The sequence below is a fragment of the Macaca fascicularis genome, chromosome 10 (genome assembly GCF_037993035.2).
Source record: "Macaca fascicularis isolate 582-1 chromosome 10, T2T-MFA8v1.1".
NCBI classification, from domain to species: domain Eukaryota; kingdom Metazoa; phylum Chordata; class Mammalia; order Primates; family Cercopithecidae; genus Macaca; species Macaca fascicularis.
The window spans coordinates 57,364,629-57,436,717 of NC_088384.1; the positions used below are offsets into that span (position 1 = coordinate 57,364,629).

General features: G+C 42.7%; 1 protein-coding gene, 1 non-coding gene and 1 pseudogene across 5 annotated transcripts; 2 read left to right on the forward strand and 1 right to left on the reverse strand.

Annotated features, from left to right (window-relative positions):
• Positions 1–12,360: 12,360 nt before the first annotated feature.
• On the reverse strand, positions 12,361–12,732 carry LOC135965579 (cyclin-dependent kinase 2-associated protein 2 pseudogene; annotated as a pseudogene).
• A 3,962-nt stretch (positions 12,733–16,694) lies between these two features.
• LOC135965570 (POTE ankyrin domain family member B-like) lies at positions 16,695–45,562 on the forward strand. Of its 4 annotated transcripts, none has more exons than XM_065522622.1 (13): positions 16,695–17,042; positions 17,199–17,389; positions 21,794–21,908; positions 22,068–22,241; positions 25,110–25,216; positions 26,547–26,684; positions 29,120–29,190; positions 34,918–34,988; positions 36,361–36,405; positions 37,428–37,594; positions 44,484–44,604; positions 45,260–45,436; positions 45,536–45,562. In XM_065522622.1, the coding sequence occupies exons 1-13, from the start codon at positions 16,695–16,697 to the stop codon at positions 45,560–45,562; spliced, it is 1,752 nt and encodes a 583-aa protein (XP_065378694.1). The 4 variants fall into 4 exon arrangements, with proteins under 4 accessions (XP_065378694.1, XP_065378695.1, XP_065378696.1 ...); XM_065522623.1 differs by having other exon boundaries at positions 45,260–45,406; positions 45,515–45,562; XM_065522624.1 differs by having other exon boundaries at positions 17,211–17,389.
• LOC135965789 (U6 spliceosomal RNA) lies at positions 27,905–28,011 on the forward strand. The gene has a single exon (XR_010578902.1). It is a non-coding gene; the product is annotated as a U6 spliceosomal RNA (small nuclear RNA).
• Positions 45,563–72,089: the final 26,527 nt, after the last annotated feature.

Here is a 72,089-nt window from a genome sequence, read left to right on the forward strand (position 1 = left end):
AGTTTTTCTTTACAGCAATTCAAAATTGGCCTAATATATCTGGTCAGGAGTAAAATGTAATGATGTTAGTTTCCTAGAAGGGGACATTTTTCCATTTTGCTTGCTAGAACTTAATTTGATTATTTCTTTTTTTTTTTTTTTTTTTTTTTGCTATTGAGTTGAGTTCCTTTTATATTTTGGGTATTACCTCCTTATTAGATGCATATTTTGCAAATGTTTTTCTAGAAGGGGAATCTGTGGATTGTCTATTATGTCAATTGATCTTTTTGATGTATGGAAGCTTCTCAGTTTGATGCAATCTTCTTTATTTATTTATTTTTTTATTTGGTTGCCTTTGCTTTTGGGGACATAGTGAAAGAAAAAAGTCATTACTTGGTCTAGTGTTGTAAAGCTTTTTTCCCTATGTTTTCATCTAGCAGTTTTACTGTTTCAGGTTCTACATTTAAGTTTTTATTCCTGTTTGACTTAATTTTTGTGTATAGAGTAAGATAAGGGTATACTTTTAATCCTCTGCATGTAGACATTCAGTTTTTCCAACACCATTTATTGAAGAGACTATGTTTTTCCTACTGTGTGCTCTTGCCTTTGTTTGAGGAAAATTAGTTGGCCTTAAATGCATGGATTTATTTCTAGGTTGTCTATCCTGTTCCGTTGGCTGATATGTCGGTTTTTATGCCAGTATCATGCTATTTTGATTACTATAGTTTTGTAACATATTTTAAAATCATTTATTGTAATGCCTCTAGCTTTGCTTTATAAAGAGTTAAAATTATCACAGGATTTAGTTATCGAAGATCAAAGAACTGTGATGAAATTGACAATGGCATATAGTTATACTGTGGTATAAATGTATCTAACTTAAGGCATGAAGAAACAAAGCATAGTGCATGTCTTCTTGGAAATAAGGTCCTGTAGTGGGAGGAAAGAAAATGAAAACAACATCCAAGGTAAGATTGAACTACTCATGGTCAGTATCTTATTCAAAATTCGCCAATTAGGTAAATGTTTATATATCAACTATTACATCATGAGTGAGGACAAAGTAGAAGCCAGGATTCTCAGGCAGTGGAGATTCTGTCAAAAAGTAAGGTAACGTCAGGAGTAGAAAAGAGGTAATCACTTTCATCAACATTTACTTATGAAAGATCATGGATCAAGAGTCATTTATGAGATTTATGTACATGTGAACATATCTGCATTATTGAAGAATAGCACATTTTAAAATATAGTAATATCAAATGTTTGAATACTCAATTGAATGCATTCTTCTTGTTGATTTTACATATATATTCTATATTTTGGATCAATATTTTCTGTCATTTTAGGTATAGTTATAGAAAGCTACACTCTTTGGAAATATAGAGCAATCAATATTCTATGCTAACAAAACAGTTATGAAAAAGCTTAAGGACGTTTTGAAATGATAATAAACTAAAAAGTAATGCTACAAGAAAATAAAAGCATCATGTATTGGGCAAAATCACTGACTTTCACTAGTTTTTTTCAGGTTCTTTTATCTACTACAATTCAGGGTAGTATAATTTTAATGCTTAACAAATCATCTATATTAATGTCAAGAAAATAAAGTTAATCAACAATGTTAAATTTTTTCTGCATTTTTTTTTAAATTTGTAAGATTTTATTTTTCAATACACCAACCATTTTCTGTTGATTCCAGTAGTGGTAACTTGAGGTATATTATTATATTAACAGACTAACAAAATAGTTATATTGAAGTTCCAAGATACTTTTTTTTTTCTTAATCTGCTACTAGATAAATCTATGAATTTTGAAAACGTACAGAATATCCTTGTTTAGACGATGTTTGATGAATTATTAATTTATCCTCCTTCTTCTTTTTGTATGTACATATCAATTTGAAAATGCCAATTCTCAATATCTCAGGATTCCTGTAAATTAGAACTCATCATGTGAGAAGTAAGCAAAGGTCTCTTGGAAACCTTTGAGAACATTATGTTTTCCTTGATAAAAGTGGTTGGCAAAGCTTCTTTCCTGACATGCCTAGACTTTAAAGACTGAAGTGATGACAGACATCTTGTTACAATGAGAAAAAGATTAAGAATGTTTCAGAGAAAATGGCTCCGCTCTAGTCATTTTATTATGTGACACAAATGAATTTCCTTTAAATTTGCTTTTCGGCCATCTGTTGGGATTTTCCATTACTTATAATCAAAGCCATTTCTGATTTACATATAAAGTTTCATTTTTCATTTGAAGCACATATAGGAAGTACAATAAAAGAGAAGAAAGATTTTTAAGATTTAACATAATATAAATTATGGTATATGGGTTTTATTGTCTCAGTTATTCATATTAAACTGATTTTCATGAATTTCTAAAACAAGTGTTTATAACAAAACAAACCATTGCATATTTCCTACAGCTATTACTGAATAAATGCTCAAGAAAAGATAAATCCTGGAATCTAAAACTTCTAGGCATGGCAACAAAAAATTTTGAAAGATACATAAAAGATACATTTTTTAGCCTGTATCTACAATTCCTTGAATTTTCTTATTATAGAATAGCATTGTGTGTCCAAAATGTGTTCTTCATCTTGAAGGATCTTTCTTGAAACAAAAACAGAAACTGAACAATACTAAGCCAAGCAAGTTACAACTTATTGATTACTCTTCATCCTCCCTATCAATCAATTAAAAATGTATTTTTCCTACTATTTATTTTCTTCTATTTAAATTTTTTGCAATCTAGGAGACAGAATATAGATACATACCCTGATGATGGTTAGAAAGTTAGGAATATAGCTACATAGATATTATAAAGTATCACTTAACACTACCAGTTCTTATTATATTTCAAACAGGGTTTCACACTCATATTTTTTCTATGTTCTTTCTTAATATCAATATATTATTAATACTAAGTTGGTCATTTAAAAAAAATCTTATTTCACAAAACCTCTATGTAAGAACATTTGCTATACTAATTTTTTCAATGAGTAATTGAGGCACAAATAGCATAATAATTTATTTAAGTTCACACAATTAATAATTGGCACAGATAAGATTTGAACTCAGACAATCTCACTTCAGAAACTAACTTTATCCTATAAAGTTTTACTGTTTCGTTTTTTTTTTAATGTTAAAGTCTAAAACAAGTACGCTTTTTAATGCTGACATTCTTGCTTAGAAATAAAAAATTATTTGAAGTTTTCTGGTCAAAAAACAAAGTATTTCTATACTTCTGCTTTTATTTTTTTGGCAGGACATTTTTACAGTTTTCTATCATTATAACGCATGAACAATATGTTGTAAATAAGATGTCCTTTTAATATAACACACATTGTTTTACATTTTAATAACAATTATGTTACATAGATCAGTAAAGGGAAACATACTATTTTTCTGAGACAAAGTCTTGCTGTATTGCCTAGACTGGAGTGCAGTGATGTTATGGTTGACTGCAGCCTAGACCTTCTGGGCTCAAGCAATCCTCCTACTTCAGCCTCCTGAGTAGCTGGGACTACAGGCGTGTGCTGCCACATCTGGCTAATTTTTTGTTATTTTATTTTAATTTTTCTAAAAACAGGGTATTCTTATGTTGCCAAAGCTGGTCTTCAACTACTGGGCTCAAGGGATCCTCCCAACTTTGCCGCTGTAAGTGCTGCAATTACAAGCATGAGCCAACGTGCCTGGCCCTAAAAAATACTTTTAAAGTTTTTATGAAACTTAATTTCAGGCTACATCTGAAATCTCAAAATTAGTGTGTAAAGTTTATCATATTTTCTGAAAAGTATTTTAGTTTATATTGGCTTTATAAGCAAATATACAAGTTACTTTGTCTAATATTCTTTATAAAAAATGCACTAATGTAATGAGATTAAAATATAATAAACATTAAATAACTTAATAAATTAGTACATAGAAAAGAGTCAAATGACAGTGTATAAAACTTATTTATGCCAAAGAGGAGCTGGAAAAACTGAAATTAATGTCTATTTTTAATTAGAAACTTTTTTAAAAAATTGAAAGTTACCTAATTTAAAAATTACTTTTGGAATGCAAATACATATAATTCATAATCCATATAAATTAATGATTTATTTCAATATTTTAAAAATGGAGCCTTCTATACCAATGGAAAAGAATAAAACAGGTGTTTTAAGTATATATTTTCATAGTTGTCTCCAACATGACTGATAACTGATTAGCTATAGTTTTTCAATGACTAAAATTAAGATTTATCTGTCTGTATGAATGTTCCATTTCCTTTCCATAGCCTGTTGGAACATGAGTGTTCAAATGTTAACATAGTATTTTATACTTTTTATACTCTTAATCATAATGTCAACCAAAGTTTTGTAAACTGAATATCTGTGATTTGAACTATGGGGACCTGTATATAGTAGAAGGATCTTTAGGAGTAAGTGGTTGATTGTTTTTGGCTGTCCCAGTAACCAACTAAAACCATTATACTTTTGACCACCATTCTCAGTTTTCCTAAGGTGTTCTACCAAAGCAAAAACAAAATCGGAATAAATTTATAATAGAATTACTTCTGAAATAAAATGAGTTGAAAATGTACAGAAAAACAGTAGTACAGTAGCCCTCCTTATCCCAGTTTCACTTTCCACAGTTTTCAATTACCAGTGGTCAACTGCAGTTTGAAATTATTCAATGGAAAGTTCCAAGAATAAACAATTTCTACGTTGTGAATTGCACACAGTTTTGAATAGCACGATGAGATTTTTACCCCATCCCAGGTGGAACTGAATGTGAATCATCCCTTTGTCCCACAAATTCATGCTGTCTGCGCTTCCTGTGGGTGAATCACTAAGGAGCTAGCTGGGTTATCAGATCAACTGTTGGTATCACAGTGCTTGTGTTCAAGTCACCCTTATTCTATTTAATAAGTGCAAGAGCAGTGTTGTGCAGCAATTAGGATATGTCAAAGAGAAGTTGTAAAGTGTTTCCTTAAAGTGAAAAGGTCAAAATTCTCAATAGGAAAAGAAAAATATATATACACTGAGGTTGCTGAGATCTATAGTACAATAGAAAATGTTAAGAGAGGCCAGGCATGGTGGCTCACACCCACTTACTCCCAGCACTTTGGGAGGCCAAGGCGGGCGGATCATGAGGTAAGGAGATCGAGACCATCCTGGCTAACATGGTGAAACCGCATCTCTACTAAAAGTACAAAAAATTAGCCATGCGTGTTCGCACCCGCCTATAGTCCCAGGTACTCAAGAGTCTGAGGCAGGAGATTCACCTGAACCCAGGATCTGAAGGTTGCAGTGAGCCAAGATCGCACCACTGCACTCCAGCCTGGGTGACAGAGCAAGATTCCATATCAAAAAAGAAAGAAAGAAAGAAAAAAAGAAATGTTAAGAGAGAGGGACCATATTCACATAACTTTTATTGGAGTATATTGTTATAATTGGCAAATTTTATATTAAATAATGTTGTTAATCTCTTTCTGTGCCTAATCTATAAACTTTATCATAGGTATGTATAAGAAAAATCATAGTACAGGTATATATAGCTTTCAGTACTATCCATGGTTTCAGGCATCCACAGAGGGTCTTGGAACATATTCTCCATGGATAAGTGGAGACTACTACTGTCCTGAAATCTTAGAACATATAATCTAATAATAAAACGAAAACAAAAACTGGTTACTGGTGACATAGGATATATTTTTGGAAAGCAGATATTTACTATATGATAAAAACTATGGAATTTCTTCATATAAAGATACTGTATTTCCCTCTTCTTCACATATAGGAGCAGGTTTAGAAACTATAATACATCACATTATATATCATACTTTCTGTGTATTTGGAGGGGAAGGAAGGAAGTATCTAAATAGTTGCATCACTTTGGATATATTTGCAATACTTGTCATTTAAAATGCTTAAATTCTTTAATGTTTATAAAACTACAATATGAAACTTTCAGCCAAATCTAATATTGTTAATATAAAGACAGAAAAAATATATACACAGACAGACTGCACAGTCCTTGTAAACTATAAATCTAAATATGTGTCTTAATGATGGCCCTGAGTGTAACATACTTTTTGTGGTTGAAAAATAATGTATTCCTAACATATCCTTGCTACATAAACGATTAATCTAGGAAGAAATAAAGGAATAGAGAGGATTCTTACTAATACAATTTCTCTTGACCTACCTGTGACAAAGACTCTTTCCTTTGAGTAAACCTTTAGTCAGGTATTTGAGTCCTTCTTAACTAGTCCTGACCTCAGACTTTTCTCTGTCCTTGTAGAACCCAGTTTGAACAAGAATCTTGCTAAGTCAGTGAAGGAGTTGAAAAGATTCCACCAGAAAATATGCTACTCTGGCATATTGACTATTTCCAATAAAAACAAAGCCCCTCCCCCCCCAAAAAAAAAACCAAAAAAAACACAAACAAACAAAAAACAAGCAAACAAAAAAACCCAAGGCAGGTTCAAGATCACTCTTAGTTTAACTCTGTTTTTTTAAAAAACAAGAGATGAAATTACCATGTGTAATACATATTCTCTATACCAAAAGTAGTAGCGTTCTTGCCGTTAATGATTGGAAGGTAAAGCTGAGGAAAATCTGCACAAATAAATCTTGTTAAACTAACCTTTTTCTTCTTAGTCACTTCTCTAACCAATAAATTACTGTAACCCAAGCCCCTTTGACTCACCACATTTCACACCCACTCATGTTTAATTCAATAAATAACGAGTTGGACTCTTAACCACCTCTTTGGGTCTTCATTTCCTCATATAGGCTTTTATGCTGAGTAAAATATATACAGTTGACCCTTCAATAATGCAGATATTAGGGGTGTTGACCCTCCACAGAGTTCAGAATACATGCATAACTTTTGATTCCCCCCAAAATTAACTACTGATAACCTACTGCTGACTGGAAACCTTACTGATAACATAAATAGTCAATTAACACATACACACATACTTCATACATTGTATGCATTATATACTGTGTATATAATCAAGTGGCCAGTGGTAAAGAAAGTTGGTCAAACTAACGAATGACATTTTAGATTAAAATTGACTTTTATGTAACCCAATTATTCTTACCCTATGCTCACAAAGTTGAGTTTAAGGTAGTTCGATGCAGATGGTCACTCCATTCCAAAGCCTGGGTCCAAATACCCTGTTTCCAGGAGGAGCCAGCTTTCTTCAGAAGGTGGCAAGAGCATTGCAAAGTACTGAGGAAAACTTTTTTTGCAGTATCTTTTTTCATCATTCCATATTTTGCTCTTTATAATTGCAACTTCTCTCCTTATACATGTCTCTTTTGAGACTTCTCACTTCTCTAAGGTGCTATTTTCCCTCCTCATCTATTTTTTTATATGTAGCACGTCCCTCCTTATTGTGCTGAAAAGGCTTCTGACTTGCTGTTCTTGCCAGGAAACATTTCTGCAGTGCGTATGGGAGTGGAACGACTTACAGAGTGTCAGGGCAAGTCCTTACATTTGTTTTATGCTTAGGACACAACACAGAAGATAATTTTCTAAGTTAAAGATTGTATGATTTTGTCTTGACTTCAGAAACTGGTCATACTTTTTACTTTAGTTTCTAAGAACCTCAGAGCTGAGCTTGAAACAACTTGAATAATTCCAATGAGACATTTGTTATTTAACCTTTTTAAAAAATACTTCTCTAATTTAAATCATTTTATTATTGCTCTAAATTTGCCAGGTTCATTTTAGAGTTTTATAAACTGTCTTAAAACTAGTTTACGGCCAGGAGCGGTGGCTCACGCCTGTAATCCCAGCACTTTGGGAGGCCGAGGTGGGAGGATCACGAGGTCACATCAAGACCATCCTGGCTAACACGGTGAAACTCTGTCTCTACTAAAAAATAAACAATTAGCCAGGCGTGGTGGCGGGCACCTGTGGTCCCAGCAACTCGGGAGGCTGAAGCAGGAGAGTGGTGTGAACATGAGAGGCAGAGCTTGCAGTGAGCCGAGATGCGCCACTGCACTCCAGCCTGGGCAAGATCCAGACTCCATCTCAATAAATAAATAAAAAATATATATAAAAATAAACTAGTTTACATTAAGTTGGAATAAAGTTAACCAAATTAACACAAACATGTTTTATTGCACTTCTCTTTATTCACAGATATGGCCTTTTTTTCTTTTATTTACAAATGAAATGTTTGTGACAACCCAGGTGAAACAAGTCTATTGGTACCATTTAATAAACAGCCTGTGCTCACTTTGTGTCTTGGTTTCACATTTTGGTAATCCTCACAATTTTTTAAATATTTCATTATTATTATATTTATTATGGTGATCTTTGATCAGTGATCATTAATTTTATGGGAGGTGGAGTTTGCAGTGAGCAGAGATCGCTCCATTGCACTCCAACCTGGGCAACAGAGTGAGACTCCGTCTCAAAAAAAAAAAAAAGTTTTTATATGTAGGGTACAAAATAATATCTGACCTTAAGGTGTGTGCAGATTTTTCTGAACTAATTAAGACTTAAATATTAACACGAGTGATTGTTTTTGTTACAATCGCCAGGTTCTGATACTTTCCCCAGAAGAAAGCATATACAAAATTTTCACATAATTTAAAAACATCCACAGATATGTACTATGGATTCAGTTTATGAATCAATAATTCAGCTCTTCAGAAGTAAAAGATGACATGAGAAAATATCTGATTTTGAGTTGGCAAGGAATAATAATGTTGAAATGTACCTTGTTAAAAACTGCAAAAGTTATGGCTAAGTAAGACGTTGTGTGTTACTGAGATGCATCCATGTGCCCAGTGAGAAGACTTGTAAGAATCCATTTGGGAATAATGAGAACATGAGCATTCCCCTCCCTACCTCCACCACTCCCCTCCTGCCATTTGAATGTTGTGAATATACCAAACATGGTGATTTAGGTCACTTTTATTATTTCAGAAATTCCAGATACTTTACTACTCATATTAAATAGGCCTCGAAGGGACGTTTGCCATTAATTAATGTCTAATACGAAGAAAGGACAAATGTATGTGATCTGTAGTGAACAGTAATAATACAATCTGAATAATACATTTAAAATTTTTACTCCACTTTCCAAGTGATAAAGCATTGATTCTAAATATATTCTCTATTTGTCAAAACAAATAGAAATTATTTAGTGTTTCATTTAGAAAAGTAATCAATTAATGATGTCTCTAAGTTAATTTTTTACCTCTTTCCCCCATATCATTTTTGTATTATATAAGAGAGCATATTTTTCTACTCTATCTTGGAATTAATTAGCAAAACATAAAGTATGATATTTAACCCACGGCTACCACATTTTATTCAGTGTATTTAGTAGGCTCTCATATATCTGGAAAAGAAAACTTAAGATATAAACATAAGCAAACTAGAATACCATCTTTTTTTCTTCTATTTACTTTACTTCTTGAATCCAATGATACAATATGGCTTCATCTACCTCTGAGAATACACTTAAAACTACAGAAGCAAATTAACATTCTCCCGATTCACAGGTAGTGCAATATTGAAGATTTCATCTCGTTGAACACATGTTGGATCAAATTTACAATACTAAAGAGCTCTTCTAAATACTGCAATGTGTAGATGGAAGACAAGCTAGTCAGGTGGCTGAGTGAACATCATGCTGGTAGGCCTTTTCAAGCTGTCACTTGCAAGATGTTTGACTGCTGAGAATGTTAGCCATAATTAATCGCAGAGATAGGAGGCTGCAAATGGGCGAGGTAATGTTCAAACGCATGGAATGAACACTAGTCATGGTAAAAGATAATAGATGTGGCCTCATTGCTTTGAGAAAATTTAGAGAATATTTTGGGTCACACGGATACATTTCTGCCTTATTTGTGAAATGTATTTAATGAAGTTACATCACACATGTAGACTTCCAGATCCTGTGTCTAACGTACTTTCCTTGGCTTTGTGGGAGAACACATATTCTAATGAAGCTCATTTTAAGGCAAATATTTTTTGAAAATCCAAAACTGATAGATATATGTATGCAGGGTTCCTTCTTATATGTCTTTTATAAACAGTGAGGTGGTATTTCTCCTTTAGTGTTTAATGTGTTTCATCACATAATGTCCTAGAAGTTTTATCAAATTTTTCTCTCCAGCTTTTGAAGGTGTATGAGAGCAAAAAAAATGCAGTCTGCTGCTTCACTAATAAAACTAGGACAAAGGCCATTCCGACTGAAATATGTGAAACACTCACTTTTATTCATTTCAAGCATTTAAAACTCTAAATTTGGACTTGAATAAAGACATTTCATAGAAAAACAATTATTTTTTATTTATTTTTTAATCTTTATAACTTTTAATAGTTTACAGCCACAGTGGCAGCTTTTATATGTGTACATGCATTTAAATACAGTTTTGTACCATAAATAGCCATGTGGAAAAATATCTGCCTCTAGGCAAAAAAAAAAAAAAAAAAAAAAAAAAAAATCTTTGCCACTACATAAATACCTTTAAGTAATACTGAAAATAGATGTGAGGTAATTTTTTTATCTAAAGTGACCGTAGCCTATATTAAGACATATTCACTGTAACAATTCAAGTTTTAAAATCCTTGTTTTATAACTTGAAAATGTGTCTTTTTTGAAAAACATCTTTACATTTATCGCTATTGTACATTTATTTGGTAGGAAACAGGGATGTTTGATGTCTTGCAACAGGGATGTTTGATGTCTTGCAATGATAAAATGATCATATTCAATAGAAAATTATCTCACATTCTGCATAACTTCTGAACATTCTATAAGACAATTACAGAAGTGAAAAACCAATTTGTAGATAACTGAATGAGTACGACCATTTAATATATGTGAATAAAGGCATTTCAGAACATTTTAATGTACACTACACTTTCCGATAGTAAGATTTTAGGTTAAAATAAGATTATACTTTAAAAAGTTGACCATTTTGAAAAAATCATATCACTGTTGGCAATGCCATTTTCATACTTGAGATGCTAGTCCAACATATTGCTTATCCATTTGCTTCTGTTTGATTTTATTGTTATTACATTCATGATAATGCTAAAATACACACATACACAATTACTTGGGGTTTTTTTGTTTTTTTAATAAAAAGCCCAAAGAAAAATGCTGACAACGTTCAGTTGAAATTTTGAAACTGGGTTTTATAATTCTGCCCACACACCAAAAGCTGAAATGGTCTATGAAGATGCAGTTTTTGAACTAATGAAGCAAGTAGTAAAACTGACAAACCAAGTGAAAATTATACAAGGAAACACAATAATAAGTTAACAAATGAATTATATATAATACAGTTTTTCTTCATGTTGACAAGACATCATTTAATCCTTTTTAATATTTTCCCTTCTCTTTTAAATAAATAAGCTTATTTGTTAATACTTTTTCTAACTCTTTTATTCTCTTACCAGTGTCAGTAATACTTTATTTTTCATTATTTCTCTTATAAAGTGACTTCTGAACTTGCTAGTTTGTTTAAACTATCACAAGGTCAGAAAACCAAACACTGCATATTCTCACCCACAGGTGGGAATTAAACAATGACAACACTTGGACACAGGGCGGGGAACATCACACACAGGGGCCTGTCATGGGGTGGAGGGCGTGGGGAGGGATAGCATTAGGAGAAATACGTAATGTAAATGAGGAGTTAATGGGTGCAGCAAACCAACAGGGCACATGTATACATATGTAACAAACCTGCACGTTGTGTACATGTACCATAGAACTTAAAGTATACTAAAAATAAATACGTAAATAAAATAAAAAATAAATACAAACATGTTAATCATAAGTAAATGAAATATCTGATGATCTTATGTCTGGTAGTAATGTCATCTAAGTATTTAAATATTCATCGATATATTCCTTTGCTAAATTTTCTTTTATTTCTCTTTTATATTACACTTTTTTTAGAGAGCACAACTCCAAATCATCTTTTATTAATGTAGAAAGGTCATATTTAGCAAAAGACACAAGGCAGGGAAGTGTCAGGCCTGAGGCCTGAGCCCGTGCTGAGGGAGAAGGGGGCTCAGGGCATGTGGGAGAAGTGCTGGGAAGGGCTGAGTTATGGGGGCCGCAGAAAGTTCCAGTGGGCAACACTGTGGGCAGGTCATGGGTGGGACTCACGGGGACCTCGCTGCTAACTCTCGTTGCGTTGGCGGAGTGGGGTGGGGGGAAGGGAGGATCATTAGTGCTGCCACCTGGAGTGAGAGCCACCCCTTGGTTCCTGGAGGGCACCATCAAGGGACACAGGACAGGAAGCGCAGGATGGTTAGTGCAACTAGGGATGAGAGTCAGGGAGAAGCAGGTGCTCTGGAGTGGCCAGGAAATGTCCAGACACAGAGGCTTAGGAGCTTCCTGTTAAGTGTGTGGGTTCCGCTCTGTCTCTGCCAGGCATTCTGACTAGGGATGGATGATCCCTCTCTTCAGGCGCTCCGTGGTGCTCTTGCTGCCAGCAAAGGTGGTCCGGATCCCTTTGCCCATCTCCCCTGTGACCAACAGCAGTTCCATGTGGGTGCTCTGGCAGCCCTGGGTGCCAGGTGGTTTCATGGCCTACACACAGCCGATGGAAGGTGGTCCAAAGTCGTTAAACAGCGGTCTGAAAGGGACAGCGGCTCCTGGCACTGAACCCGACGGTGATAGGACGCTTCCTGTAGAGACCGGGGTGCCCAGCCCAGGGGTGCTGGAGCCGGGGGTGCTGCTGGGGGCAGGCGTGATGGGTTTGTAGGACATCCTCAACTTCTGGGCACTGCGGAGCCAGCAGGCCGCTCCTCAGGGTTTGGCTGCCTGGCCGCTCAGCTGAGATCTGATTTGCAAGCTGGCTGCACACCCCGTACTAAATCTATGTTAAATTTTTTAACTGCAGTTTTTATTAATCTAAATACAGTTCAGATATTCTCGATGAAAATTTCACATTTGAGTTGAGACGTACTAAAATGTAAAATACACAATGGATTTCAAAGATTTCATAAGAAAAAAGAATGCAAACTATCTCTAGTAATTTTTACATTGATTACATGTTGCCACAGTATTTTGGATTTATTGAGTTAAAATATGCAATTATTTTTTTAAAAAATCTATGCTACATTTTTGTTAAAAACATTTAAATAAACTATGAAATTACTTCTTGGGATAGAAAAGGGGACATTATTAAATATTTCCCTGAATTTTTTCAAAAACGTATCTTTAACAAAAACATTTCAAACAAAACAAAAGTATTTTAATTTTGAATAGGTAAAATAAACTTATTCCTGCTGAAATTCAATCCTGGTATGATTTCTTTTTTACGCATTTGAGGACTCTGTTTATAACCCAGATAAAACATAAAGCTTATGAAACTCCTCTGAGAATGTCGAACACAAATTACCTGTGTAGATATCAGGGTGCAGATGATGCTGAGGCCGGGCTGGCTGAAGAAGAGCAGGATGAAGATGCTGTACTGGCACAGGGGCTGGCCCCAGGTCACCCGCCCTTCATGTACGTGGTGATGGTCACCTGGCTCACCAGCAAAGTGAACAAAAGGTCGGTGGCGGCCAGCCGCATACCAGTGTGTAGAAGGCGGTCTCCTTCTGCTCCTCGTGCGACTTGCACAGCAGCACGATGGCCACCAGGTTGCCCACCACCCCGAAAATGGACGGTCCCAGGCTGTCCAGCAGATTGGGCTCCAGGTGAGGGACACATTGACCTGGGAAGGGGTTAACATGATGGTGGCTGGTGGTGTGCAGCCCTGGAGTGTGAAGCTGAGTCTGGGGTGATGGAAGAGAGACAAAGCCTCCATGAGTGAAATGACCACCTGCAGGATGTCAGAGCCACGCCCAGGAAATGGGATGCTAACATGACAAGGGAGGACCTCAGTCCCACTCTCTGGATTGCAACCACTTACCAACTGCAGCCACCCAAATCTCCAGGCTCGCTCTGCTCCTGCCAGCGGCACACCATTGCTGATCTTAATATGTATAAACTGAGCTTCACATTCCTCTTCCTCTCCCCCCCCCCCCCCACACGCCTATCTCACTACTCTGACAAGAGCCATCTTCAGGGAAAGGTAACTCCCTAGTATTATTCCTGACAGATTCTGAGTTAATAAAATGCTCACGGAAACCCTGGAAGACAATTTGGAGAGTGTTTTCTTTCCTCCCTGGCTCCACTGGCAGTGCCCCATCTCCACGCCTTCCACCCAATGGCCCAAATCCCATGTCACGTGTAGCGGCCCCAGTGGTGACCTCTGCATGAGCCCCCATGGTCAGCCCTCAGCTGTCCTGGACCAGCCTCCAGCCTGCCTTCACCTCCTCCTGCTCAGCCTGGAAAGTGCCAGGGCTTTGGCTTCTGAGAGCCAGGTCTCAGTGGCTGTGATTTAGGGATCTGAGGTCAGAGTAGCCAGTTTTCAAAAACGTGGGAAACAAGAGGGCCAGCGGGATGGATCTGGAAAGAACAGTGCTGGGTTACTCGTTCAATTTTTTTCCTTCCTTCAAACATGAGTCCCAGCTTTGCTGTGCCCCGTGGTGTAGGCTGTGGGAGGACAGCTTGCAGGTGTGCGCCGCACGTGCAGGTGGCAGGAAGCCTGGGTCCCAGTTCTGGCCGCTGTCCGCCCCAGCCGCTAGCAGCGTCAGCAGCTACTGATGTTGGCGGCTGCTGCTCACTGGCATTTATAAAGTACTCCACCCTTGGCTGGGTGCGGAGGCTCAGGCCTGTAATCCCACCACTTTGGGAGGCCAAGGCGGGTGGATCACCTGAGGTCAGGAGTTGGAGACCAGCCTGGCCAATATGGCAAAACCCTGCCTCTACTAAAAATACTAGAATTAGCAGGGTGTGGTGGCGGGTGCTTGTAATCCCAGCTACTGGGGAGGTTGAGGCAGGAGAATCGCTTGAACCCGGGAGGCGAAGGTTACATTGAGCCGAGATCAGGCCATTGCATTCCACCCTGGGCAAAATGAGTGAGACTCTGCCTCAAAAAAACAAAACTGCTCCTCCACCCCCTAGCATCAGAATACAGCAGAACATTTAGGTACCCACAGAACATAAACCAAGATGGTCTGTGTCCTGCATTTTAACAAACATTAGAGTTTTAAAAGAACTGAAATCATGTAGAATGTATCCTCCAGCCAAAATGGCATCCAATTAAAAATAAAAAAGTAAGATAATAGCAAAATCTTAAATACTTGAAAGATAAACAGCACATTTTTTAGTTTTGTTGGTTTTTTCTTTTTTACATTTTTATTTATTTTATTTTAAGTTCTGGGGTACATGGGCAGGATGTGCAGGTTTGTTACACAGGTAAATTTGTGCCATGGTGGTTTGCTATACATATCAACCCATTGCCTTGGCATTAAACCCAGCATGCATTAACTATTTTTCCTGATGCTCTCCCTCTCCCGCCCCCATCCAGGGGCCCCATTGTGTGTTGTTTCCTTCCCTGTGTCCATGTGTTCTCATTGTTCAGGTCCTACTTATAAGTGAGGACATTAGGTGTTTCGCTTTCTGTTTCTGCATTAGTTTCCTGAGGATAATGGCTTCCTGTTCCATCCATGTGCCTGCAAAGGACATGATCTCATTCTTTTTTATGGCTGCATAGTATTCCATGTTGTATGTGTACCGCATTTTCTTCATCCAGTCTATCATTGATGAAAATTTGGATTGATTCCATGTCTTTGCTATTGTGAATAGTGCTAAACAGCAAGCACACTCCTAAGGGAAACGTCTCAAGGGAAACTATTAAATATATTAAACTGAATAAAAATACGACATATCACACTTGATTCAACACAGGTAAAGCCAGTGCTGGCAGGAAAATGTGTTTCACTAAATGTGTATGATGGAAAAGTAGAAATTTCTCAAATAAAATTTCAGCTATCACATCAAGAAAGTAGAAAATAGTAGCAAAATAAAACCAAAACAAATATAAGAAAGAAGCCCGAGCTCTGAGCGGCAGCCGTGGCCACCGGCAACAGCACCGCCACGAGTGTCTTGCGGGCTTTCCTCAGAGGAGCCTGTCAGCATCCTCCAGTTCCAGGCGCTCTAGCCCCTGTCCTGCTTCAAGAGGCTTTTTCCAACCAGAGGCCTCTCCTCCATAGCCTGAAGGCTCGGCCAGTTCCCACAAAGTTTGCGGGAACGCAAGGCTGTCACTGATATTCGTGGGACCAAGACTTGTGCGCAGGTTGCACACATTGGCCACTGTCTGTGCCACGTGCAATGACGCCGCCTGAGGCTCGCACACCGCACTCGCACGCGCATAACGGTTTGGCTTGCCTGTAACGGCTAGGCCTGGCTCCGCATTCCTGGCTTGGCTTGGCGTTCCTCCCTTGGCTGGGCGTTAATCGCTTTACCCGGTGTTTCTCGCTTGGATTGACGTTTCCTCCATCGCGTTCCTTTGCTGGGCTTGACCTTTTCGCTGCTGGGCTTGGCATTCCCTTGGCTGGGTTGGGTGTTTCCTTTGGGCGGGGCGGGGCGGGGGTTGGCCCTTCCTGGGGGCGGGGGGCGTGGGATCACCCCGGGTGGGCGTGGGCTTTCCCCGGCTGGGTGTGGGTTTTCCCGGGTGGGGTGGGCCGGGCTCCCCTGCTAGGGTTGGCAGGTTTTGGCTGGGATTGACCTTTCTCTTCAAACAGATTGGAAACCCAGAATTTCCTGCTAGTTGGTGAAACTGGTTGGTAGACGCGATGTGCTCGCTACTACCGGCCTCCCCTGGCTGTTCAAAGCAGATGGTGGCTGAGGTTTCTTCAATACCCGCTGCCTCCGCTGTGAAGAAGCCATTTGGTCTCAGGAGCAAGATGGGCAAGTGGTGCCACCACTGCTTCCCCTGCTGCAGGGGGAGCGGCAAGAGCAACGTGGGTGCTTCTGGAGACCAGGATGACTCCGCTATGAAGACACTTAGGAGCAAGATGGTCAAGTGGTGCTGCCACTGCTTCCCCTGCTGCAGGGGGAGTGGCGAGAGCATTGTGTGCCCTTCTGGAGACCAGGACGACTCCGCTATGAAGACGCACAGGAGCAAGATGGCCAAGTGGTGCTGCCACTGCTTCCCCCGCTGCAAGGGGCGCCGGGAGAGCAACGTGGAAGCTTGGGAAGACTACCACGACAGCGCCTTCATGAAGCCCAGGTACCACGTCCCCAGCTGCAAGGGGCGCGGGGAGAGCAACGTGGAAGCTTGGGAAGACTACGACGACAGCACCTTCATGGAGCCCAGGTACCACGTCCCCAGCTGCAAGGGGCGCGGGGAGAGCAACGTGGAAGCTTGGGAAGACTACGACGACAGCGCCTTCATGGAGCCCAGGTACCACGTCCGTGGAGAAGATCTGGACAAGCTCCACAGAGCTGCCTGGTGGGGTAAAGTCCCCAGAAAGGATCTCATCGTCATGCTCAGGGACACTGACGTGAACAAGACGGACAAGCAAAAGAGGTAACCGGGCCTGGGCTGGGAGGAGGCGGGACGTGGGGGGATGATGGGGACATACCCTCCTGGCGGGATCGGGATCCTGGCTTTCTGTTCCTCCGCAGGCCCCACACCACCCTGGGTGTGGAAACCTCAGAGAGGTCAGGGCACAGGCCCTTTATGAACAGCAACACAGAAACAAAACTTTAGCTGATTTCCTATCCGATTATAATTTCCCTTATAGAGCACTAATAGACTGTATGAAAGTGACTTAACTCGCAAAATCAAGTCGATGCAGCAGATTATTTTTAATGTACACATTTTAAAACAATGTTCTATACATTATAGAAAGGTGTATATTGAGAACTAAGTCCCATAATATATCAACTTCTGGGCGAAATATTTTTCAAATAAAATCCAATATGGATTTGATATCAATGTACCCTATGTAAATATGTCCTTTGCTGAGGAACCTTACAAGGAAACTGAAATGGGAAGATGGTTTGTGTCCTTGAATAGGAAGATTCGTTTTTCTTAAGATGTGAGCTTTTTCTGTGTTTATCACTTTTACGTAAGCCAAATAAAAATAGCAAAGTTTTAGCATTTTTACACTGCACATCCTGTATTTTATTGCTGTAATAAATTAATTTTTTGTACCAGAATGGAAAAAGACTTGCTTTTCCAGATATCAAAATGTGAATGTGCTATTTCCACAAATTGTTTACTAACAACTGAAAAAATATCAATGAATAGAACAGAATAGGAAATCCAGAAATACCCAAATATATGTAAGAATTTAGCACTTGATAATGGTGATGTTTCATATTGATAAAGCAAGATTAATCATTAATAAATGAAATGCATGCTGTTTGGAGAAAACTAGCTAGATTTTTATGTCACAAAAGTAAGTCCCTGGAGTATAGATTAAAATTTTTAAATATACAAAAGGAGAAAAGTACCAGAAGAAAACACAAAAGCCTATTTATATATGCAACTATTTATTTATTTATTTATTTTTCTGGGACAGAATCTCACTCTGTTGCCCAGGCTGGAGTTCAGTGGCGCAATATCAGCTCACTACAACCTCCGCCTCCCGGGTTCGAGCAATTCTCTGCCTCAGCCTTTTGAGTAGCTAGGATTACAGGTGCCCGCCAGCACACCCGGCTAATTTTTTGTATTTTCAATAGAGGCAGGATTTCACCATCTTGGCCAGGTTGGTCTTGAACTCCTATCCTTGTGATCCACCCGCCTCAGCCTCCCAAAGTGCTGAGATTACAAGCCTGAGCCACTGAACCAAGCATATATATGCAGATAAAATAAAATAAGCTCAATTTAAGATTGGGCAAGGTACTTTTTTGCATATCTACCAGTGACTTGTGCACATAGGAAAACGTAGTGTTCCTGGTAAGAGAAGGAAGTTAAGTTAGAAGAGGAATGAAATACTGTTTTCTATTGAAGTTAGAAGAGGAATGAAAGGCCGGCCGCGGTGGCTCACGCCTGTAATCCCAGCACTTTGGGAGGCCAAGGCAGGTGGATTACGAGGTCAAGAATTTGAGACTAGCATGGCCAGCATGGTGAAACCCCGTCTCTACTAAAAAATACAAAAAATTAGCCAGGCATGGTGGCATGCACCTGTAATCCCAGCTACTCAGGAGGCTGAGGCAAGAGAATTGCTTGAACCAGGGAGGTGGAGGTTGCAGTGGACTGAGATTGCACCACTACACTCCAGCCTGGATGACGGAATGAGACTTCATCTCAAAAATAAATTAATTAATTAATAATAAAAATAAATAAATAAAGGAACGGAATACTGTCTTCTATCCACAAAGTTTGTGAGGGTGAAGAACAGTGGTACTTATGTAGTTGCTGAAAGTTTAGGCTGCTGCAACTTTTCTAACACACTTCGATGATAAGAACCACATGTTAAAAATGTGTATGCCTTTTACCTATCAACTCTATTATACTGAAATATCTATATGAAATAGAGACATATGTTTTTCTTGGTATTGCTTAAAATAGCAGTGTATTGAGAAGAGCTCACATAAAGATTTTATGAAAAAATTTCAGTTCATCCATAGGATGGAATAATATGTAACCATTGAAGGTGTCAGTAGATACAGAGATATGTTGATGTGCAAAGATGTACTTTGCTATATGAAGTGAGGAAAAAATCAGTTTGTTATACACCTACACAAACAGAATCTGCTCTTGTGTTACCTGAAAACATGTAGAAAACAGAATCAAACTTATTTCTGGGGATTTGTAAGTGAAGTTCTTCCCTTTCTCTTATCTGTGATTTCTGCAATGAATATCTGAAAAGTTTTAGTTAAATTTCACTAGTAATTAAATAATCCTTGGGAAGAGAAGGAATGTGCTACTTGCATAGATACAAATAATTTCTCACATTTTGTTATTTATTTTTATTCCTGTGGATAGCTATCTTCTGTGAACTTTTACCCTCTTGAGAAGTAGAGGGTTTCTGTTTACCTGTTCCTGTAGATTTTATTGTATATACATTTTATTATAAAATTATCTTTTCATTATATATATAAACATGTGTAAAAGGTATGAATTAATTATTTTATTTTAGTTATATATTTATGAAAACTAAAATAGCAAATATAAATGACCATTACTATTGTAAATGTATTGCTCTACTCAACAGGAGCATTCTTTAAAAATATTGAACTCCCAAGCTGTGTTTATGCATTCTTTCAATCCGTTTAGTCATCAAACATAAGCCAGACACCTATTATGTGGAAGGCATATTCTACCATCTCTCAGGATCCTTCCGTCTTTGAAAACTTCATATTTACCTGCTGGGCCTGAGCAAGTTGAGAGATTTAAAATTGGGGCATTAGGAGGTAATCTCAATTGAAACTTTTCTTCCTTCCTTTCAAACAAAAGCATTTCTGAAGGTAGACAATAGTAAAAGATAACCCTCAACTACCCTTCTGAAAATGTATAAGTCTTGGGTAAAGACTGTTTTAGTACTTTTAAGAACTAAAATGTGGCACACAAACAGCATGGAATACTATGCAGTCATAAAAGAAAGAACGAGAGCATGTCCTTTGCAGGGACATGGATGGTGTTGAAGGCCATTATCCTTAGCAAACTAATACAGGAACAGAAAACCAAGTACCGCACGGTCTCACTTATAGGTGGGAGCTAAATGATGAGAAAGCACGGACATCTAGAGGAAAGCGACACACACTGGGGCCTATCAGAGGGTGAATGGTGGGAGGAGGGAAAGAAGCAGGAAATAGAACTAATGGGTACTGGGCTTAACACCTGGGTAGTGAAATAATTTGTACAACCAACCCCCTTGACACGTTTTTACCTATGTAACAAACCTGCACCTCCTGCACCTGTACCCCTGAAAGTAAACGTTGAAAAAAAGCTCCACAAATAGTTTCATAAATTCATTTTAAAAGGAGAAGAATTATAACAGTCTTAAATCCTAATATGAATGATTGGAAGTATCTAATGTACATACATTGTATAAATCTAAGTATTGATAAAAATGAGCCCATGCCATTCATTTGAATTTCAAGCTTTCTTTGGCTTAAAGTTTTTGAAAACCAAAGTAAGAAATAGATTATTTTAGAAATTTGTTTGTGTTTTCACCTCAGCCCTCTTATTCCATACTTCTTTTAAGAACTAAAATTTATCTAAATGCTAGTCATCTGACTGGAACCGCCCCAGACGTGTTATATTGTAACATATTCTACTTAATGTAAGGCACCAGGGATTGTATGATGCCCCATTATTGTATGTCTCAATAAGAGAATTATTTAAATGCTGCCAATTATAGTTATAGTAAATCATGAATTATAAGTGGTATTTCAGTGTGAGAAATGGTGAAACATAGAGACAATGATCATCTTAGAATCACTAAAATACATCGTTACCTGTAATCTTTAAAACATACCTGAAAGTGTAGGTATAATTGTATCATCTCATTGAATTCAAATGTTGTCTTTAGTGGTATTAGTAAAAATTATAATATCTTACAATTACTGAGCTGTTATTTGTGTTAGGAACTATTCTATATCTTTCGTGTAGAGTCTTATTTAAGCATTACTGTGGTTTCCTCTGAGAAATCGACTCTTTTCATTCCCATTTTATTGATGAGGAAATTGAGAGCCAAAATAGGTAAGCAACAGCTGGGAAGCATCAGAGCTTCAAGTAGGATTCCAGCCCACGTTGAATGCCATTCAAGGGCTCTGGTCTTCCTATTCAAATAGGCTGCTCTTTCATTCATACAGTGAGTCATGAGGTAATAAGTAGTGTGCTTTCCTCAAAGGGAAATTAAGTTTGTTTTGAAGGCAGAGTAATAGCAGGCTATTCTGTGTTTGCTATTGCATGAATCATTGATGTAGCTGTAGATAGTGCACTACAATTTCCTAAAAAGTATTCTCACTCTCATAGGACTGCTCTACATCTGGCCTCTGCCAATGGGAATTCAGAAATAGTAAAACTCCTGCTGGACAGACGATGTCAACTTGATGTCCTTGACAACAAAAAGAGGACAGCTCTGATCAAGGTATGCAGTAGTCAACTATATCAGCATGAGATGGCTTTGATTTCAATACATAGCATAAAAATGAGTTTTCTCATTTAAATGGAACTAGTTGGTGAAAGCTGTGGAATGTTACTTTTAATTCTCAGGACTTATAATTTATTTTTGGTCTAATACTGACAGGCTGTACAATGCCAAGAAGATGAATGTGCATTAATGTTGCTGGAACATGGCACTGATCCAAATATTCCAGATGAGTATGGAAATACTGCTCTACACTATGCTATCTACAATGAAGATAAATTAATGGCGAAAGCACTGCTCTTATACGGTGCTGATATTGAATCAAAAAACAAGGTATGGGTCTACCAATTTCACCTTCAAAATACTGAAATGCATTTATTTTAACGTTGACCTGGGTAAGGGCCAGTTTTCCATATTTGGAAAGTTTCCTGGAGTATAGATTAAAATATAATCTATAATCTCAAGCATAACCTGAATGAAAATAGTTTGAAATGAGTTAATTATCTAAGACTTTATTTTAAATATTGTTACTTTTAAAGAAGCATTCGAGGGTACAGTTTTTTTTTTAATGCTCTTGTGGTTTATGTTTTTTTTAAAAACACTGAATTTGTATAAGGTAATACTTTGTTTTTTTTTCATGCCAGGTTTTTTTTCCCCTAATAAATGTAAAATGACAGAATTTGCCCTGGAAATAGGTTTTACATTAAAACTCCAAGAAAACTCAAACAGAGTTCAGTGAATAGTAATCCTGCCCCTTTGGCAAGTTCCAAAAAAAAACAAAAAAGCAAAAAAAAAAAAACAGTAATAGATATGAGGTGATGGATTTCTCAGTGACAAGTCTTTTTCTCAGTGACAAGTCTTAAGATATTTCTGATTGCACATGAGGCAGAAGCGGAAAGGGAAAAACACAGCAATCAGAAATATCAAGGCCAATTTGGAAATTGGGTAACGGAGGGAAAGACCATGAAGAGGTTTTCTGTGTGTGTGTGTTGCTGTTGATCATTCATTTATTTCCTTTGTATGGTGAGACAAGGTTCTTTTCAATTTTAGAGAATGACAGTTTTCAGTTTGGGAGAGGGAGTTAGTGGGTTGTAAACTGCTTAGAGATCAATTTCAGGAAGCCTCTGAGGATCCAGATAGGCAGTGAATAGGTGGTAATGTAGTGGGAAACACTTGAGCAGAGGGAACGACAAGTAATTAACTGACTTAGTGTCCTATTCTGGTAAAAATGGCCAATTGGAGTCTCAACTCTGCTTTCAACTCTAGAATATCTTGATGGGAAGGTGGGTGATAAGGGGCTTATAAGGAGCAAGATCAGGTTGGATTTTGAGTTTACTAGACCTTGTTCTACTCTTACCGGGGAAAATTATGTGATGTTTTCAGCAAATGAGTCTCTCTCCTACTCTTTCCTCTTTTTGGCCAAATCCTCAAATGATAAAGGGAATTGGTTATGTGGATGAGCGCTGAGACTGAAGTAATCATCTATTGTACTAGCTTCCAGCTAGAGTTGTGCATTCCAGTTACCTCAGGAAAATTTTCAAATAATCCACAAGTCTAGGCTTTCCCCTGAAGGTTTTGATAGAGTCAGTCTAATATGTACATTTAAAAATGTTTCCTTGAAGCCAGGCATGGTGTTGCAGGGCTGTAGTCCCAGCTGCTGGGGAGTCTGAGGTGGGAGGATTGCTTGAGCTCAGGAGTTCGAGTCTAGCCTGGTCAACATAATGAGACCCTGTCTCTAACAACAACAACAACAACAACAAATTTCTCAAAATCTGGATACACTTCTGCTTAAGAACCATGAATACATAAGTGTAATATGTAAATTCTTATGTCTCAGAAACTTAAGATATTTCCAGAAGAGTTGGAGTTGCATATGTGCTAATTCCTTTCAATCTTTCCTTTCCAATAACATTAATCTAACTTTTTTTTTGGTTTGTTTTTGAGATGGGGTCTCAATCTGTTCCCCAGGCTGTAGTGCAGTGGTGTGATCACAGCTTACCACAGCCTTGACCTCCCCAAGCTCAGGTGGTTCTCCAATCTCAGTGGTTTTTTTTGTTTTTGTTTTTTGTTTTTATGTTTTTTAGTAGAGATGAGGTTAATGCCATGTTTTTCAGGCTGACCTTGAACTCCTGGGCTCAAGTGAATCACCCACCTCAGCCTCCCAAAATGCTAGGATTACAGGTGTGAGCCACCATTCCTGGCCAAGTCTGACTTTTATATGTGGATGAGACATTAAAATGAATATTATTGGCACTATCAGCTTACGGAATAATACCTTTTCCTTTATACCTTCAGTTATTCCCTGCCATTCAGAAGGTCTTTAGAAATTTGCAGTGAGTAGTCTTTCATTAAGTAGAGAATGGCCCTCTCAGGATTTTGTGTCTCTTTGTTCACTTATTCAAGTGCTTAGGTCAGTAAGTCATTGTTAAGAGCAGAGTTTTCTCAATTAGAATTGTAGCAAATTCTAAACCTTTTTTTTAATCAATTGAAGCTGTATTGTGGACTATCCATTATGTCTCTTATGTTTGCAGAGCTTTGACATAATCAAGATGGCAGGTTTAAACACTAAAACCCATGGAGTTATTAAGAATACAGACGGGAATTCTGTTAGTTTCAGTAGTCCTATGAACTGATGATTTAGTTAACAATCTGGAAAAAGTAAATACAAATAGATTTTAAATGAATGAATGGAAAAATTCTTCAAATGGGCAGTAGGAGTATTAATAGCAATTTTTATTGCACATTGGAGCTTGAACTTTTGGTAAAACATGTGAAACTAAAGAAATATTTTACATTCAAATTCTTGCTTTATACACAAGAATTTTGTCTTAGGGTTGGATAATATAGAGATAAAAGATACATCCCCTGCCCTCAAGAAGCTCTTTGTTTAAATGGAAAAAAAATCATCATCCAAAAGTGCCATGCCAAATGCTGGGTTAGAAGCAAAGAGTCTTAGAAGCAGTAAATGTTGAAAATGAGTTTTTGAGATGATCAGAGTTGATGTGGTCAGGCAGCGAAGGGGTGTTTCCAAGGGAAGCAGCAGCATGTGGGAAAGCACAGAAGAGTAAGATGGAAGCAGCTACATTTGATTTACTTTCTGTGAGTGTAAGTCCACGGGATCTTATATAAAGTTTCCAGTTCAGCTGAGAAATAGGTAATTTTTTGAATTACATATTGTTTTTGTTTTATATTGTTTTACAGCATGGCCTCACACCACTTTTGCTTGGTGTACATGGACAAAAACAGCAAGTGGTGAAATTTTTAATCAAGAAAAAAGCTAATTTAAGTGCACGTGACAGATGTGGAAGGTATAGTTATTTCTTTTAATCTGTGTGTTGTTCGAGATTGATAGCAGTCACTCAAGTCATAAATAATAAATTAGTAAGATTAAATTATACTTATTGGGACATAGTGATGAGTATCAACACAAATCAGTTAAGTAGAAAAACAATTATTTGGACTGGGCAACATGAAGAACAGTTTTAGTAGGATTCATCTTCTCTTATTGTATTGACTGATGTTATTTGTTGTATGATGTTTTTGGTTAGATGAGATTATGTTAGTTAAAGGGATTTCATGTTAATTTTATGAAATGTGAACTTTAGCTTTTAGTTTACTTTATGACCCAGTATTGAACTTCTTAACCTTTTCTAGTAGTTTTTAACCTCTGTGTCTTGTATGCTTTTCTGCTAAATATGCTGCATGAAACATAAATAGGAGTTGAAAATCCTTTTTTCTATTCAATGACTCTGCTTTAAGTTGCCTTGTTTGAAGAATATTAATGTTAGCTTATCCCTACTTGACAATTAATTGCTATTCCCACATACGGTGGGTCCAACAGCTTTTCCTTTTTTATTTCCAGTGTATTTTGATGGTTTTATTTTTAATTGGTATGGAGAGAGGGAGTGAAGATAGTTTTAAGTGGATACACTTTTCCTTTAATGAAGGCAAGCCGTAGGTGGGTGATAAAGAGAAAAGAGCTAGGCTTTGAATTCACACAAGACTGGGTTTAATCCCTAGCTTTCTTACTTGGTAAGTGTGTGACCTTGGGAATCTTATTTACCACCAAATGTGTTGTCATATATGAGAAGTAGGAGAATATATCCTTCAAATTGATTGTGCATAAGTAAGGAAGATATATATGGCATTTAATTCAGTGCCTAGCACATGCTTATTGGCATCATTAACTGAAACTCCTATGACTATTCTTACCATTATTATTAATATTACTGCTTTCAGCAAGCAGAGAGCTCTTACTTATCTTACCCTCTAGCTGATTTTCTATTACAGCATATCAGTCTAGGGAAGCTGTAAGGAAATTTTCACTTATAACCTTGTCCACTTCAGATAAGTGGCCCTAGCATTGTTTTTTGCCCATTGAAAGACTTTAAATTAATGTCTTCTACTTTCCAATACCTCACCGAGATAAGAGGTTTCCTTGTTGTCCCTTCTTTTAAACCTTGTTGGTATTTTACAAAGATGAACACTTAAGCACCCAAGTGCTTGTGTGTTTTAGTGCATGTAAATCTTTAATTCTGTATGGACAGGTAAGATGTTAAGTTGATAAAGTATATCAAATTAGCTTTTAAAATAAGTTTATTACAGTTCCTAAGGGAGAAATTATCTCTGTCATTTTAGAAATGCTCTGATACTTGCTGTATGTTGTGGATCAGCAAGTATAGTCAGCCTTCTACTCGAGCAAAATATTGATGTCTCTTCTAAAGATCTATCTGGACAGACAGCCAGAGACTATGCTGTTTCTAGTCATCATAATGTGTAAGTGTTTACATTAAAAGGCAAATTAATGCTAAATTGAGGTTTAAAATAATTATAACAATAGCATCTTACATATCAGGTGAGATGTCATAATGCGGTTCAGCTAGTTTTAGAGTGGCAGTCAGTTAGTCCCCTGCATCAGCAAGAAATCAAAAAAAAAAAGCAAGATGATTTAGAAGTACCAATGGATACAGGATTCTTTATCTCAGGACTTTTAAGACCTTGATACTTAGAGATCCCAACATTGTTCATTTCATCCAAGTATAACACCTATGGATGGGATTAAAAAACAGTGTCATATCTTTCATTTTTCTGATTAGTTATTTGAGTCTTGAAATGTCCAGCTTAACAGAAAACCTTGTACTGTCTTCTGGAGACTATTTCCTACATACTCCTTGAATTTTTCAATAACTGAAGAGATTCACTAAATCCAAGGAAGACAGTCCCTTTTATCAAGTCAGAAGGAGGAGAATAAAAAGGACATTCCAGTCATTCTGATGTTTCCCTTGTTTCTGTTGCTGCGTTGTTGCCACTCAAACTGGTCCTGTTGCCTGGTAATGGTTGACCTTTGACACCAAGATGCCCTTACTGATTCAGATCCCTCAAGTCTTTAAGTTCCCATATCTATGCTTCTATGCTCAGCCATTGTTCCCAAAGCACTAGCACCCTGCTCTGGCAGCTGGGCATCCTGACTTGAACTGCAGACAAAGTGAGCAAAATGACACTTGCCCCCATATTCAGAACCTAATGTGGAAACCACATCTTAGCCAAGAATTAGCTGAGACCTTCATGGTACAAAATCCTTTGAGGCCGTTGTTGGTCTTTTCTCTGGCAGATATTAATTGGGCTTGTTCTAAAGGGTCAGAGGGGTTCAAATAATGTGACAGAAAGAGATCACTGTTTGTTTCTTCTTCTTTGCTATCAGATCTGTACTGTGAGGCACCTTTATATTCTGTATAGAACCTTAGGCAGTCCCATATGAACCTTCTCCAAGCAGTGGCTCCCAGTTGTGGTCAGCCCTTGAGTGATCTGTTTTACATGATAATGAAAATCGTCCAAGCTACTTTCATCTGTAACTCAAGATTTTAAAATATCTTCAAATTCTACCTCACAGGGAGCCATTGAAGAGAATTCTCAGAATCTCAAGTAGGTTAGTTGGACTTAACAGAACCAAGCCCTGTGCATGACTCATCACTAATCATGTGTAAAAATAGGGCTTTGTGCTTGCTTCCGCAGCACATATCCTAAAATGGGAACAATACAGAGAAAATTAGCATGGCTTCTGCATAAGGAAGCAGCACAAATTTTTGAAGCATTCCATAGTTTGGTCAGTCACTGGAAGGTCATTTGACTATTTGCTGACTAGCTCTAAGGAAACAGTGTGAATCAAAGCAAAAAATGGGTGCCACCAAAATATTGAAATTGTGATTTGTACTAAAAAAATAGTCATGTAAGATGGTCTATGAGGTGAGTCAGAGCTGAATAATGTGTTTGGTGCAAAATATGTTGTTAGTGTGTATGTCAAAAATTAGAGAATGTCAACTTACAACTTCTTCATGGAAACTAAAAAACATATAGGTAGAGTTTTGGTCTCCATGTCAGCTGGAATTGAACATCAATATAAACCATTATCCTAAGAAACATCTGCTGGCTCAGAGTTGGAGTCGGTAGAGAAGGATCACTGGTCCAAGCCAGGTCTTAACATCCATTGGTTTTTCTGCCGTTGGTGTGATTGGTCAACTCCGTAATAGTGGACACTCACATTATCTACTTTAATAAGATATTTATGAGTAAATTTAGTTACAAACTAAGACGTAGTTGAGATGCCCAGAATTATAAGCCCTAAGGAGCAGGAAAACTAAGAAGCAAAATTAAGACTTAATAACATTTGCTGAAAACTATAACATTTGCATATTAGAACCTATGAACAAAATATGCATTGGGTTTTATTTGGGATTCCAAGATAATTTTAGTTATAATGTTTAGAAACAGATTATTTCTTTGCTTTACTATTTCTCTGAGCATTTAAAAAATGTTATCTTGTTAAATCTTTGTAACAACCTAGTGAAAGAAGGTAGCAAAGTCCTCACTTTGTTGAAGAAGATAAGCAAGTCATCCAAGAACAAATAGCAGCTGTTCATTATGGAGCTAGGACTTAAGCAGAGTTGGAACGCTTTCTATTATGTCATGCTAATGCAAGCTAATTTACTGGGTCACACTGCTCTCGATTTATGAGCATTTCACCCTACATTTTTGTCTTCTTTACTTAGAAGCTTCAAGAGAAGTTTGTAGAATGTACTCATAAGTGGATGGGATAATACTGTTAAGTTCTGATATTATGATATTGTTTGAAATACTCTAAGAATTTTACATTTGGTAAGTGTTTTACATCAGTATTAAAATAGTAATTTGGTTTATTACATTTTTATACATAGAATTTGCCAATTACTTTCTGACTACAAAGAAAAACAGATGCTAAAAATCTCTTCTGAAAACAGCAATCCAGGTAACCCTTGTGATAGTGAATTACTTTAGGTCAGTTGTCCCTGATCTTTTTGGTACCAGGGACCAGTTTTGTGGAAGACAGTCTTTCTATGGGCTGGGGGAAGGTGGGGATAGTTTCAGGATTATTGATTCATGTTACATTTATTGTGCTACTTTATTTATATTATTATTACATTGTAATATATAATGAAATAATTATACAACTTACCATCATGTAGAATCTGTGGAAGATCTGAGGTTGTTTTTCTGCAACTAGATGGTCTCATCTGGGGGCAACATGAGACAGTGACAGATCATCAGGCATTAGATTCTCATAGGAAGCACACAACCTAGATCCCTCGGGTGGGCAGTTCATAACAGGGTTCATGCTCCAATGAGTATCTAGTGCTATCACTGATCTAGGAAGGGGCAGAGTTCAGGCAATAATATGAGCCATTATTATTGGTTGGCTGTAAGTACAGGTGAAGCTTCCCTGGTTTGCTTACTGCTCACCTCTTCCTGTGTGGTGTGGTTCATAATAATCCATGGACTGCTACCGGTCTGTAGCATGGGAGTTGAGGACCCCTGCTCTGGGTGGTCCTACCATAGATAAAAAAGTAAAAGTAAGGAACTTTTGATCTCAAAAGAATGCTGAAGCAAAGTTATGTTACATATGCTTGTCCCAACAAGGTCTCACTATTACTGACTTCATTCCTCCTCATTTGAAGTTGGAAAGAGACACATTTACTTTGTTGGAGGAAGATGTGCTCTTCTACCTGCTGGTTAGTTGTCATGATAAGAGCAATTTTGTTAGAACAAATGCTCTGCTACCATTTGCCAAAAGATTGTCATAATAAATATACAAATTTCTCAACTCTAGGCTCAGAAGATTATAATAAAATTAGAAAAATGTTTCACAATAACAAAAATGCTAGTATGCTACCTGGTTGTGGACACCTAATACATTGTATAACCCAAACGATATGAGAACACCTTTAATTTAGCCATCAATTTATCAAAGAACTTTTATAAGTTTGGTTTTATAAGTTGCAGGAGATAAAGATGGAGCAGATGTAGTTTTGATCCTTAAGGTGCTCATAATAGAGCTGTCTCTGTTTCATTTCTGTGCTTTTTCAATAGAATTTACAAAGAAAATATTTCCATTTATGTTTTCACTTCACTTAACAAATAACTATTGAATGTCTTTTAGATACTAAGCATTTTTCTAATGCAACAGAACACAATTAAAAATACAGACAGGAGTTTGTTATTATCATTGTCATTATTTTTTATTTTACTACTTTATTCAGTTCTTACTGTGTGCTAGATGCCCACTGGAAGCTTATAATTTATTATATATTGATTATGTGCCAGACATAAGTGATGAGGAAGGAAAGTTTTGGTAAAAAAAAAAAAAAAAGTAGGTATGATTCAAGGGAAGCATGCAGAGTGAGAAGAATTTTTCTAGGTAAAGAAGCAGAAGAATAATGTTTGACAGAAGGAACATGCAACAAGATTGTGTGTTGGCCAGAAGGAACATCTAAGGAGATTGCCTGTTTGGCAGGAAGGGAAGCAAGTGCAAAAGACAAGATGCTTGAGTGAACTTTGCAGGGTTTCTGAGCAGTTCAGTTCTGCTAGCACCAAAAGTGTGAGATACCAGAGGTTGGGAATGAGGTGAATACTTAGGTAAGGCAAGTTTATGACAGACTTTTTAATACTACAGAAATGAGTAGATTTTATCCTGTGGGCCATGGGAAGTTTACCAGGTAGAATGCTTTGGACTGCAAATACTGATGAACAGTGGTGAAAACAGTAGGAACCAGAGTTGTTTTGTTTGTTCAGTGATATCCTAGGGATCCCTCTTGTCCCTCTTTCTGTGCTGTCAACAGTGTTTTATTCATGTCTCCTTTCATGATTGGGTAATCTGCAACAGCTCCAAACATCTTGTTCTCACAACACAACATCTCAAGGGCTTCTTTTCTTCACGTGTGTTTTCTAAACAGGGAGAAAACTTAGAAGTACACAAGGGGCTTCCTGTAACATTTCATTGGCTGTGTTACACTACCTGCTCATTCCCAAACCAGGCACTGGGAATGCAAATACGTGATTAGCTTAGAATTAACGTTTCCCTTTCTAAGGCTGAGGAGGGAGATTGGGATAATAAACACCCAATAGACTTGTGTTTCTTCTGCAAGAAAGAATAAGGAATGGCTATTGGTAGGGAGTCGACAATGTTTGCTGCAGGGGCTCATTGGAGACATGGGAGCAGGGGAGTCACAAGATTAAATGTGAGTATTAAGGCATTCTGGTTATGGTGTAAAATGGGTTAGCAAGCTTTTCCTGTAAAGGACCAGGTGGGAAATATTTTAGACTATGTGGTCTCTGTCATAACTACTTACCCCTGCTGTTGTCTGCTGTTGTAGAATGAAAGCCACCATGATTCTATGTAAGCAAACAGGCATGACTGAGCTCCTTTAAAACTTTATTTACAAACCATAAGGCAGATTTAATTTGGACTGTGGCCTATAGTTTCCTGGGATTGGTGGAAGGTTACCATGGAAAGAAACCAGGAGACAAAGGAAGCTTTTGCAATAGTCAGCTATAGTTTTCGTCACACGTCCTTGGACTAGTATCAATGTATTATAAGGTTTTCACCCATCCATGGTGGAATAAAGTTAGGAATCTCAGTTACTCATTTTAATATGTTGGTCTTTGTTTTTATGGTGTTATGCCTTTTTATTTGTTTTGCTTAATTTTTTCATGTAAGAACTAACATTAGTAGTTGACGGTTTTCTTTTAAATAGAAGCCATTTTGTAAAGTTTATGTTCCCAGTGGCAGTGGGAATATAAAGCAGAGGCAGAAGAGAGGTATAGTCCATATGATTTAGTGATAATTGAATGAGAAAGGCTTGGGGGACCGAGAGAAATGTCAGATGATTTACAGGTTTCCAGGTCGTACACTAGTATTTAACCTGGACATGAGGAAGGAGTAGGAAATTTTCTGGTGAATACAGAAGAGCAAAGAGCTGCAGCTCAGCAGGAATGACCATTTTTTTCCTATGCATGTTTAATGGAATATTCATGTAGTATATTTTGAGTAGGTAATTGGATAACCAGCATTTATATCTCACATCCTACTGCTTTGACTCTCAGTAACAAGACTTATCAAAGATCAAAGAATCTGAAAGTTGATGAAACTGTCCATGTGTATCACCATCAGTGACCGAAAGTCGGCATCCACAGAACACAGAATTGGGATAGGTGAACTTAATAGATAAAGATGAATATCAGAATTGTGTTCCTCTTAGGGAATGATAGTCTCCATGACCTGTGTGAGTCACGGCTGCCAGAAAAGAAAGAGAGCAAGGAGTGTATTAAAGAAGCACAGCAAATTCAGTCCTAGAGTGCCCTGCTTGACTTCAGTGGGGCATTTTTGTGTTCTTCCTTTAATAACAGCAACATATAAATAACAAAAAGAAGTAAGAGAAAGAGTGTTTTTTTATAGGCTAGTATTTAACGTAAACTTGAGAGTGAGTACCAAGATTATACTTAGAATTTACAGACCGGGTAGGAAGACGAGATAGAAATCTGAAGATTACTGACTCAAACACAGTGTATTTTCATTGCTTTATTGTCACATCTCTGAATTCACAACTATGAATTATATTCGTATGCACTATAACTTTAGAAAGCACCTTCCCAAACCAAATATTAAGTGATTGATTATAATTTCTTTGAATTATTATAGAATTGACTTTCCAAGTGCTCATGAGAATTATTGAGAATTTGCTACATAGTAACATCTCAGCTGTGTCCACAAGAGCTATCTGTCACCTTGTCTTAATGACTATTGGCTCACTAGGAATATTGGTTTTGGCATTAAAATGATATTTTTCTAAATGCAGATAGGACCAGGGATCACTCTTGAACATTAATGTCCAAGCATCTTAAAATTACACATCAGGTTTCATAATCTGACTTCTGCCCCACTCTCCATCTTTAGCCCTTTTCCCTGAGCGCCCTTTCTCTGGCATTACTGAGTTGCTGGTAATGTCCTACTCACTCGTTCACTCTTTCAGGCCTCACTCCTGCTCTTGCTGCTGTGTGGAATGCTGTTACCCTTTCCTTCCCTCTACCACTTTTAATCTGGCTAGCCTCAATATTTCAGTCTGTGCTTGGGCATGTGTTCTAGAAAAGCCATCCCTGATATGCTTTATTTTCATTGTTTTTAAACCCTAATGCCTAGCATGTATGTAGCAGGACTCAATAAGAAATTTCTGAGTAAAATAAAGACTGTTTTTACAAAGATGATGTGCAAGACTGTTCTCTGCAGTCTTGGAGCAGAGGGGACAGATATGTGGGGGAATAACGTAGAGTTCAGGTGGTAAAGATGCAGTAGAAAAATCAGTGAAGTCAGAAGGCAGCCTCAAGAAGGAGGTACCTTTTTATCTGGGGAAAGACATGCAGAATCAAGGAAGACTTCACATATCATTGTTTTAAAAGATGAAAATAAGGCCAGTTGTTGTGTCTCACAACTGTAATCCCAGCATTTTGGGGGGCTGGAGGAGGTGGATCACAAGGTCAAAAGATCAGGAACATCCTGGCCAATCATGAAACATCATCTCTACTACAAATATGAAAAATAGCTGGGCATGATGGTGCATGCCTGTAATCCCAGCTTCTTGGGAGACTGAGACAAGAGAATCGCTTGAACCAGGGAGTCAGAGGTTGCAGTGAGCTGAGATTGTGCCACTGCACTCCAGCCTGGTGACAGAGAAAGACCCTGGCTCAAAAAAAAAAAAAAGAAGAAGAAGAAGAAGAAGAAAAAAAAAAGAAAAGAAAATAAATTTGTCAGAATAGTAGAGGGAAACATTTTAGATATTAGGAAGACATTGTGCACTAATAAAGGTGTCAATAGTAGTTTTGGAAATCATTTATAAGGTACTATTGTTGCAGAAAACAGGAGGCAGGAGAGACCCAGTGGGTGAAACAGGAGGATTTTATTTAGGTGCACACCAGTTCAGTGGATTTGCATCCAAATGCTGAGTCCTGAACAAAGACAGAGCCTGGCTTATGAAGGCAAGCTTACAGAAGCAGAACAAAGGCAGTTAATCATATAGTGACAGTTTTGCAACCTCAGCATAGCTTGTGACTTTGCAACTACATTGAAGGAAAAGAAGAGCTTGCAAAATATATACATTTGTACAAATAGCTATGAGTAAATGCTGAGGGGGAGGGGAGATGGTAAAGGAATTTGTTTTCTGAACCTTGCTCTGGGATGTCTGGACCCATACCTGTGGGCTCTGGCTTCTTGGACAGCGTCAACACAACCTTACCTGGGCCCTGCCTGTTACTATCCTTAGAGTCAGAGTAGTCAAGTGCAGGAAAACTTGTTTCTCTTTAAAACTAAATTTCCTTTTCATTACATTTACTGCTTCATGATTAGGAAGTGGAGAACAACATTCTGTGTTACCTTATATGTTTCTACTGTATTTTAAAATTGTGTTTCTGGTGGTTTTGTTCATTTATGTTGGGTGGATGAATTTGTGAGTGAATCTCATCAGGCGTCTCCCCAAGTGGTTTGTTGAAGTCTTAGAGAGTGATTTCCTAAGTAACTATTTCATGAAACACTAAACACTCAATTTATGAGATAAAATAAAATGTTGTCTTAAATCTATTTTTATAAAGGCAATAGTTTTTAACTGTTCTAAGTGGTTCATTTTAACTGAATATATGGATTTCTCAACAGAACAAGATTTAAAGCTGACATCAGAGGAAGAATCACAAAGGCTTAAAGGCAGTGAAAATAGCCAGCCAGAGGCATGGAAAATTTTACATTTAAATGTTTGATTTAATGTTGTTTTCTTTGCTTTAATAATATTAGGTAGTCCAAATGAAATTATCTTTCAGACTAGGTTTTGAGGATGAATAGGTTCTTTTTTCTAAGAACTTTTTAATAGATTCATAAAATTTAATAAATTCAGCAACCTCATTAACAGAAGAATCAATAGATTCTAAGTTAGCATTTGAAACTTACCTTAAAAAACATAACCACTATAAACTTTAAAATACTCTTACTTTACAATATTCTTATTTAAAATATTCTTATCTGCCTTTTTGATTAGCTTATAGGTAATCTTTCCTTTTGGAATAGAGGCAAAAGAAATTCCAGAACTTTGTTCTTTTATTCTTACAACACCCTGACATAATAAAGAAAGTAACATCAATTATTGGATTATATTATTAAGCAATAGAATTATGAACAATGTAACACTGATGGTCCCTGAGCTGGATTCGTGGTTGAAGAGTAATCATGGCCAGTGATTGAAAATCTGCAGTTTTATATTGCAGTCACTGATAGCAAGGTGAAAGATATATTCTGCCTTGTGATCTCTCATTGACCTCAGCGTTTCTCTTCAGGGAGGGAACCAGGTCATAAAAGCAACCCAAATGCCTATTACAAGAATCGTATCTTGCAGAATGGGACCTTTGGTGTTAGTGCAGAAACACAATAACATTTGAACTTACTGCAGTTGCAGAAAATGAGTACAGATTATTAAAATTTTTATCCACTGTCATTAGTACACATTAGAATATATTAGAACTGGACTTAAGCAGATAAACTAGATACATAACACTATCATATTATGACATATAATTTCAATTAAAATTTAAGAATTTGCATTTCTTTCTGTTTGGTGTTGATTTCAGCTCCTAATAACTGAAAGCATGCCTACAATTCAGTTAGTAATCTGTAGAGGCTCACTGGTTAGGGTTTGGTGAGGTAAACTCTTTTCAAGTGAGGAAGACTTTGCAACACTACAAATCATCCGCTGATGCATTTTTGGCAGATTTAACACGTAATAAATTAAGTGGAGTCCAAACAAATGGTGACAAAGTTAAGTTTGCTGGTTCATGTTGATCTTCTCCCGTTGGCTAAGGTGAATTATTTTTCTCATGTTAGTCAGAAGCCAGTGATGTGGCAGTAGCTGAACGTAGATTAAAAAGTTAATTTTTAATTTTAATTAATTATTTATTTTAACAGTTAAATTTTAATTTTAATTATTTTCTAATTTTTCATTGTCTATACTTGATTACTTAAAATAAAATTATTTTTAAAACATGCATTCCAAAAGAGGAAACATCACAGAAATACAACAAGCAAATTAACCTTCTATTTTTGCATTTGCAGGAAATGTCTCAAGAACCAGAAATAAACAAGGATTGTGATAGAGAGGTATACCATTATATTCAAATGTTTCTGTTGAATTAGATTTTTACATTATGTTGTTTAATAAAGTGTTGTAAGTATAGGCACACATGATCCTATCATGTAAGTAGCATAAATCATCAGTGAAAAATTTAATATTTAACTCAAAAAGAATTCTGTAGATTGAGTTTTAAAGAGATACAAACCCTAGAAATATTCTTTCATTATTATGGAATAATCCTGAATGGTGCCGTAAAGTGCTAGGTCATGCGACTTTAGGAGCTTTGGATCAATCATTTTATCTTTCTTGGTTTTAGTCTGATTATCAATAGTTAATGTGGCTAAAGAAGATAATTTCTTATTCTGTGTATCTTCCAGCTAGAAAACTGTACGGCTATCGAATGTGAAATTTGGGGAACATCTTATTTTCTGGGCATCCACGCTTGTACCTCAGCAGTTTCACTCTGCTCCTTGTGTTGTGGCGAACTTTGGTTCCCATGTTTCAGTGAGAACCATCATGTTTTTGATATCCCAGGGACCAAATGAAAAAAAATGATCAAAGGCAGTGGGGGAGAAGAATATCTCAGTGCAGAAAAGTGCAATCTTCCTTTCTATTCCTGAAGCCCCACAGTGTCTCATCCTCTAAATCTGACTGCTTAATGTGAGATCTAGGTGGTAAAGACAGAAGAAGACACATTTTGCATCTTTGTCTTTTTATTTGTGTGTTCCCACGAGTCAAATGGGATAAATACATATATAAGATTCTGAAGAGTCATTGGGAATAAAAGCACAAAATGAAGGAGGGCCCTTTTTGAATTTTGAAAAATTCTGTTTTATTCAGTCAAGCAGAAATGAAGCAAACTTTACAATGATATGATAATTACATCTTAAAATTAGAGGGTAATTGTTCTGTATATATGATCAAACTTAAGTGTGAAATATTTTTAATGACTACAATAATGACAAACTGAGTCAATTGATAAAATCAATCAAAAAGGTTCTTTTTATTCAATAAAGTGAATATCCTTAATATCAAACTTCCACTCAAGGCTGAAGAAGACATGAAGAAGCACGGAAGTAATAATATGGGATTACCAGAAAACCTGACTAATGATGCCACTGCTGGCAATGGTGATGATGGATTAATTCCACAAAGCAAGAGCAGAACACCTGAAAGTCAGCAATTTCCTGACACTGAGAATGAAGAGTATCACAGGTAAGCCTATGACAACATTTAATAGGAGACAGCCATATGCTGTCAAACTAATCCTAATTTGGGCTAATATTCATGATTAAAAATTTTATATTTTTCCTAGGATATTCAGCCTTGCCTGGTAATCAGAAAAATGAAAATCAGCAAAAAATGAGTTACCATTTTTTCCAGTCATTAATTTATTTGAAAAATAATGAGTATTGGCAAATGTGAGGGGAAAGGAATTTCTTTACATTTTAGTGAACTTTTAGCTTCAGAGGTACATGTGCAGTTTGTTATATAGGTAAACTGTACCATGGAAGTTTGGGCTACAGATTAGTTCATCAGCCACATAATAAGCAAAATACCCAAAAGGTAGTTTTTTGGTCGTCTCCCTCCAGCCATGCTCCACCCTCAAGTAGACCCTTTTGCCTGTTATTCTCCTCTTTGTGTCCATGAGTTCTCATTGTTTAGTTTCCACTAAATGATTAAGAATATGTGGCATTTGATTTTCTGTTTCTGCATTAGTTTGCTTAGAATAGTGGCCGCCAGCTCCATCTGTGTTGCTGCAAAGGAAATGGTCTCATTGAAAAAGACATGTCGTACACTGTTGGTAAATGCATTTCGAACATTAATTGAGTAGCATATTCACACACACATATATAACATAGTAAGGTTATATATGTATGTTAAGGATACTTGTATAGATTAGTTATGTATATACTTACATATAAGAACATTTATTACAGCATCATTATATCAAAAGATGGATCCTTATCAGTAGGAATTTATCATTATTAAAAGTAAATCCTTACCAATAGGAAATAGCTCAATTTTCATTCCCAGAAAATAATGTAGTATGGAACCATTTTTTACAAATGAGGTTAGAGCTAGAGTATACGGATTATTTCACAATTAAAATGTATTTAAAACCTTTACTTTGATAACACATCTTAAGATAATTTTGTTAGAATTCTTGTAATATCTGCTGTGTTGCAAATGGAAGCTGCATGCTCCATTGACACTGTACCTTGATTGCTAGTTATTAAATTTTTGTTGTCAGTGCCTGAGTGCTGAAATATTGGGTCTTCAATCTGAATATTGCCAAGGGATTGTATGGGGATCTATATTTAATATAAACATTTCAGTATATTGGGTAAAACTTTTATTAAAATGTATCAAAGGATCTTTCATCTACTAAACCAGAATTTGGTCAGATTTTTCTGCAAAGAGTCAGTTAGTAAATATTTTAGGCTTTGCAGACTGTATATATAATTTTGACACAGGGTCTCTGTTGCCCAGGCTGGAGTGCGGTTTTGTGATCATGGCTCACTGCAGCCTCCACTTTCTGGGCTCTAGTGATCCTCCCACCTCAGCCTCTCTGCTAGCTGGGACCACAGGTGTGCAACATCACACCCAGCTAATTGACTCTGTGAACTGTAGAGTGAATAAGCGTGGCTGGGTTCCAAGATACTTGACTTACAAAAACAGGCAGTGGGATTTGGCCCACAGGTGCTAATGTGCTGACCTTGTGCTAAAAGGAAGGTGCTACTAATGCAGTAACTCTTATTCATAAAAGTGTCCGGCATGTGTGACATTATCCTTCCTTTTAGAAAAGGATATATTTCAGTATTCACCACACCACATTTTTCCACAGTGACTTCATATAATTTTTTAAATTTCATTTATAACATAAGACTATTTTCTGCATTTCTGCCACTTTATTCCTGTTAATAGAACTCAGTAGTTTACTGTGATCAATTACTTTGTATATTTGATGAGTATCAACTGTTCTAGAATTGGCTGATTTTTATCAAGCCAGAAATACTCTCCTTGAAACGTTTAGTGTTTCTTGGTCTTTATGTATAAGCATGAACAAAGTGATATTCAGCTTATGGAATCTAGAATTGTTTAAGGTGACTTTTAGTTCTATACTTTTAAGAATTTAACACCTCAGTCTGGCATTTTTAATGCCACATGTGTATAATTTTATAACTTTTAAAATATATAATTGTTATGTAAAATTTGAAGACTACACCTGTTATATAAAATTTGAAATTAATTGTCTATTATTTTCCATGACTGTGGAAGAAAATAACAACATTCTCAGCCATGACTTCTAAGTATGATGTCCTTAAAAGAACATGTCTACACTCATGAACTCAATTTTCTTTTCATTCACTCTTGATCTCACACCAGTAAGTCTTCAGTTTCAGTACTCCTCCAACGTTGTTTTTCCTCAAGATTATCACTAATTTTTTTCTGTAATAAATCTAGGCATTTTTCGTACACTTCATTTTATTTAATCTGTTAGCAGAATTTGAGCCAATGGAGGACATCTCCTCTCTAACAGCGTCTTCAACTTGGCTTTCAGGACCTCAGTCCCTCAGGCTTTTCCTCCTGCCTTTCTAATCCATTCATCATGGCCTCTTTTGCTTGCTCCTCCTCATCTTTCTCCATTTGGACATTGTTTTTTCCGAGGGCTCAGTCCTCAATCTTCTCTCTCATGACTTTTTCTTTTTTTGAGACAGAGTTTCACTCTGTCACCCAGGCTGGAGTTCAGTGGTGTGATCTCGGCTCACTGCAACCTCCACCTCCTGGGTTCAAGTGATTCTCCTGCCTCAGCCTCCTGAGTAGCTGGCATTACAGGTTCGTGCCACCATGCTCGGCTAATTTTTGTATTTTTAGTAGAGACAGCATTTCCCTATGTTGGCCAGCCTGGTCTCAAACTCCTGACCTCAGGTGATCTCTCTGCCTTGGCCTCACAAAGTGTTGGGGTTGCAAGTATGAGCCACTGCACCCAGCCCCTCGTGACTTTTTCTACCGTGTATATGCTAGTGATTTCCAAATGTATGTCTCTGGCTCAGATCTCTCTCCCTAATTCCAGATTTCCATATGAGCCTGCCTACTTGATATCTCTATTTGGTTAGCTATTGGGTATCACACACTTGTCAGACCAAAAATTGGGCTACTAATGGCCTTTCTGAAATCTACCCCTCATGTATTCTTTCCTACTTTGGTTAAGGGCAACTCTTCCAGTTGCTCTGCCAAAAATCTCGTTGTCATTCTTGACTCATCTCTCTCTCCGTCTCTGACACCTTACATCTATTCTCTCAGTAAATCTTGTCAGGTCTACCTGAAGGTATGTCCAGAAGCCAGTCATATCTTCTACATCTGAGCCACCCTCATCTGCAGTCTACATGAGTGTCATAGACTGGTAATTGATAGTCCTGGCTTTTAAAAACTTCCCTTTTCATCAATTCTTAACTCAGTGGATGTACCTAAAATATAAGTCAAATTGTGTCAGTCCTGTGCCCCAGCCCTTCTGATTGCCTCCCATTTCACTCTGAGTATGTATCAAATTTCCTCCTAATTATCTCCCTTGCTCTGCTTTAGCCACACTGAACTTCTTGCCATCCCTTCTCTACCCCTAGTGCTTAAAGACTCCAAGCACACCTCTGTACTTGGCAGTTCCCTGTGTCCGGAATGCTTTTTCCACGGATATCCTCCTAGCTTACTCTTTCCATTCCTTCAGTTCTTTATTTAAAACCTCCTTTCTGCTAAGAAGTAGAAAAAGGGTAAAAAGAAACACATTATGGAACAACCACTTTCTGAGGAAGAACCATGTACTACCCAGATGCATCATGCTTAAGATTCAACTGGGAGTGTACCAGGGAGGCTCTCTAATGTAACCAAGGGAAGGTTCAATGAAACAAAGTGATTTATCATCTCTAACTTCAAATCCATTTGTATCTTGACATCAACACTCTTAACCTTATATCATCATTTCTTAGAGTCTTTGATATACAAATAAAAGGTTTTTTGTATTAGAAAGAAAGAAATCCCCTTTCTCAGCAGAGACTTTTCTGACCATCCCAACTTTCCTACCACCCTCCCCATCAAACACATAAACGTTTCATTTTCCTGCTTTAGTTTTTCTCCTCTAACATACTGTATCTTTTGTCTTCTCTGTCTGTTGTTATTGTGTGTTTATCTCACTCTCATGAATAAGGATTTTATTTTTCACTACTATATCCTCACTGCCTAGAAAAAGGCCTAGCGTATTGGATGTAGCTACCTAATAAATCCTTATTAAATGAGTGAATGGAGTTTATCCTGGGTATGTTGTTTGATTGATTCTTACTTTAAAATTTTGACATGGGTCATTCTCTTAGTTTTGTCTGGTAATTATATGCATTTTAATAATTGTTTTGGCTTTTTATAATAAGCTACATTCTTTATATTAATTTTTTTATTTAGGGAGAAAAGCCCAATATTGTGGTTATTAATTATTTATTCTTTTATTTGTAATCATAATTGTAATTATGGTAAACTGAGTCAGAGGAATTGCAAACTTTACTAGTATTTTATTTGATTTGATTTTTGAGATAGAGTCTCACTCTATCACCCAGGCTGGAGTGCAGTGGTGGGGTCTCAGTTCACTGCACCCTCCGCCTCCTGGGTTCATGTATTTCTCCTGCCTTAGTCTCCTGAGAAGCTGGGATTACAGCGCCATGCCACCACACCTGGCTAATTTGTGTATTTTTAGTAGAGACTACTAATTTCACCTTGTTGGGCAGACTGGTCTCGAACTCTTTACCTCAGGTGATCCACCCACTTTGGCCCTTCAAAGTGCTAGGATTACAGGCATGAGCCACTGCACCTGGCCACCTGCTTTAAAAAAAAAAAAAAATTGGGGTGGCACATTTAATGAACTTACAAATTCTTTTCAAGGGATTATGAACCTTTGGTATTTGAAATAAAATGAGAGAGTTGGAAATTTTTTGCTTCCTATAGTAAGAGGAATACTGCTCCGGCACTGGCTATTCTGATGGAGCAGGTGCTGCTGCTTGGCTGTATTTCAGAAGCAAGCTGCTCACATCTGTATTGGTTGGTGAGCAAGACCAGTGGTCATTGATTGGTTGATTAGATTTCAAACTGGCTCTGGGTGGCTTCTTGTTACCATTGGTACAGGTCATTTCTTTCCTAAGTTACACTCAACTTTAACTAACATTTTCTGTTTAAAAGTTGCCTTCAATTAACTATGTTCAAAATGAAACTATTTTGTATTCCAGAATTTTAGACCTCATTTTAAAATTGTGGTCACGATGAATTGGTTAATAATAGCTCTCAGGAAGATCTATTTACATTTTTTAAAATACATATTTCTTTGCATAATTTATTCCTTAAAATTAATTGCCTTGTTTCTGTTATTGGTATTTCTAGAAGCTTTTGTTCAAGTCCTAACATAAACTCCAGTAGGAGATTTTAGTCTCTTTGTCAGTTAATATATGTATATGGTAGTGATATTCTCTTTTTAAATTCCTTTTCTTGTTCACTGTCTTCTCTGTACAATAACAGTAATATTCTTATGCATTTTTACCTCATTAAAAATAATTACAGTTTTCAGGTCATGTGATGCCAACATGTATGTTCCTTTTGCTTGGTGTGTGTGCTGCTATTCAGGCTCTGTTGTGGTTCTACATGAATGGCAGCTTTTTAAAATAACTCTGTGAAGAATGACATTGGTACTTGGATAGAAATTGTATTGGATCTGTAGACTTCTTTGGGCACTATGATCATTTTCACAATATCAATGCTTTCAGTCCAGGAACATAGGATGTATGTTCATTTATTTGTGTCATCTCTGATTTTCTTCATTGGTGTTTTCCAGTTATCCTTTTATAGTTGACTCACCTCCTTCGTTACGTATTTTCCTAGGTATTTTACTCTTTTGCAGCCATTGTCAAAGGGACTGGGTTCTTGACGTGACTCGCAACTTGGTTGTAGGTAGTGTATAGTGGTACTACTCATTGGTATTTGTACATTTTGTAGCCTCTGAGACTTTACTGAATTCATTTATCAAATCTAGGAGTGTTTTGTAGGAGTCTTTAGGGTTTTCTAGGGATAAGATCATATCATTGGTGAAGAGATAATTTGACTTTCTTTTTTCCAATTTGGATGTCCTTTATTTCTCTTGCCCAATTGCTCTGCCTAGGACTTCCCAGTTTTATTCTTAACATGCATGAAATAAAAGTAAAATCAAAAGTGATTAATGATTACTTTATTTCACATCTCTGTCACATACACAGATAAAATTAATTCAAAGTTGTATGTTAAAAACACAATATTAGACCCTGTCTTGTTCCAAAAGGAATTTCTGAGTTGTCTATAAAATACAGAGGAATCAAGAATATAAGTAGAAAGTGTTTCCCAAAAATAAATATAAAAAGTATGGGTTAACACAGGGCTTCCCAATCCCCAGGCCATGGACCAGTACCAGTCCCTGGATTGTTAGGACCTGGACCACAGAGCAGGAGGCTAGTGGCAGGTGAGCAAGCAAAGTTACATCTGTTTAAAGCCACTCTCTGTCACTCACATTACTGCCTGAGCTCCTCTTCCTGTCAGATCGGTGGTGGCATTGGATTGTCATAGTAGTGTGACTCAAACCCTGTTGTAAGCTGCTTACACAGGGTATCTAGGTTGTTCACTCCTTATGAGAATCTAATGCTTTATGATCTGTCACCATCTACTGTCACCCCCAGATGGGACCATCTAGTTGCAGGAAAACAAGCTGAGGCTCCCACTGATTCTACATTATGGTGAGCTATGTAATTATTTCATTATATATAAGTAATAATAGAAATAATATGCACAATGAATGTTATGTGCTTGAGTCATCCTGCAACCATCCCCCAACTCAGGTCTACAGAAAAATTACCTTCCACAAAACCAGTCCCTGGTGCCATCATGGTTGGGGAGAGCTGGGTTAAGAGATGTGAGACCCCTTTGCCTTGTCTTGGATTAATGTGCAGATATGCATTGTGTGAATGACATCTGATGGCACCATGTTGCCCTGTAGATCATTTTAGGGACACCTCCAGTATTTCATGAAAATCAAAATTTCTTCTAGTGATGAACAAAATGATACCCAGAAGCAAGTTTCGGAAGAACAGAATGCTGGAATATCACAAGAGATTCTGACTGGTAAACAAGAGCAGATGGAAGTGGCTGAAAAGAAAATGAATTCTGAGGTATTTTCTTTAGTCATTTTCAAATGTTTTAATATGTGTATTTATTTAAAAGACAACTTTATGTATTTTGGAAAGCACACAGGATTTTTAAAACAGAAGTGCAATGTTTAGATGCCTACATGTACATTGTGGAAGGGTACAATGCTTAAACAGTTATGAATAAATGCAATTCTTACAACTGACTGTAAAAATATTAGAAAAGTAGTATATTGATAAAACTTTCTTCAGAAAAAGGAACTTAAAGAACTTTAAGAAATTGCTTCTGTCCAAATATATGCATAGCTAAGGTTCTTACAATGGTGTGGTTGATAGATTAGATATCAGAGAATAAACCCAATTTAAAAAATATACTCAAGCTTATTAATCTTATATTTTATGCATTTGTGTTTTTTATAATTCAGAGAAAGGCTTTTCCAATTCTGAAATTCTAAAAATCCTCTAGTGACTTATTTTTCATGGTCTTTAAATAAGTATTTCAACTTTTTGGAATTTACACATTTTTAGATTTGAAGTTTTGTCCAACTTTTTTCCAGTTAAATATCCACTATGGGAATTCTTTCCTTATACAAATATAAATGTCATACTTTAATTTCAGAAGAAATCATGATATGTCATTCTCTTGAGTGCTAATTAAAAGTTCCCTTTGTTTACTTAGGTTTCTCTTACCAATAAGAAAGAAAAAGATCTCTTGCATGAAAATCGCATGTTGCAGGAAGAAATTGCCATGCTGAGACTGAAAGTAGACAAAATAAAAGAGCAGAGCCAGCTAAGGGAAAAGAAACTTTTGGAGGAAATTCAAAGTGTGAAAGCAAAGAATGATAAACTTCTAAAGGCTGTAAAATTAAGGGAGGATCATTAACAAAAGTCAGCATTTAAGTACAGTGGACAGCTTAGCATTTTGACAACTGAGAATAATGATAAACTTCTTAAGGCTGTAAAATTGAATGAGGAAGCATGAGTAAAAATCAGTATTTCAGTAGAGTGGACAGCTTAGCATTTTGACCACTGAGAATGCTCAGTTCTGAACTGCAGAATGTAAGACACAGCTAGGAAACACTGGAAATGGAAATCCTATCATGTCGTTTTAGACTGACTACTGCCCTACATGACTGTGATCAATGTCAAATAGATGAAAGAGACTTCTTTACAGAGAACAAACATGAACAGGTTTATTTACAGGAAAAAAATGAATTCTCATATATCTAACCTAAAAGATAACAGTGAGATTCTTTCTGAACAACTCTAATGTTGACAGCAAAATTAACAGCCTAAACATTAAGCTGCATCACACAGGATAAACTCTGAGAGACAAGATGGGGCAGGCCCCCATCTTTCCTGTTCAGACAACTTAGTCATTCTAGTGTGTGGGCTTTGGAGACTACAAACCCATCAAGGGCAGAAGAGATCCTGTGGCACGGCACAGCTGCTTTACCAAATCATGGCCAGACTGCTTCTGTAAGCAGGCCCTGATCCTGTTCCTCATCACTGGACAGGACCTCCCACCTGAGGCCTCTAGCTACCCCCACTAGTGTTCCCTGGCCAACGGATATTTGAAACCTTCCTGGGACAGAGTTCCCAGAGAGAGGGGAGGGCCACCACCTTTGCTGTTTGGGTACCTAGCCGTTCTGGCCCATGGGCTTTGGAGAGCCCAAGCTGACCAGGGGTGGAAGTGGTGTCTCAGTGCAGCACAGCCACCCTCCAAAAATGTGGCCAGACTCGTGTTTAAGTCAGTCTCCGACCACATTTGTAAACACTGGGTGCAGGCTTTCAACCAGGGTCTCCAGCCACCTTCACTGCTGTTCTCTGGCTGACAGAGGTTTCAGACCTCCCTGAGTCAGAGCTCCAGGGGAAGGACCAGACTGTCATCTTTGCCGTTTGGACAACTTAGCCATTTCAGTCCTCAAGTTTCAGAGTGTCTGAGGCAACCAGGGGCTGAAGTGAACCCCCAGCACAGCATAGCCACTCTACAAAAATGTGACCAGACTTCTTTTTTAAGCAAGTCCCTGTTCCTGTTCCTCCTGACTGTTCAGGACTTCTCAACTTGCCTCCAGCCACATCCTACAGGTGTGTACAGATTGGCAACTGGTTCATACCTCCGAGGTGCAGAGCTCCCAGAGGAAGGGGCAGGCTATCATCTTTGCCTTTTTGCAGACTTCACTGCTGATACCTTCAGGCACTGGAAAATAGGAGGCCATTGGGGACTGGAGTGGACCCCCAGCATACCACAGCAGCCCCACAGAAAAGTGGCCAGACTGTTATGTGGGTGCCCATTTCCATATCTCCTCAATGGGTAGGCCCCCCTGGCAGGGTCTCCAGCCAGCCCCCCACTGGAACTATCAAGCCTGTAGCAACTTGGCAATTCCCTGGACTGAGCTTCCAGGAGCAACTGAAATCCTCTCTGCCGCTGCCTCTGCAGTGGAACTGCCCTTGCTTCCCTCAGAATATCAAGGGAGCAAAGACCCTAAGTGCCATATCGACACCTCCAACAAGCTGCAGTTGACCCAAGGAACACACCAGTCCATTTCCCACAGGTATAACACACCCTGCACTGTTCATCACCAGACAGGGAACCCTGACTTGGGCTCACAGCACAGACCCTCCATCCTGGGGTGATTACATTAAGTAACTGCTAACTTACGTCTCTCTCGGGTGGAGCCTCCAGGAGACAAAGTTGTAGAGCAACAAGTCAGATGATATGCAGCCCAGAGGGCAGGGACAGCTATCTCTCTAGCTCTGCTTGCTCTTATGAGACACTTTATCCCAGCACTTAAGGAGTGCTGCGGTCAGACCAGCCCTGTCTCATGTGCAAGATTGCCCAGCACAGATCAGGTCTAAGAGTTACCTTCTTTAAAAAGGGCAGTTGCTTAAAAAAGAAGTCTGGCCATGTTTGTGTAGAGCAGTTGTGCTGTGCTGGGTTCACTTTTGAGAGAGTTCTCTGAGACCTGATCTCTGCTAGGCAGTTTTGCACATCAGGTGGGGCTGGTCTGACCTCAGCACCCCTTAGTCAGCTTGCCTCTCCCAGGACCCCAGCCAGGCCACACCTGCTTACAGGACACTCTCGGGTGCACACACCATAGCTTCTGTACCAGTGGACCGTGCCTGATTAGTGGAGAGCTGCAGCAAGGTGGCCCCTACAGCCATGAACCAGCCTGCACATCACCTCTGCATACTGCAGCCCTTTATATGGAAACTTCTCACATCCCTTTGCTGTGTCTGTTTACACAGGTGGGTTTTTCTGTACTTGCCCTGATAGCACATGGGAGTGCAGCACACACCCCAACCCACACCAACTGCCACTGAAGACGAAGCTGTGGTTGGAACAGAGCCAAAAACCCCATCCCTGTCAACATCTCACCCTTGAGGTAATGCTGTGCAGAGAAAAAGGGACCTTCTTATATCCTGAGCGACCACTGCTGCTTTGGGGGAGGGGGGGCTCAGAGAAGGCACCCAGAGGTGCACTGGCCAGCAGTCCACCCCAAACCAGCACTGCCTCCAGTGTAACAGCACACAGAGTCAGCAGGGGCCCCCTGGCCCACACCCCAGCTGTCTTGCCTCCACCCCCTTGTCAATGCTCTCAGGGAGGCAGGGACTCCTGCATCCGCTAGCATTCCGCTGCAGCTGCCGCACTTGGATCCCCTCAGTGCAGTGGACTCCAAACCTGGAGGAGCCAGAGAACAAAGATGGGGCCCAATACACGTTCCCCAGAGTTAAAGCACACAGTTCAGGAATTGGGAGCTGCATGTTGGCCCCCTAAAATCCTCCAAAAACAAAACCAGTTGGCTGAGTCCGCCTTACACCACAATCAAATCCTCAAGGTCATCAGATATAATAAAAGAAAAATATCCTGTCCCAAGGTCAGCAACCTCAACGACTGAAGGAGGATAAGCCCATAAAGATGAGAAAGGATCTGTGCAAGAATACTGAGAACTCAGAAAGTCAGCATGCCTCCTTCCCTCCAAATGACCGCATCAGCTCTCCAGCAAGTGTTCAGAACTGGGCTGAGGCTGAGATGTCTGAAATGATACAAGCAGAGTTCAGGATATGGGTAGGAATAAAGTTCACTGAGTGAAAGAAGTACGTTGTCATCCAATACAAGGAAGCTAAAAATCATTGTACAACACTACAGGAGATGACAGACAAAATAGGCAGTATAGAGAAAAACATAACTGACCTGATAGAGCTGTAAATCACACTACAAGAATTTTCATAATGCAGTCACATGGTGATTGTGTGTGATGGCATTATGAAAATTATTGTAGTGTGTGTGGGCACCCGAGAGTGCCCTGTAAGCAGGTGTGCCCAAGCTGGAGCCCTGGGAGAGGCAAACAGAGTAAGGACGGCAGAGGTCTCACCAGCTCCATCTCATGTGCAAAACCACCCAGCAGAACAGACGAAGCAGAGGAAAGAATCTCAGATCTTGAAAACTGGCTTTCTGAAATAAAACAGGCAGACAAGAATGGGGAAAAAAAAGAATGAAAATCAATGAACAAAATATCCGAGAAATATGGGATGATATAAATGACCAAATCTGTGACGAATTGATGTACCTGAAAGGGATGAGGAGAATGGAACCAACTTGGAAAACGTACTTCAGAATATCATTCATGAGAATATCCCCAACCTAACCAGACAGCCAACAATCAAATTCAGGAAATCCAGAGAACCTCAGTAAGATATGTCATGAGAAGATCATCCCCAAGACACACAGTCATCAGATTTTCCAAGGTCAAAATGAAAAAAAAAGTATGTTAAAGGCAGCTGGGGAGAAAGGCAAGGTCACCTACAAAGGGAATTCCATCAGACTTAACAGACCTCTCAGCTGAAACCCGACAAACCAGAAAAGATATTCAACTTCTTAAAGAAAAGAAATTTCAACCCAGAATTTCATGTCCAGCAAAATGAAGCATCATAAGTGAAGGAGAAATAAGATCCTTTTCAGACAAACAAATGCTAAGGGAATTCATTATCACCAGATCTATCTTACAAGAGCTCCTGAAGGAAGCACTAAATATGGAAAGAAAAAACCATCACCATCCAGTACAAAAACGCACTGAAGTACACAGTCCAGTGATGCCAAAAACCAACCACATACACAAGTCTGCAAAATAACCAGCTGACAGCATGACGACAGGATCAAATCCACACATACCATGATTAACCTTAAATGGAAATGGGCTAAATGCTCCAATTGAAAGACACGGGGGCAAGCTGGATAAAGAACCAAGACCCATTTGAGTATGTCGTCTTCAAGAAACCCATCTTGCATACAGTGCCATACATAAGCTCAAAATAAAAGAATGGAGAAAAATATTTCAATCAAATGGAAAACAGAAAAAAGCAAGTGCTGCACTCCTAGTTCCTGACCAAACGAACTATAGCAATAAAGATAAAAAAAGAAAGAGGGCCGGGCGCGGTGGCTCACGCCTGTAATCCCAGCACTTTGGGAGGCCGAGGTGGGCAGATCTCGAGGTCAGGAGATCAAGACCATCCTGGCTAAGACGATGAAAACCCGTCTCTACTAAAAATACAAAAAACTAGCCGGGCACGGTGGCGGGTGCCTGTAGTCCCAGCTACTCGGGAGGCTGAGGCAGGAGAATGGCCTGAGCCTGGGAGTTGGAGCTTGCAGTGAGCTGGGATCGTGCCACTGCAGTCCATCCTGGGTGACTGAGCGAGACTCCATCTCAAAGAAAAGAAAAAAAAAGAAGGAGATTACAAAGGTGGTCCTGACCTTTGATAAATCTCATTATTGATTGATACCAACCTGGGCTATCTTTATTGCCCGAACCAATAGGATAATTTGCTGAGGTTGGGGAGCTTCTCCCCTGCAGAGAGTTCCTGATCTCCCAAAATTTGGTTGAGATCTAAAGTTGATTTTGCTGTACAAGTCCTTTTCTGAAGTTTTACTCATTTCCAACAACGAAGGCAAATTTTCCTGCTTCCACGGCGATGGAGAGCAGGCACCTCCTTTCCTGAGTTTCGGCTTGCTTCTGACAGGAAAGGTAAGTGTCAGTATTTTTCAGCTTCTAAGACGGCAGAGAATGATCACCAGCCTGAGCCTTATTTCCAGGTAAGTAACTGAATTAGACTTTTGTCTTAAAATTTTTTCTAATGACTAAAATTTAAGATTATCCACCAGCTACTTTTAATTTCTCCTTACCATGAGAACACTCAGTAATCATATAAATGGTGCATTTGTTTGTTTTGCTCAATTCTTTGTGTGTGTTTGTGTTTGGGGTTTTATTGTTGTTGTTTCACTTTTCTCCCATCTCTTCCTGACTTGGTCAAATCCAAGGGAATGTTCCAAATTGTGGGGAGCAAGGCATCTGAATTGGCTAAAAGCCCTGTGGCTGCAAAAATGAAAAAAAAAAATTCCAGTTATCAGAAAATATTTTTTATTTTTATTTTTTTTGTTTGTACATAAGCGGGCTCACCTACATAACAAGGCCATCTTTTGCTAGCCAAGGCCAGGCTGAAGGAGTAGTCTTGGTGACCCAGTGTTAAGATTCTGCCTGTTAACTACAGAAACCTGAGTTTGGTTCCTAAGTCTAGTTCTTTCTGTTTGATGTTTGCGTTACTTTTAAAATATCAGCAGTTTGTCCAAGCTATGATGTGGTAGTAAAAGATTCAAAAGGATTTTTTTTTAAAGTTCTATGATTAAAAGTTTACTTAAAAGCAAATTTCCTTTTTTTTAAAATTATACTTTAAGTTCTGTGGTGTATGTGCAGAACATGCAGGATTGTTTTATGGATATACACATGCCATGCTGGCTTGCTGCATCCATCAGTCCGTGATCTACATTATGAATTTCTGGTAATGCTATCCCTCTCCTAGCTCCCCACCCTGACAGGCCCTGGTGTGTGGTGTTCCCCTTCCTGTGTCCATGTGTTCCCATTGTTCAACTCCCACTTATGAGTGAGAAGGCGTGATGTTTGGTTTTCTGTTTTTGTGTTAGTTTGCTGAGAATGATGGTTTCCAGCTTCATCCATGTCCCTGCAAAGGATATGAACTCATCCATTATTGTGGCTGCATAGTACACCATGGTGCATATATGCCACATTTTCTTTATCAAGTCTATCCTTGATGGGCATTTGGGTTGGTTCCAGTCTGTGCTGTTGTCAACAGTGCCTCAATAAACATATGTGTGCATGTGTCTTTATATTAGAATGATTTATATTTTTGGGGGTATATACCCAGTAATGGGATTGCTGGGTCAAATGCTATTTCTAGTTATATAGATCCTTGAGGAATCATCACACTGTCTTCCACAATTGTTGAACTAATTTATACTCCCACCAACAGTGTAAAAGTGTTCCTCTTTCTCCACATCCTCTCCAACATCTATTGTTTCCCGATTTTTTAATGATGGCCATTCCAACTGGCATGAGATTGTATCTCATTGTGATTTTGCTTTCCATTTCTCTAACGACCAGTGGTGATGTGCTTTGCTTCACATGTTTGTTGGTTGCATAAATGTCTTCTTTGGGAAGTGTCTGTTGATATCTTTGCCCACTTTTTGATGGGGTACTTTGTTTTTCTCTTGTAAATTTGTTTATGTTCTTTGTAGATTATGTATATTAGCCCTTGGTCAGATGGAGAGATTGCAATAAATTTCTCTCATCCTGTGGGTTGCCTGTTCACTCTGATGATTGTTTCTTTTGCTCTGCAGACACAGTAGTTTAATTAGATCCCATTTGTCAATTTTGGCTTTGGTTGCCATTGCTTTTGGTGTTCTAGTGATGAAGACTTTGTCCATGCCTATGTCCTGAATGGTATTGCCCTACTCAAGGACATTTCTGTGCCTGAGTGCCATAACACCTAAAGTAATTTATAGATTCAGTGCTATTCCCATCACGCTACCACTGACTTTCTTCAAAGAATTAGAAAAACTGCTTTAAATTTCATATGGAACCAGAAAAGAGCCCACACAGCCAAGAGAATCCTAAGCAAAAAGCACAAAGTTGGAGGCATCACAGTACCTGACTTCAAACTATTCTACAAGGCTGCAGTAACCAAAAGAGCGTAGTACTCATATCAATCCAAATATATGGACCAATGGAACAGAACAGAGACCGCAGAAATGACACCATGCAACTAAAACTGTCTGATCTTTAACAAACCTGACAAAAACAAGCAATGGGGAAAGGATTCCCTATCAATAAATGGTGTTGGGAAAACTGGCTAGCCGTATGCAGAAAACTGAAACTGGGCCATTCCCTTACACTTAATACAAAAATTATATTAAGATGGATTAAAGAGTTAAATGCAAAACCTAAAACCATAAAAAACCTATAGAAGAAAACCTAGGTCACCAACTGCAGAGAAAGGTACTTGCAGTGAAATTCATGGTACAAACACGCATTCCCGGCTTCCCTGAGTGGGTCAGGTTGACGAGTGGTCCACCTGCTCCTGGCGGATCCCTGCAGACATGGCTGGTTGCTCTTTGAGCCAGCTTGGCCTTGCCTGGCATGCACAAGCTGTAGTGCAACAACTGTGCTTCAAATGGAGCCACACAGAGAAAAGCAGCAGCCGGATCAGGTGCAGGGTGTGCGCTGCCTTCAGAGTTCCAGTCCATTCCTCAGGGCTCAGATGGCACTGTGGGCTTCTTCGTTGCAAAGAGGGAGACCACAGGCCATCTTGAGGAGGACTTTATGTTCAAGTGCAGAAAGCAGCCAGGAGTTCCACCCAGTGGACTCGGCCTTCTGTGCCCCTGGCCAGATTTAGAATTTCACCCGAGGCAGGACAAGCTCACTCAGAGTAGCATGCTGGTAGCTGGGGTCTATGCATGCCAGGCAAGGACAAGCTAGCTCCAGGAGCAAGCAGCCACATCTGCAAAGGTGTGGCTGGAACAGGTGGAACAGCCACTGACCTCACCCACTCAAGGAAGCAGAGATGGTTTCAACAGCCAGACTGGCTGCCACCTGATGGCTGATGGAGCTGAGGCCTGAGGAGAAGCAGATGGCACTGGGGCCCTACCTCTAGGGTAGAACTGATGTACCATGAGTGGCAGAGAGTGAGGTTGGTGGCTGGTCCACCAGCTCCTGGCACACCCTTGCAGAGGTGGTTGGTTGCTTTTTGAGCCAGCTTGGCCTTGCCTGGCATGCACAAGCCTCAGTGCAACAACTGTCTTACACATGGAGCCACATAGAGGAAAGGAGCAGCAGGCTCAGGAGCAGGGTGTGCACTGCCTTTTGGGATCCAGTCAATTCCTCAGGGCTAATATGGCACTGTGGGCTTCTCTGTTGCCAAGAGAGAGACCACAGGCTGTCTTGAGGAGGACTTTCTTCTCAAGTTCAGAAAGCAGCCAGGATTTCCACCCAGGGGCCTAGGCCTTCTGTTACCCTGGCCAGACGTAGAATTTGGGGCTAAGCAGGACAAGCTCACTCGGAGCAGTACTTTGGTACCTGTGGTCTGTGCATGCAAGACAAGGCCAAGCTGGCTCAAAGAGAAACCAGGCACCTCTGCAAGGGTGCCCCTGGAGCAGGTGTAGCAGGCACCAACCTCACCCACTCAAGGAAGCAGGGATGGCCAGTTTCCAACAGACTGAGTGACTGCCACCTGATGTCTGGTGGAACAGAGGCATGAGGAAAAGCAGATGGCACTGGGGCCCTACCTCTAGGGTAGAACTGATGTACCATGAGCGGCATCGAGTAAGGTTGGTGGCTGGTCCACCGGCTCCTGGCACACCCTTGCAGTGGTGGCTGGTTGCTCTTTCAGCAAGTTTGGCCTTGCCTGGCATGCACAAGCCTCAGTGCAACAATTGTCTTACACATGGAGCCATATAGAGGAAATGAGCAGCAGGCTTAGGAACAGGGTGTGCACTGCCTTTAGGGTTCCAGTCAATTCCTCATGGCACAGATGTCACTGCGGGCTTCTTGGTTGCAAATAGGGAGACCACAGGCCATCTTGAGGAGGACTTTATGTTCAAGTGCAGAAAGCAGCCAGGATTTGAACCCAAGGCACTCGGTCTTCTGTGGCCCTAGCCAGACTTAGAATTTGGCCCAAGGCAGGACAAGCTCACTCGGAGCAGAATGTCCATAGCTGGGGTCTGTGCATGCCAGGCAAGGCCAAGCTGACTCAAAGAGCAGCCAGCCATCTCTGCAAGGGCGCACCTGTAGCAGTTGGACCAGCTGACAACCTCACCCACTTAAGGAAGCAGAGATGGCCAGATTCTAACAGCCTGAGTGGCTGCTGCCCGGTGGCTGATGGAGCAGAGTCCTGAGGAAAAGCAGATGGCAGTGGGGCCCTACCTCTAGGGTAGAAGAAATGGTGTACCCTGAGCAGCATCGAGTGAGGTTGGTGGCTGGTCTACTGGCTCCTGGCACACCCTTGCAGAAGTGGTTGGTTGCTCTTAGAGCCAGCTTGGCCTTGCCTGCCCTGAACAAGCCTCAGTATAATTATTGTCTTACAAATGGAGCCATATAGAGGAAATGAGCAGCAGGCTCAGGAGCGGGGTGTGCACTGCCTTGAGGGCTCCAGTCCATTCCTCAGGGCTCAGATGGCACTGCAGGATTCTTGGTTGCAAAGAGGGAGACCACAGGCCATCTTGAGGAGGACTTTATGTTCAAGTGCAGAAAGCAGCCAGGATTTGAACCCAAGGCACTCGGTCTTCTGTGGCCCTAGCCAGACTTAGAATTTGGCCCAAGGCAGGACAAGCTCACTCGGAGCAGAATGTCCATAGCTGGGGTCTGTGCATTGCCAAGCGAGGCCAAGCTGACTCAAAGAGCAACCAGCCACCTCTGCAAGGGTGCGCCTGTAGCAGTTGGACCAGCCTTCAACGTCACCCATTTAAGGAAGGAGGGATGGCCAGACTTAGAAATTGGCCCCACGCAGGACAAGCTCACATGCAGCAGTGTCTGTTTCTGGGGCTTGTGCATGCCAGGCAAGGCCAAGCTGGCTCAAAGAGCAGCCAGCCAACTCTGCAAGGGTGCGCTCAGAGCAGGTGGAGCAGCCACCAATCTCACCCACTCAAGGAAGCACGGATGGCCAGATTCCAACATACTGAGTGGCTGCCACCTGATGGCTGATGGAGCAGAGGCCTGAGCAAACGTAGATGGCACTGGGGCCCTACCTCTAGGGTAGAACTCATGTACCATGAGCGATAGCGAGTGAAGTTGGTGGCTGCTCCAACTGCTCCAGAGGCACTCTTGCAGAGGTGGCTGGTTGCTCTTTGAGCCAGCTTGGCCTTGCCTGGCATGCACAAGCCTCAGTGCTACAATTGTCTTACAAATGGCGTCATATTGAGGAAAAGAGCAGCAGGCTCAGGAGCCACGTGTAGGCTGCCTTTAGGCTCCAGTCAATTCCTCAGGGCTCAGATGGCACTGCGGGTTTCTTCATTGCCAAGAGGCAGACCAGAGGCCGTCTTGAGGAGGACTTTATGTTCAAGTGCAGAAAGCAGCCAGGATTTGCGCCCAGGGGCCTAGGCCTTCTGTGGCCCTGGCCAGGCTCAGAATTTGGCCTCAGGCAGGACAAACTCACTCAGAGCAGCACTTTGGTTCCTGAGGTCTGTGCATGCCAGGCAAGGCCAAGTTGGCTCAAAGAGCAACCAGCCACCTCTGCAAGGGTGCCCCTGGAGCAGGTGGAGCAGCCACCAACCTCACTCACTCAAGGAAGCAGGGATGGCCAGATTCCAACAGACTGTGTGGCTGCCACCTGATGGCTGATGGAGCAGAGGCCTGAGGAAAAGCAGATGGCACTGGGGCCCTACCTCTAGGGTAGAACTGATGTATCATGAGCAGCAGTGAATGAGGTTGGTTGCTCATCCACTGTCTCCTGGCACAGCCTTGCAGAGGTGGCTGGTTACTCTTTGACCCAGCTTGGCCTTGCCTGGTATGCACAAACCTCAGTGCAACAATTGGCTTACAAATGGAGCCATATAGAGCAAACGAGTAGCAAGCTCAGGAGCAGGATGTGGGCTGCCTTTAGGGCTCCAGTCAATTCCTCAGGGCTCAGATGGCACTGCAGGCTTCTTGATTGCAAATAGGGAGACCGCAGGCCCTCTTGAGGAGGACTTTATGTTGAAGTGAAGAAAGCTGCCAGGATTTCCCCCCAGGGGACTCGGCTTTCTGTGGCCCTGGCCAGACTTAACAATTTGGCCCCATGCAGGACTAGCTCACTCAGAGCAGAATGTCAGTAGCTGGGGTCTGTGCATGCCAGGCAAGGCCAAGCTGGCTCAAAGGGCAACCAACCACCTCTGCAAGGGTGCACCTGGAACCAGTGGACCAGCCACCAACCTCACCTACTGAAGGAAGCAGGGATGGCCAGATTCCAACAGCCTGAGTGGCTGCCGCCTGATGGCTGATGGAGCAGAGGCCCGAGGAAAAGCAGATGGCACTGAGGCCTTACTTCTCAGGTAGAAGAAGTTATGTACCCTGACCGGCAGCGAGTGAGATTGGTGGCTGGTCCACCGGCTCCTGGCGCACCCTTGCAGAGGTGGGTGGTTGCCCTTTGAGCCAGCTTGGCCTTGCCTGGCATGCACAAGCCTCAGTGCAACAATTGTCTTACAAATGGAGCCTTATAGAGGAAATGAGCAGGAGGCTCAGGAGCAGGGTGTGCGCTGCCTTTAGGGTTCCAGTCAATTCCTCATGGCACAGATGTCACTGCGGGCTTCTTGGTTGCAAATAGGGAGACCACAGGCCATCTTGAGGAACACTTTATGTTCAAGTGCAGAAAGCAGCCAGGATTTGAACCCAAGGCACTTGGTCTTCTGTGGCCCTAGCCAGACTTAGAATTTGGCCCAAGGCAGGACAAGCTCACTCGGAGCAGAATGTTGGTAGCTGGGGTCTGTGCATGCCAGGCAAGGCCAAGCTGACTCAAAGAGCAGCCAGCCATCTCTGCAAGGGCGCACCTGTAGCAGTTGGACCAGCTGACAACCTCACCCACTTAAGGAAGCAGAGATGGCCAGATTCTAACAGCCTGAGTGGCTGCTGCCCGGTGGCTGATGGAGCAGAGTCCTGAGGAAAAGCAGATGGCAGTGGGGCCCTACCTCTAGGGTAGAAGAAATGGTGTACCCTGAGCAGCATCGAGTGAGGTTGGTGGCTGGTCTACTGGCTCCTGGCACACCCTTGCAGAAGTGGTTGGTTGCTCTTAGAGCCAGCTTGGCCTTGCCTGCCCTGAACAAGCCTCAGTATAATTATTGTCTTACAAATGGAGCCATATAAAGGAAATGAGCAGCAGGCTCAGGAGCGGGGTGTGCACTGCCTTGAGGGCTCCAGTCCATTCCTCAGGGCTCAGATGGCACTGCAGGATTCTTGGTTGCAAAGAGGGAGACCACAGGCCATCTTGAGGAGGACTTTATGTTCAAGTGCAGAAAGCAGCCAGGATTTGAACCCAAGGCACTCGGTCTTCTGTGGCCCTAGCCAGACTTAGAATTTGGCCCAAGGCAGGACAAGCTCACTCGGAGCAGAATGTCCATAGCTGGGGTCTGTGCATTGCCAAGCGAGGCCAAGCTGACTCAAAGAGCAACCAGCCACCTCTGCAAGGGTGCGCCTGTAGCAGTTGGACCAGCCTTCAACGTCACCCATTTAAGGAAGGAGGGATGGCCAGACTTAGAAATTGGCCCCACGCAGGACAAGCTCACATGCAGCAGTGTCTGTTTCTGGGGCTTGTGCATGCCAGGCAAGGCCAAGCTGGCTCAAAGAGCAGCCAGCCAACTCTGCAAGGGTGCGCTCAGAGCAGGTGGAGCAGCCACCAATCTCACCCACTCAAGGAAGCACGGATGGCCAGATTCCAACATACTGAGTGGCTGCCACCTGATGGCTGATGGAGCAGAGGCCTGAGCAAACGTAGATGGCACTGGGGCCCTACCTCTAGGGTAGAACTCATGTACCATGAGCGATAGCGAGTGAAGTTGGTGGCTGCTCCAACTGCTCCAGAGGCACTCTTGCAGAGGTGGCTGGTTGCTCTTTGAGCCAGCTTGGCCTTGCCTGGCATGCACAAGCCTCAGTGCTACAATTGTCTTACAAATGGCGTCATATTGAGGAAAAGAGCAGCAGGCTCAGGAGCCACGTGTAGGCTGCCTTTAGGCTCCAGTCAATTCCTCAGGGCTCAGATGGCACTGCGGGTTTCTTCATTGCCAAGAGGCAGACCAGAGGCCGTCTTGAGGAGGACTTTATGTTCAAGTGCAGAAAGCAGCCAGGATTTGCGCCCAGGGGCCTAGGCCTTCTGTGGCCCTGGCCAGGCTCAGAATTTGGCCTCAGGCAGGACAAACTCACTCAGAGCAGCACTTTGGTTCCTGAGGTCTGTGCATGCCAGGCAAGGCCAAGTTGGCTCAAAGAGCAACCAGCCACCTCTGCAAGGGTGCCCCTGGAGCAGGTGGAGCAGCCACCAACCTCACTCACTCAAGGAAGCAGGGATGGCCAGATTCCAACAGACTGTGTGGCTGCCACCTGATGGCTGATGGAGCAGAGGCCTGAGGAAAAGCAGATGGCACTGGGGCCCTACCTCTAGGGTAGAACTGATGTATCATGAGCAGCAGTGAATGAGGTTGGTTGCTCATCCACTGTCTCCTGGCACAGCCTTGCAGAGGTGGCTGGTTACTCTTTGACCCAGCTTGGCCTTGCCTGGTATGCACAAACCTCAGTGCAACAATTGGCTTACAAATGGAGCCATATAGAGCAAACGAGTAGCAAGCTCAGGAGCAGGATGTGGGCTGCCTTTAGGGCTCCAGTCAATTCCTCAGGGCTCAGATGGCACTGCAGGCTTCTTGATTGCAAATAGGGAGACCGCAGGCCCTCTTGAGGAGGACTTTATGTTGAAGTGAAGAAAGCTGCCAGGATTTCCCCCCAGGGGACTCGGCTTTCTGTGGCCCTGGCCAGACTTAACAATTTGGCCCCATGCAGGACTAGCTCACTCAGAGCAGAATGTCAGTAGCTGGGGTCTGTGCATGCCAGGCAAGGCCAAGCTGGCTCAAAGGGCAACCAACCACCTCTGCAAGGGTGCACCTGGAACCAGTGGACCAGCCACCAACCTCACCTACTGAAGGAAGCAGGGATGGCCAGATTCCAACAGCCTGAGTGGCTGCCGCCTGATGGCTGATGGAGCAGAGGCCCGAGGAAAAGCAGATGGCACTGAGGCCTTACTTCTCAGGTAGAAGAAGTTATGTACCCTGACCGGCAGCGAGTGAGATTGGTGGCTGGTCCACCGGCTCCTGGCGCACCCTTGCAGAGGTGGGTGGTTGCCCTTTGAGCCAGCTTGGCCTTGCCTGGCATGCACAAGCCTCAGTGCAACAATTGTCTTACAAATGGAGCCTTATAGAGGAAATGAGCAGGAGGCTCAGGAGCAGGGTGTGCGCTGCCTTTAGGGTTCCAGTCAATTCCTCATGGCACAGATGTCACTGCGGGCTTCTTGGTTGCAAATAGGGAGACCACAGGCCATCTTGAGGAACACTTTATGTTCAAGTGCAGAAAGCAGCCAGGATTTGAACCCAAGGCACTTGGTCTTCTGTGGCCCTAGCCAGACTTAGAATTTGGCCCAAGGCAGGACAAGCTCACTCGGAGCAGAATGTTGGTAGCTGGGGTCTGTGCATGCCAGGCAAGGCCAAGCTGACTCAAAGAGCAGCCAGCCATCTCTGCAAGGGCGCACCTGTAGCAGTTGGACCAGCTGACAACCTCACCCACTTAAGGAAGCAGAGATGGCCAGATTCTAACAGCCTGAGTGGCTGCTGCCCGGTGGCTGATGGAGCAGAGTCCTGAGGAAAAGCAGATGGCAGTGGGGCCCTACCTCTAGGGTAGAAGAAATGGTGTACCCTGAGCAGCATCGAGTGAGGTTGGTGGCTGGTCTACTGGCTCCTGGCACACCCTTGCAGAAGTGGTTGGTTGCTCTTAGAGCCAGCTTGGCCTTGCCTGCCCTGAACAAGCCTCAGTATAATTATTGTCTTACAAATGGAGCCATATAGAGGAAATGAGCAGCAGGCTCAGGAGCGGGGTGTGCACTGCCTTGAGGGCTCCAGTCCATTCCTCAGGGCTCAGATGGCACTGCAGGATTCTTGGTTGCAAAGAGGGAGACCACAGGCCATCTTGAGGAGGACTTTATGTTCAAGTGCAGAAAGCAGCCAGGATTTGAACCCAAGGCACTCGGTCTTCTGTGGCCCTAGCCAGACTTAGAATTTGGCCCAAGGCAGGACAAGCTCGCTCGGAGCAGAATGTCCATAGCTGGGGTCTGTGCATTGCCAAGCGAGGCCAAGCTGACTCAAAGAGCAACCAGCCACCTCTGCAAGGGTGCGCCTGTAGCAGTTGGACCAGCCTTCAACGTCACCCATTTAAGGAAGGAGGGATGGCCAGACTTAGAAATTGGCCCCACGCAGGACAAGCTTACATGCAGCAGTGTCTGTTTCTGGGGCTTGTGCATGCCAGGCAAAGCCAAGCTGGCTCAAAGAGCAGCCAGCCATCTCTGCAAGGGTGCGCTCAGAGCAGGTGGAGCAGCCACCAATCTCACCCACTCAAGGAAGCACGGATGGCCAGATTCCAACATACTGAGTGGCTGCCACCTGATGGCTGATGGAGCAGAGGCCTGAGCAAACGTAGATGGCACTGGGGCCCTACCTCTAGGGTAGAACTCATGTACCATGAGCGATAGCGAGTGAAGTTGGTGGCTGCTCCAACTGCTCCAGAGGCACTCTTGCAGAGGTGGCTGGTTGCTCTTTGAGTCAGCTTGGCCTTGCCTGGCATGCACAAGCCTCAGTGCTACAATTGTCTTACAAATGGCGTCATATTGAAGAAAAGAGCAGCAGGCTCAGGAGCCACGTGTAGGCTGCCTTTAGGCTCCAGTCAATTCCTCAGGGCTCAGATGGCACTGCGGGTTTCTTCATTGCCAAGAGGCAGACCAGAGGCTGTCTTGAGGAGGACTTTATGTTCAAGTGCAGAAAGCAGCCAGGATTTGCGCCCAGGGGCCTAGGCCTTCTGTGGCCCTGGCCAGGCTCAGAATTTGGCCTCAGGCAGGACAAGCTCACTCAGAGCAGCACTTTGGTACCTGAGGTCTGTGCATGCCAGGCAAGGCCAAGTTGGCTCAAAGAGCAACCAGCCACCTCTGCAAGGGTGCCCCTGGAGCAGGTGGAGCAGCCACCAACCTCACTCACTCAAGGAAGCAGGGATGGCCAGATTCCAACAGACTGTGTGGCTGCCACCTGATGGCTGATGGAGCAGAGGCCTGAGGAAAAGCAGATGGCACTGGGGCCCTACCTCTAGGGTAGAACTGATGTATCATGAGCAGCAGTGAATGAGGTTGGTTGCTCATCCACTGTCTCCTGGCACAGCCTTGCAGAGGTGGCTGGTTACTCTTTGACCCAGCTTGGCCTTGCCTGGTATGCACAAACCTCAGTGCAACAATTGGCTTACAAATGGAGCCATATAGAGCAAACGAGTAGCAAGCTCAGGAGCAGGATGTGGGCTGCCTTTAGGGCTCCAGTCAATTCCTCAGGGCTCAGATGGCACTGCAGGCTTCTTGATTGCAAATAGGGAGACCGCAGGCCCTCTTGAGGAGGACTTTATGTTGAAGTGAAGAAAGCTGCCAGGATTTCCCCCCAGGGGACTCGGCTTTCTGTGGCCCTGGCCAGACTTACAATTTGGCCCCATGCAGGACTAGCTCACTCAGAGCAGAATGTCAGTAGCTGGGGTCTGTGCATGCCAGGCAAGGCCAAGCTGGCTCAAAGGGCAAACAACCACCACTGCAATGGTGCGCCTGTAGCAGTTTGACCAGCCGACAACGTCATCCACTGAAGGAAACAGGGATGGCCAGGTTCCTGCAGCCTGAATGGCTGCCTCCTGATGGCTGATGTAGCATAGGCCTGAGGAAAAGCGGATGGCACTGAGGCCTTATCTCTAGTGTAGAAGATATATGTACCCTGACCAGCAGTGAGTGAGATTGGTGGCTCGTCCACCGGCTCCTGGCACACACTTGCAGAGGTGGGTGGTTGCCCTTTGAGCCAGCTTGGCCTTGCCTGGCATGCACAAGCCTCAGTGCAACAACTGTCTTACACATGGAGCCACATAGAGGAAATGAGCAGCAGGCTCAGGAGCGGGGTTTGCACTGCCTTTAGGGTTCCAGTCAATTTCTTAGGGCTGAGATGGCACTTCTTTGTTGCCAAGAGGCAGACTACAGGCCGTCTTAAGGAGGACTTTATGTTCAAGTGCAGAAAGCAGCCAGGATTTATACCCAAGAGACTCGGCTTTCTGTGGCCCTGGCCAGACTTAGAATTTGGCCCAAGGCAGGTCAACCTCACTCGGAGCAACATGTTGGTACCTCGATTCTGTGCATGCCAGGCAAGGCCAAGCTGGCTCAAAGGGCAACCTGCCACCTCTGCAATGGAGCTCCTGTAGCAGTTGGACCAGCCTTCAACCTCACCCACAGAAGGAAGCAGGGATGGCCAGACTTAGAATTTGGCCCCATGCAGGACAAGCTCACATGGATCAGTGTTGGATTCTTGTGCCTGTGCCTGCCAGGGAAGTCCAAGCTGACTCAAAAATCAACCAGCCACCTCTGCAAGGGAGCGCCTGGAGCAGGTGGAGCAGCCACCAACCGCACCCACTCAAGAAAGCAGGGAAGGCCAGATTTCAACAGACTGAGTGGCTGCCACCTGATGGCTGATGGAGCAGAGGCCTGAGGCTCCTGGCACAGCCTTGTAGAGTTGGCTGGTTGCTTTTGAGCCAGATTGTCCTTGCCAGACATAGACAAGCGTCAGTGCAACAACTGTCTTACAAATGGAGCCATTTAGAGGAAATGAGCAGCAAGCTGTAGAGTGGGGTGTGTGCTGCCTTTAAGACTCCAGTGAATTCCTCAGGGCTCAGATGGCACTGTGGGCTTCTTTGTTGCCAAGAGGCAGTCCACAGGCCATTTTGAGGAGGACTTTATGTTCAAGTGCAGAAAGCAGCCAGGATAGCAATCCAGGGGACTAGGAATTCTGTGGCCTTGACCAGACTGTGAATATGGCCACAGGCAGGACAAGCTGACTCAGAGCAGCACGTTGGTACCTGCGGTCTGTGCATGCCAGGCAAGGCCAACCTGGCTCGAAGAGCATCCACCCACCTCTGCAACGGTGCGCCCGGAGCAGGTGCTGATGGAGCAGAGGCTTGAGGACTCTGCCTTCTGTGGCCCTGGGCAGATTTAAAATTTGGCCCCAGGCAGGACAAGATCACTTGGAGCAGCTGGGGCATGTGCATGCAATGCAAGGCCATGCTGGCTCAAAGAGCAACCAGCCACCTCTGCAAGGGTGCGCCTGGAGTAGTTGCACCAGCCACCAACCTCACCCACTCAAGGAAGTAGGGATGGCCGGATCCCAACAGCCTGAGTGACTGCCACCTGATGACTGATTTAGCAGAGGCTTGAGGAAAAACAGATGGCACTGAGGCTTTACCTCTAGGGTAGAAGAAATGAGGTACAGGAGTGGCAGTGAGTGAGGTTGGTGGCTGGTCTACCTGCTCCTGGCACACTCTTGCAGAGGTGGCTGGTTGCTCTTTGAGCCAGCTTGGCCTTGCCTGGCATGCACAAGCCTCAGTGCTACAATTGTCTTACAAATGGAGCCATATTGAGAAAAAGAGGAACAGGCTCAGGAGCAGGGTATGCGCTGACTTTAGGGCTCCAGTCAATTCCTCAGTGCTCAGATGGCACTGTGGGCTTCTTCATTGCCAAGAGGCAGACCACAGGCCATCTTGTGGAGGACTTTGTATCCAAGTGCACAAAGCAGAAAGGATTTCCACCCAGGGGCCTAGGCCTTCTGTGGCCCTGACCAGAGTTAGAATTTGGCCTCAGGCAGGACAAGCTCACTCAGAGCAGCACTTTGGTACCTGAGGTCTGTGCATGCCAGGCAAGGCCAAGTTGGCTGAAAGAGCAAACAGCCACCTCTGCAAGGGTGCCCCTGGAGCAGGTGGAGCAGCCACCAACCTCACCCACTCAAGGAAGCAGGGATGGCCAGATTCCAACAGCCTGATTGGCTGCCCCCTGATGGCTGAAGGAGCAGAGGTCTGAGCAGATGGCACTGGGGCCCTACCTCTAGGGTAGAACTGCTGTACCATGAGCGGCAGTGAGTGAAGTTGGTGGCCTGTGCTTTATGTTCAAGTGAAGAAAGTAGCCAGGATTGAAACCCAAGGGACTTGGCCTTCTGTGGCCCTGGCCAGACTTAAAATTTGGCCCCAGGCAGGACAAGGTCACTCAGAGCAGCATGTCCGTAGCTGGGGTGTGTGCATGCCAGGTAAAGCCAACCTGGTTCAAAGGGGAACGAGCCATCTCTGCAATGGTGCGTCTGTAGCAGTTGGACCAGCCTTCAATGTCACCCACTGAAGGAAGCAGGGATGGCCGTGTTCCCCCAGCCTGAGTGGCTGTGTCCTGATGGCTGATGTGGCAGAGGCCTAAGGAAAAGCAGATGACACTGAGGCCCTAACTCTATGGTAGAGGAAATGATATATCCTGTCCAGCAGCGAGTGTGATTGGTCGCTGGTCCACCGGCTCCTGGCACACCCTTGCAGAGGTGGCTGGTTGCTCTTTGAGCCAGCTTGGCCTTGCCCGGCGTGCACAAGCCTCAGTGCAATAATTGTCTTACAAATGGAGACATATAGAGGAAATGAGCAGCAATCTCAGGAGCAGGGTGTGTGCTGCCTTTAAAACACCAGTCAATTCCTCAGGCTCAGATGGTACTGCGGGCTTCTTCATTGCCAAGAGGCAGACCACGGGCTGTCTTGAGGAGGACTTTATATTCAAGTGCAGAAAGCAGCCAGGATTGCAATCCAGGGACTAGGCATTCTGTGGCCCTGGCCAGACTTTGAATGTGGCCACAGGCAGGACAAGCTCACTCAGAGCAGCACATCGGTACCTGGGGTCTGTGCATGCCAGGCAAGGCCAAGTTGGCTCAAAGAGCAACCAGCCACCTCTGCAAGGGTGCGCCTGGAGCAGGTGCTGATGGAGCAGAGGCCTGAGGACCCTGCCTTCTGTGGTCCTGGGTAGATTTAAAATTTGGCCCCAGGCAGGACAAGATCACTCGGAGCAGCTGGGGCATGTTCATGCAAGGCAAGGCCATGGTGGCTCAAAGAGCAACCAGCCACCTCTGCAACGGTGCACCTGGAGCAGTTGCACCAGCGTACAACTTCACCCACTCAGGGAAGTAGGGATGGCCAGGTCCCAAAAGCCGGATTGGCTGCCACCTGATGGCTGATGGAGCAGAGGCCTGTGGAAAAGCAGACGGCACTGAGGCCTTACCTCTAGTGTAGAAGAAATGAGGTACACGAGCGACAGTGAGTAAGGTTGGAGGCAGGTCCACTGGCTCCTGGCACACCCTTGCAGAGTTGGCTGGTTGCAAGCCAGTTTGGCCTTGCCCCGCATGCACAAGCCTCAGTGCAACAACTGTCTTACAAATGGAATCATATAGAGGAAACGAGCAGCAGGCTCAGGAGCAGGGTGTGCGCTGTCTTTAGGGCTCCAGTCAGTTCCTCAGGGCTCAGATGGCACTGCAGGCTTCTTCATTGTGAAGAGGTAGACCACAGGCCGTCTTGAGGAGGACTTTATATTCAAGTGCAGAAAGCAGCCAGGATTTCCACCCAGGGGCCTAGGCCTTCTGTGTCCCTGGCCAGACTTAGAATTTGGCCTCAGGAAGGACAAGCTCACTCAGAGCAGCACTTTGGTACCTACATTCTATGCATGCCAGGCAAGGCCAAGCTGTCTCAAAGAGCAACTAGCCACCTCTGCAAGGGTGCCCCTGGAGCAGGTGGAGCAGCCACCAACCTCACCCACTCAAGGAAGCAGGGATGGCCAGATTCCAACAGACTGAGTGGCTGCCACCTGATGTCAGATGGAACAGAGGCCCGAGGAAAAGCAGATGACACTGAGGCCTTGCCACTAGGGTAGAAGAAATTAAGTACCTTGACCGGCAGCAAGTGAGGTTGGTGGCTGATCCACCGGCTCCTGGCACACCCTTGCAGAGTTGGCTGGTTGCTCTTTGAGCCAGCTTGGCCTTGCCTGGCATGCACAAGCCTCAGTGAAACAATTGTCTTACAAATGGAGCCACACAGAGAAAAGGAGCAGGAGGCTCAGGAGTAGGGTGTGGGCTGCCTTTAGGGCTCCAGTCAATTCCTCAGGGCTCAGATGGCACTGCGGGCTTCTTCATTGCCAAGAGGCAGATCACAGGCCGTCTTGAGGAGGACTTTATGTTCAAGTGCAGAAAGCAGCCAGGATTTTCACCCAAGTTCCTAGGATTTCTATTGCCCTGGCCAGGCGTAAAATTTGGACCCAGGCAGGACAAGTTCACTCAGAGCAGAATGTCCATACCTGGAGTCTGTGCATGCCAGGCATGGCCACGCTGCCTCAAAGAGCAACCAGCCACCTCTGCAAGGGTGCGCCCAGAGCAGGTGGAGCAGCCACCAACCTCACCCACTCAAGGAAGCAGAGATGGCCAGATTCCAACAGACTGAGTGACTGCCACCTGATGACTGGTGGAGCAGAGGCCTGAGGAAAAGTAGATGGCACTGGGGCCCTAACTCTAGGGTAGAACTGATTTACCATGAGTGGCAGTAAGTGAGGTTGGTGGCTGGTCCACTGGCTCCTGGCACACATTTGAAGAGGTGGCTGGTTGCTCTTTGAGCCAGGTTGGCCTTGCCTGGCATGAACAAGCCTCAGTGCAACAATTGTCTTACAAATGGAGCCATATTGAGGAAAAGAGCAGCAGGCTCAGGAGCCGCGTGTGGGCTGCTTTTGGGCTCCAGTCAATTCCTCAGGGCTCAGATGGCACTGCGGGCTTCTTCATTGCCAAGAGGCAGACCAGAGGCCATCCTGAGGAGGACTTTATGTTCAAGTGCAGAAAGCAGAAAGGATTTCCACCCAGGGGCCTAGGCCTTCTGTGGCCCTGGGCAGACTTAGGATTTGGCCTCAGGCAGGACAAGCTCACTGAGAGCAGCACTTTGGTACCTGCGTTCTCTGCATACCAGGCAAGGCCAAGCTGGCTCAAAGAGCAGCCAGCCACCTCTGCAAGGGTGCGCCCAGAGCAGCAGGAACAGCCACCAACCTCACCCACTCAAGGAAGCAGGGATGGCCAGATTCCAACAGACTGAGTGACTGCCACCTGATGGCTGAAGGAGCAGAGGCCTGAGGAAAAGCAGATGGCACTGGGGCTCTATCTCTAGGGTAGAACTGATGTACCATGAGGGGCAGCGAGTGAAGTTGGTGGCTGCTCCACCGGCTCCTGGCACACCCTTGTACAGGTGGCTGGTTGCTCTTTGAGCCAGCTTGGCCTTGCCTGGCATACACAAGCCTCAGTGCAACAATTGTCTTACACATGGAGCCATATAGAGGAAAGGAGTAGCAGGCTCAGGAGCAGGGTGTGCACTCCCTTTAGGGCTCCAGTCAATTCCTCAGGGCTCAGATGGCACTGCGGGCTTCTTGTTGCAAATGAGGAGACCACAGGCCATCTTGAGGAGGACTTTATGTTCAAGCGCAGAAAGCGCTTGGATTTAAACCCAAGGGACTCAGCCTTCTGTGGCCCTGGTCAGAGTTAGAATTTGGGCCTAGGAAGGACAAGATCACTTGGAGCAGCTGGGACCCGTGCATGCAAGGCAAGGCCATCCTGGCTCAAAGACCAACCAGCCACCTCTGCAAGGTTGCACCTGGAGCAGTTGCACCAGCCACCAACCTCACCCACTCAAGGAAGTAGGGATAGCCAGGTCCCAACAGTCGGACTGGCTGCCACCTGATGGCTGACAGAGCAGAGGCTTGAGGAAAAGTAGGTGGCACTGAGGCCTTACCTCTAGGGTAGAAGAAATGAGGTACACTGACCATCAGTGAGTGAGGTTGGTGTCTGGTCCACCGGCTCCTGGCACACCCTTGCAGAGTTGGCTGGTTGCAAGCCAGCTTGGCCTTGCCTGGCATGCACAAGCCTCAGTGCAACAACTGTCTTACAACTGGAGTCCTATAGAGGAAATGAGCAGCAGGCTCAGGAGCAGGGTGTGTGCTGCCTTTAGGGCTCCAGTCAGTTCCTCAGGGCTCAGGTGGCACTGCGGGCTTCTTCATTGTGAAGAGGTAGACCACAGGCCGTCTTGAGGAGGACTTTATATTCAAGTGCAGAAAGCAGCCAGGATTTCCACCCAGGGGCCTAGGCCTTCTGTGGCCCTGGCCAGACTTAGAATTTAGCCCCAGGCAGGACAAGCTTACACAGAGCAGTGTCAGTTTCTGGGGCCTGTGCATGCCAGGCATGTCCAGGCTGGCGCAAAGAGCAACCAGTCACTTCTGCAAGGGTGCACCTGGAGCAGGTGGTTCAGCCACCAACTTCGCCCTCTCAAGAAAGCAGGGATGGCCAGGTTCCGACAGCCTGAGTGACTGCCGCCTGATGGCTGATGGAGCAGAGCGCTCAGGAAAAGCAGTTGGCACTGTCGCCCTACGTTTAGGATAGAAGAAAGGATTTACCATGTCTGGCAGCGAGTGAGGATGGTGGCTGGTCCACCTTCTCCTGGCACACTCTTGCAGAGGTGGTTGGTTGCTCTTTGAGTCAGCTTGGCCTTGCCTGGCATGCACAAGCCTCAGTGCAACAATTGTCTTACAAAGGGAGCCATATAGAGGAAAGGAGCAGCAAGCTCTGGAGCAGGGTGTGCGCTGTATTTAAGACTCCAGTCAATTCCTCAGGGCTCAGATGGCACTGTGGGCTTCTTCGTTGCCAAGAGTCAGACCACAGGGCATCTTCAGGAGGACTTTATGTTCAAGTGCAGAAAGCAGCCAGGATTGCAATCCAGGGGACTAGGCATTCCGTGGCCCTGGCCAGACTTAGAATTTGACCCCAGGCAAGACAAGCTGACTCAGAGCAGCACATCGGTGTCTGTGGTCTGTGCATGCCAGGCAAGGCCAAGCTGGCTCAAAAAGCAACCAGCCAACTCTGCAAGGGTGCGCCTGGAGCAGGTGCTGATGGAGTAGAGGCCTGAGGTCTCTGCCTTCTGTGGCCCTGGGCAGATTTAAAAGTTGGCCCCAGGCAGCACAAGATCACTCGGAGCAGCTGGGGCATGTGCATGAAAGGCAAGGCCATCCTGGCTCAAAGAGCAACCAGCCACCTCTGCAAGGGTGTGCCAGGAGCAGTTGCACCAGCCGCCAACCCCACCCACTCAAGGAAGTAGGGATGGCCAGGTCCCAAAAGCCAGACTGGCTGCCACTTGATGGCTGTCGGAGTAAAGGCCTAAGGAAAAGCAGATGGCACTGAGGCCTTACCTCTAGGGTAGAAGAAATGAGGTACACGAGCAGCAGTGGGTGAGGTTGGTGGCTGGTCCACCTGCTCCTGGCACACCCTTGCAGAGGTGGCTGGTTGCTCTTTGAGCCAGCTTGGCCTTGCCTGGCATGCACAAGCCTCAGTGCAACAATTGTCTTACAAATGGAGCCATATTGAGGAAAAGAGCAGCAGGCTCAGGAGCAGGGTATGAGATGCCTTTAGGGCTCCAGTCAATGCCTCAGTGCTCAGATGGCACTGCGGGCTTCTTCTTTGCCAAGAGGCAGACCACAGGCCATCTTGAGGAGGACTTTATTATATTCAAGTGCAGAAAGCAGAAAGAATTTCCACCCAGGGGCCTAGGTCTTCTGTGGCCCTGACCAGACTTAGAGTTTGGCCTCAGGCAGGACAAGCTCACCTGGAGCAGGTGGAGCAGCTGCCAACCTCACCCACTCAAGGAAGCAGCGATGGCCAGTTTCCAACAGCCTGAGTGGCTGCCACCTGATGGCTGATGGAGCAGAAGCCTGAGGAAAAGCAGATGGCACTGGGGCCCTACCTCTATGGTAGAACTGATGTACCATGAGCGGCAGTGAGTGAGGTTTGTGGCTGGTCCACTGGCTCCTGGCACACCCTTGCAGAGGTGGCTGGTTGCTCTTTGAGCCAGCTTGGCCTTGTGTGGCATGCACAAGCCTCAGTGCAACAATTGTCTTACAAATGAAGCCGTATAGTGGAGAGGAGTAGCAGGCTCAGGAGCAGGGTGTGCACTGCTTTTAGGGCTCCAGTCAATTCCTCAGGGCTCAGATGGCACTGCGGGCTTCTTGGTTGCAAATAGGGAGACCACATGACGTCTTGAGGAGGACTTTATGTTCAAGTGCAGAAAGCAGCCAGGATTTCCACCCAAGGAACTCGGCCTTCTGTGGCCCTGGCCAGACTTAGAATTTGGCCCCAGGCAGGACAAGCTCTCTCAGAGCAGCACTTTGGTACCTGCAGTCTGTGCATGCCAGGCAAGGCCAAGCTGGCTCAAAGGGCCACCAGCCATCTCTGCAAGGGTGCACCCGGAACAGGTGGAGCAGCCATCAACCTCACCCACTCAAGGAAGCAGGGATGGCCGGATTCCAACAGCCTGAGTGACTGCCACCTGATGGCTGACGGAGCAGAGACCTGAGGAAAAGCAGATGGCACTGAGGCCTTACCCCTGGGGTAGAAGAAATGATGTACCCTGACTGGCAGTGAGATTGGTGGCTGGTCCATGGGCTCCTGGCACACCCTTGCAGAGGTGGTTGGTTGCTCCGTGAGCCAGCTTGGCCTTGTCCTGCATGCACAAGCCTCATTGTGACAATTGTCTTATAAATGGAGCCATATAGAGGAAATGAGCAGCAGGCTCAGGAGCACGGTGTGCCCTGCCTTTAGGGCTCCACTCAATTCCTCAGGGCTCAGATGGCATTCTGGGCTTCTTTCCTGCCAAGGCTCAGATGACAGGCCATCTTGAGGAAGACTTTATGTTCAAGTGCAGAAAGCAGCCAGGGTTTCCACCCAGGGGCCTAGGTCTTCTGTGGCCCTGGCAAGACTTAGAATTTGGCCCCAGGCAGGACCAGCTCACTCAGAGCAGCATGTTGGTGCCTGGGGTCTGTGCATTCCAGGGAAAACCAAGCTGGCTCAAAGAGCAACCAGTCACTTCTGCAAGGGTGCACCTGGATCAGTTGCAGTAGCCACCTACCTCACCCACTCAAGGAAGTAAGGATGGCCAGGTTCCAACAGCCGGACTGTCTGCCACCTGATGGCTGATGGAGCTGAGGCCTGAGGAAAATCGGAAGACACTGGGGCCCTACCTCTAGGGTAGAGGAACTGATGTACCCGACCGGCAGTCAGTGGGGTTGGTGGCTGGTTCACCAGCTCCTGGCACACCCTTGGAGAAGTGGCTGGTTTCTCTTAGAGTCAGCTTGGCCTTGCCCCGCATGCACAAGCCTCAGTGCAATAACTGTGCTACAAATGGAGCCATATAGAGGAAATGAGCAGCAGGCTTAGGAGCAGGGTGTGCAGTGCCTTTGGGGCTCCAGTCCATGCCTCAGGGCTCGTATGGCACTGCGGGCTTCTGGTTTTAAAGAGGCAGACCACAGGCCTTCTTGAGAAGGACTTCATGTTCCAAAACAGAAAGCAGCCAGGATTACCACCCAGAGGACTCGGCCTTCAGTGGCCTTGACCAGACTTAGAATTTGGCCCAAGGCAGGACAAGCTCACTCAGAGGAGCATTTCAGTAGCTGGGGCCTCTGCATGCCAGGTGAGGCCAAGCTGGCTCAAAGAACAACCAGCCACCACTGCAATGGTGCAC

Coding starts and splice junctions, on each gene's coding strand:
- LOC135965570 (XM_065522622.1), top strand. CDS start 16,695: ATGGTGGCTGAGGTTTCTTCAATACCCGCTGCCTCCGCTGTGAAGAAG. Junction 17,043..17,198: donor AGGGGCGCCGGGAGAGCAAC/GTGGAAGCTTGG, acceptor CCCAGCTGCAAG/GGGCGCGGGGAGAGCAACGT. Junction 34,989..36,360: donor GTGAAAATAGCCAGCCAGAG/GCATGGAAAATT, acceptor TTGCATTTGCAG/GAAATGTCTCAAGAACCAGA.